This window comes from Helicoverpa zea, chromosome 4 (genome assembly GCF_022581195.2).
Source record: "Helicoverpa zea isolate HzStark_Cry1AcR chromosome 4, ilHelZeax1.1, whole genome shotgun sequence".
NCBI lineage: Eukaryota > Metazoa > Arthropoda > Insecta > Lepidoptera > Noctuidae > Helicoverpa > Helicoverpa zea.
Window position 1 is genome coordinate 4,192,858 of NC_061455.1, and position 51,046 is coordinate 4,243,903.

At 35.3% G+C, this 51,046-nt stretch overlaps 3 protein-coding genes across 3 annotated transcripts; 1 reads left to right on the forward strand and 2 right to left on the reverse strand.

Moving 5' to 3' along the window:
- Window positions 1-1,680: 1,680 nt before the first annotated feature.
- LOC124629976 (progestin and adipoQ receptor family member 3) lies at window positions 1,681-18,120 on the reverse strand. Its single transcript, XM_047163660.1, has 7 exons — window positions 17,808-18,120; window positions 16,111-16,331; window positions 12,618-12,774; window positions 8,672-8,824; window positions 4,703-4,891; window positions 4,261-4,329; window positions 1,681-2,998 (listed from the first exon to the last, which is right to left on the reverse strand). The coding sequence occupies exons 1-7, from the start codon at window positions 17,877-17,879 to the stop codon at window positions 2,834-2,836; spliced, it is 1,026 nt and encodes a 341-aa protein (XP_047019616.1). The 5' UTR covers window positions 17,880-18,120; the 3' UTR covers window positions 1,681-2,833.
- A 1,534-nt stretch (window positions 18,121-19,654) lies between these two features.
- On the forward strand, window positions 19,655-23,060 carry LOC124629492 (ubiquitin-conjugating enzyme E2-17 kDa). Its single transcript, XM_047162872.1, has 5 exons — window positions 19,655-19,979; window positions 20,506-20,569; window positions 21,361-21,392; window positions 21,484-21,667; window positions 21,777-23,060. Exons 1-5 carry the CDS (start codon window positions 19,956-19,958, stop codon window positions 21,914-21,916), a joined length of 444 nt encoding a protein of 147 aa, XP_047018828.1. The 5' UTR covers window positions 19,655-19,955; the 3' UTR covers window positions 21,917-23,060.
- Window positions 23,061-23,960: 900 nt separating this feature from the next.
- On the reverse strand, window positions 23,961-41,224 carry LOC124629651 (cadherin-23). The gene is made up of 27 exons (XM_047163152.1): window positions 41,035-41,224; window positions 39,308-39,459; window positions 38,461-38,679; window positions 37,937-38,228; window positions 37,090-37,262; window positions 36,551-36,748; window positions 36,101-36,294; window positions 35,632-35,832; window positions 35,068-35,345; window positions 34,679-34,836; window positions 34,181-34,336; window positions 33,518-33,697; window positions 32,983-33,117; window positions 32,308-32,492; window positions 31,776-32,035; window positions 31,269-31,432; window positions 30,476-30,643; window positions 29,894-30,051; window positions 29,283-29,464; window positions 28,760-28,989; window positions 28,239-28,427; window positions 27,010-27,290; window positions 26,480-26,720; window positions 25,985-26,170; window positions 25,043-25,378; window positions 24,602-24,800; window positions 23,961-24,508 (listed from the first exon to the last, which is right to left on the reverse strand). Exons 1-27 carry the CDS (start codon window positions 41,222-41,224, stop codon window positions 24,159-24,161), a joined length of 5,655 nt encoding a protein of 1,884 aa, XP_047019108.1. The 3' UTR covers window positions 23,961-24,158.
- Between the last annotated feature and the right edge of the window lie 9,822 nt (window positions 41,225-51,046).

Here is a 51,046-nt window from a genome sequence, read left to right on the forward strand (position 1 = left end):
CGGTGTGTGAACGCGAATATGTCCGCTGACAGTATTCATTTATGCAACAACTAAAAGGATACGTACTCGCTGATATGTGAAATCACTATTTTGTTTGAGTGAGTTGAGCTCTTCAATTTTATTTTTGAGTATTCAGCTATGATATTGGATTGTTTGTTTGTAGATGTTTGAAATGAGTTTTTGTTGTTATGCTGTTTGTTGGAAAATATTGGATAGGAATTTAATTATTTTGTGCATTGATTGGCTTGGAAACTATTACCTTTAAACTAACTATTTACCACAAAAAAACACCTGTTACTATTACTGTTAGTTCAGTAGTTGATAAGCGATCTAATTACTAACGAATCTCAAAAAGCATTCTGTGTACCTACCAATTTATAAAATAATAATTATCCTCCTGCTCCTGTCTTATTTATTTATTTAAAACACCTTAAACTATCATTACAAGGTATACCATAATGCGACAGCTAAGAACTTAAACTAATATCTACTATTAACAAACTACACGATATGACCATGACAAAAAAAAGTTTTAAAAAATGAGTCTAATTACTAATAAGTAAATGACTAGATTTCTGCCCGCGGCTTCGACCGCGCCGAGTTCGGTAATATCGCGTTTCCAAGAGGACTCTTCAAAAGTCCAGGATAAAAACTATCCTATTTTCTTTCTCAAGGTCAACTCCTCTACCTCTGTACCAAATTTTGTTAAAATCAGTTCAGTGGTTTAGACGTGAAAGCGTAACAGACAGAGCTACTTTCGCATTTATAATATCTATTAGTAGACAGGAATTTTACTTCTGACATAATATAAATAGTAGTACTATATGTTTTTCTCAATGCCAGCCTGGAGTATGTCTGTCTTGTTTAGTATGTAGATATAAGTGTTAAATAACTACTGAACTGCCCCATATAAACAATAGCATCAACATCACGCTGAAAAACATTCAGAGAAAGACCACAGATTCAGACGTAAATTATAATTTGTGATATTAAAAGTTATTCATTAATCACAAATTTTATATTATAGCATAGTATTTTTGTTGTATTTTTAATGAAACTAAAACTCTCAAATCTAAACATCGTCATTTTTCACCCGACTGCTAGAAGATTGTCACTTATTGAATAAAATTCTGGCTTCATTAAAACTTATTAAACAAAATTATTATTTTATATAATTTTCCAATGAACAAACAAGAAAACAAACTTTCAGCTTCCTTAAAAAATGATTTAAATAACGGATTTCCATCTGAAACTGATTTTTATACTGCTAGCGCCATCTATTGTGCAATAGCAAAACCTTACAAGACCTGGATGCAATCTAGTTTGCCCGTAGTATAGCTACTAACTACTAGATGGCGTTGTAAAGAAAATGTATTTGCTCACATTCAACATGTCGGTATTGTTACACGATTTTTACCCGGAAGAACATTAGTCTCAATAAATTTTGCCGCTTTCGCTTTACCCTCGTTAATAAGACTATACAAAGAATCTTTTCGTCAGAGTGCAAAATATTAACTTTAAACAAATAAATACATTTTGGATATACTAGTTTTCGCTTTTTATATTGGGTAGGGTAATAAAAGCTAAAGCAAAATACCTGCTTAAAAATGTTTTAAAGATTACCATAATGCATTCTTCAAGTAGACTGTAAATAAAAGATAGACCAGAAATAAAACACAATTTAATTTTAAATAATTTATATTTCATCATACAATACCCAACTACCAAACCATAGAAGATGATATTATAATCTAACAATAACAATTACTTAATTGAAATTTTATAAATAATAAGTAACATTACAATTATAAATGTAAACATTGTTTACTAACGAATCACAGATGTAAAGAAGTCTACGACAAATAACAATTTTCAAAACAATGATTTAACATTTAATTTGTAACATAAAAATACAATATATTGTTGGGCCTTTTAGGCCACTCATTTTTCTTCATAATTTTCACAATTTTTAAAAAACATTACATTATTACAGAAAGAACATTTATTATTACAGAAATATAATGAATAAACAAAATTAAATAAAATATCAGATCTATTACATGTCATGACACCGAGCATTATAAATTGTTTTGTATTAATACTATTTTGTATCATTTTAAAGGTAACTCAATAACTATTGAGAAATTAAGTTTTCTACGAATATAGGTAAGTATATAAAGTAACTGGACCCATCTCAGTCTTATTTTGTAAACAATGTGGAATGGTCACTTACATTGAAAGTTAATAACAGATTTTAAGTTAATAAAAGAAAGTTAAATAATTAAATCACGAAATAAAAATACATTACCTTTCATAATTATGATAGCACAACCGATTTAAAATTTTGCTAGGTATTTTTTCCTCTATCTAAGAGATTGTACATTGAGCAGTAGTCTATCACATTGTATTTTAAACATACCTCCTAAAGACAGACTCACGTAATTCAAGAGCCTTATGAGTATTTTTATTAATTTTAAAGTACACGTCAGAAACATTTTAGTTCTGATCTCCGCTCAAACTGGCAGATTAACGATAGCCTAATAATTAAAAACAATTTTTAATACAAGTATTTTTTTATAAGGCCTCAAGCACCTTTAGATTAAGGAATACTATAATGAGAGGATGGGGCATAACCCGCATCATTTAAATTCTTACGAGTCATCATTAGATGGGGAGATTTTTTCATGTGGATAGCGTGATTCCAAGATCCTCGTAGACACAGCTGTAGCTTATGCGGTAAACCAGCCATGTTGTACCATGAGGTTAATTAGTTTAACTGAATTCCGATCTGTCCTCATTGGTTGGGGTGATTTCCTCATAAGACTGAAGCTGTTTAGAAGATCCGCATAGTGTTAGCACAGCCATGATTCATGCGGTATTGCACGTACATCATGCCGGAGTTGTGCCAGTAGTACAAAGCTCCTAGCACTAGTACATGCCACCATTGGTGGGAGTGGCCTATGTAGTCTACCTTGCCTGGGAACCAGCGCTCTGGCACCTAGAATATAAAGATTCTATTTTAAAATATATGTTACATATACATAGAATAGGATAAATAATAGAAAAGTAATGTATAAACGCTTATCGTTTCATTGCTTGAAACATCGAAACAAACAGGCATGGCTTAAAATTATTTGCTATTCGTGAAAAATTATTTCAAAGGCCTTACAGTTTCAGATCATATTATGTGAAAGCAAAGGTTCAACGCTATGTGAATTAAATTATTTTGCAATTCAAAAACAATAATCGAGCCATATTTTTAATTGCAAATAAAATTTATATATTATTTGTTGGATTTTACAAAAAATAACAAAAGAAAATGAATATTCCAGAATTCCAATGCGTCCCAACATTCGTACAAGGTCGCCAGAATATCGCGTAAATTGGCGATTCATCAACATATTGCGTCAAAAGTTATTCCAAAGAATGTGAATTAATAAATAATTTTGTTTTGTACAAATATAGTTAAATAAAACAATCAAGCAATTACTGGTCGTTTAAGGTCACATGTCCTTAAGATTCAGTTCTAGAATATACGCTCGTGTACTTAATGTTTTAGTTTGATGTTGCTGGCATTTATTGCAAAAGTGCAGCATTAAAGACTGGACCTAATTTTAATCACGTTTAACCACGGGTAACTTGGCCTTCTCAAACTTTTAAATCGTATGAATTTCTCTAAAATACACTTTTCACTTTTCTTTGCTCAATGAAATTTATGTAATATCTATGTACCTAGTTGTAGTATGGTAGTTTCGAATTAAGAATAGAACTGTATGTCGCCACATGTCAATGATAAAAAAATATACACAAGAAAAAAGTATTTTTTTGTCAGCAATTAATTCTACTACTGTTAACTGTTTTAAATACAATTACTACAACATTGACCTTTTAACCGCTCCCACTACGAATTACTTATTTTTACACCTTTTGACCAAATTCTTAAGTCAAGAAACTTTCAAACGTTCTCAAACAGTAAAACAGAGGTGACATACATACAATTACATACATTTAAGGTACGGATGACCATTGCGGTCAATGAACACTGAGAAACCAGGGTTAGGTAGCAAAGCAAGTAGCTAGTACAAAAATACATTAAGAATTACTTTTCTCTGCGACGAAAGTGAACCATGTTACTCTGCTTTTAAAGTCGAAATTTAATTAACACTGCCTACCTATTTGAAACGCTTGGTTGCGCTTAGACAAGATATGATCCCTCTTTGTAATGTAAGAAGAATTTCATAAGAGTTATATTTAGCTTACCTTGAAGGCGTATATCACAAACGCTGTCCCACTTATGACGTACATCCCTATCACTCTAGGGAAGAACATCTGAAAAAAAAAGCAAAAAAAACTTAGTTACTTCTTCGCTTTACAAATGAAAATAAAATAAAACTAAGGACAGATAAATATTTAACTGAGATATTACGTAATTTAGAAATGAATGTTACTGCTCAAGGCAATACATAAACGATATATGTATAAACAAGCCTCTTTTCACACACGAGCAACTGAGTCCATGTTGAATTTGAAGCCAAAATCACTTCACAGGTCTTTTTTTTTTTTCAAAAAACACAGCTGTGTCTGGTACGGCAACCCGGGCTATTGCCTTACTAGAAATCCATGTCATCAGTTGAATTTGACGAGGCTTATTAAATCTCTAGAAAAGCCTAAACTAAAGAAAAATAGGCTAGCTCGTACTAACCTGAACCATAGGATTCTCAAAGCCCCCCATAGTATAAGTCCAGTGCAGCGTGGGCAGCACACCATACGCTGCCCAGCCGATGAACACGCACATCTTCACCGGGTATGGTACACCCAGGCGCGGCACTTGTAGCACCATCGCCACCACGAAGATCACCGTCACTGATGTCATGTAGAACTGCTTTAGCTCCTGGAATTTCAAGATGAAGGAGTTAGGAAGTCGTCGGTAACAACAGATAGGTTTTAAAGTAGGTCTTAAGGTATACTTTTGCAATTTTGTTTTGTTCCCAGTGCGGCGGAACATAAGCAGAATAGTTAAAATCTCCAAAAGCTGTCGTTTAATTGTTTAGAATTAAGTTGTTCAGAACAAAGAATTATAGTGGACAGGTGCAGATCATTATTTCGTTGTTCTCTCTAACAATTTGGTAAAATGCTCATCTGATTGCATTCAACGCACCCTTAATTAATATCACTAACACATTCATATAATTCAGTATATCAATAAAACAGTTTTCTGGTCGTTTAAAAGACTACATAGGTAACAAACATTTATTTTAAGAAAAACTCGTTTAATTAAATCCTGGGGAAATCTACATACGTTTGCAAGTAGGTATTTTTCCAGACTTGAGGTTAACTTTCGGTCACCTACATTTAACTTATACGGATTGGAGTATTACAAATATTTATTCAAATATAATGATAGTTCGTCCACCTTATAGATTTGGGTTCAAACAGAATTACACATAAACATATGAAAAGATTTTGATCTTGAATACGGATGGGATCGATCTACCAGAAGCAATTACATTAAAATAAATACAGATAAATCGATCTTACGATTCTAATCTTGTACACTTCCTATGGGTGGTCTTCTTAACATAACCTAACATAATTGAACTAACCGCGACAATATGTTAAACAACAATTTAAATTCGAGTAAACTACTCGGATGGTATGAGAAGGTCATTGGCGCTTTGTTTTGCAACACCGGTTACAACAGTGGGGACCCTATGTGCATACTTATAGGTCTCATTGAGTCGCATCGTGTGTGCCGGGACTACTGCTCTTGACCTTAAATTAGTTACGAAAGAAAGTCTACGAATTAATTAATATATGATTTATTTCAAGATTACTGTGACGGTTTACTTTATAGTTACCGCTATTAAAATCTCAGTTAAATTGAAATCAATAAATTTGCTCTCAGTTAAATTGAGTACCTAGGTAGGTCGCTATAAAACATCACCACTCTGAGGTAGAATGGTAGAAAACGCCTAACGTACAAAACGTGCATAAAGTATTTAATAAAAAAAGAACATAAATAGAATAATTCACTGATCAAAAATTCTAACCCCTTTTTTTTTTTAACGACGTCAAAAATCATCAAATGACCCCTCCCGCTGTGGGTTAGCAGCGGTGAGGGAGTGTCAGACTCTTACTGACTAAAAACCGTCGTGTTCCGTCATAGGCCTTTTGTGTACCAGGGCCGCGGTATCTCTTTCGAACAACCCGCAGCCCCGGCAGGCCTTGGCCCTGCTGGGCCCCGCTGGGGTTGCTGACATCTCTTTGAGGAGCGCGTGGAACAACGCGCGCCGTCGACACGGGTCTGTCGTCTAAGCAGACAGAGGGGCGATGAGCCACCCGAACTCACCGCCCACAGACCCACGCCTACGGTGGCCGGGAGTCATCTCGCGACACCCGGCGCCCATGGTGTCTACTTGGTCCAGCGCGGCGGCCGGGATGAGAGGTGCGAACTCTCTGGCGTTCCGCCTCCTCCTTCTCGAGCATGACCGCTTCGCAGAAGGAGGCGACGGCATCCCATTCCCTCTCGCCCCGGACCATGGCCTGAACCAGGGCCGGACGCGAGAGGTCGCCGCCGCCCAAAGCCTCGACGAGGACCCGGCGGTGCCCCTCCCATGCGGGGCACACCTGGACTGTGTGGTCCACCGTGTCCTCGGGGCTGTCCGCACAATGGTAACACCCGAAATTCTAACCCCTCAGACATTACTATAATGAAGCAGGATTATCTATGTGTAAAACCTCCTTCTGCAAAAAAAAACGCACTGTTTTGTTTTCTATGAAAGTGTGCGATTATAAAAGTTGCCAATGTGTAACATGATTCAGCATATTTCACAAACACTTGGACACGATGAAGGCGCTAGTTTAGAAATCATAATTCTACAGTAATTAAAAATGTAATTATATCAACGCTGCGGTGACCAGCTATCGCGTGATTGCCGTGTAATCTCATATTATTTTATATACCCAACTACTTATTAAATACTATTTTCATAAACACTTTCTCAAGTAATGGCTCTGTTGCATACCCATAGCGACAAAATTCATTCACACTTCGAAAACTCCGATAAATAACGGAGGATGAAATTCTTTTTAGAAGAAAAACAAATGAATTATATGGAGACTAAGGATTCCTTTTTCTAGGACATTCTTGGACTGACAGGATGAATTACAATACCTCCTTCTTATATCTGAACTAAGCTTGAGATCACAAGAATATGAATGTAAAGTCGTGAAGCTTAAGCTCATTAATAGATTATGTAAGAATCTGTGTTTCGCGTAATGTGACGTGTGTTAAGTGCTTTAAACTAGTAACTCACGTTTTCTTACAAACAAGAAAATTATCACAAGCCTGCTGGCAGTAAATTAATGTATGCCTTTTGTATTATTCTGAACAACCATTTGTGTTTGATCTTTAATTTTTGCGGGTTAGCTATCATTAGCGATTGCTGATTTGAGTCTTAGCAAAGACTATCAGACGTATTTATGAAGGCAGAAGGGCATAAGGCTGACATTTCCGAGATAACTCGAAGTAAATCGAATACAGCAGTTAAACTCCCAAATTACGGCAATTGAGACGTTGTCTCAGTGAAAGTATAAACCAAGTCCAAATACGCACAAGTTTGTGATATTTTCGGTATGAACCGCTCAAAACTGATACTTTCTCTTTTAAACTTGAATACGAGAACCATAGAGCAAGTATGCATCATAGATTAACGCCTATAGTCTGTTTTTTAATCTCGTAGACTAAATTGACACTTGCAAAATGTCAAACTTCCAAATAATTTTGCTAGCTCTGTGGTGCAGTGTTGTACTTACGATACCGGTACGTTGAATCGTAACTTTTTACAATAAGTCATCCTGAAATAATGGGCTTATCCTTGATGATTACGCATGGCTTTGCGTGGTCAGATATCCCTGGCAGTTTGTAGCACGTCGTACAGCCATGTGTACGTACGTGAATTTTAAATATAAAACTTTGAATGAATATTAAATTCGTCTATTATAGATAAAAAGTTACGATTCAACGAACCGGTATCGTAAGTATAACACTGCACCACAGAGCTAGCAAAATTATTAGAAAGTTTGACATTTTGCAAGTGTCAATTTAGTCTACGAGATTAAAAAACAGACTATAGATGTCTAGAACTCTAAACAAGCTCCTACGCTCACAATACGTAACATACATAGTCAGCGAACATATCGTGAGATAAAATAAAATGTTATTATCGAATAACTCGACAATAATCATCCGGAACAATACTGCGAATAGAATTCTAATCGATTCAGTTTTCGTCGTGTAGCAAATCGAATCGTGATGCATTACTCACTTTTTATGAACGATAACATAAATTTTATTTGTTCTGCGAGTTGTACACTTATTCAGCCTTTTTTTCAACCTTAATTTATTCATACGTAAGATTGTAAGAGCTGAGCAAGCACTTCAAACTCCTTAGCTACTTAGCCATTGCCAATCAATTTTAAAAAGTGGGACTGACAATCATAACTTGAAACCAAAACTTTCTCAAAATAAATCATCGAAATCTCGGATAGCCCACTTCCGATCCTACGCTTGAATATTTGACGCGAACACGCGACATAAACATTAACACAAAGCCACGTGGAATTCATAACAACTGCGTACAATGCGTGATAAAGGCGAGTCCACACTTACTGAATGACACCAAAACGCATAATAAACTCCGGATGTGTAGATGGCCAGTAAGGAGAGCGCGATACCAAAGAGGTCGTACATCAAGAATGTGTTGTAATCATGCTCTGAGCGGCAAGAGAATGTGTGGTACAGAGCTGATAGCGCCATGCAAACCTGGAAAAAGAAAAAAAAAGATTTTGAATAAAGAATTCAACTTCAACTAAATTGAGAGTCGACTCTCATTTTAGTTGAAGATCAGAGACTCGAGAGTTGCTTTAAGTTCCGAACTGGTGAAAAGGGTTTACATCTAAGTATTTTCCAAATGGTTGTTTACGCATAAGAAACAATCGACCGTGCATAATCAAATTGTTTGTTTTTGCACGGTAGCCAAATCAATTTACAGTCCAATGCTACTATTACAAGACGGAACCAAAGTCCATTTACAAAATGTATTTAATAATTTCACTTTATCCTAAACCGTTCAAATGTAGGTTTCAATACTCGTATTCATGGTCATTGAAAAATTTATTTACTAGACGTTAAACCGGAGTATTCCAAGAATTGCCAAACATGGCACTAAGCCAAGTATGGAATAACACCAATTGAAGATAACAACACATTACCAATAGTTATGGCAAACTGGTTATGACTATGTGCTGAAATATGGGGTTGTTAGTACCAAACTTTATCTATAAGTTGGCTTAACTTCATCTACTTATTTATGGAATTCAGTCGACGTAGCGTACGACGCCAGCATTACTTAAGGGAATTAAAAAGTTGAAACTGAATGTTCTGTTCTAAATAATCAGCAGATTTAAGTAAATGGTTGTCATGGGAACTATAATTTTGTAAGTCCCAAATAAATAATAAAATAGGCAACCCTAATTAAATAGGCAACTTTCGTAGTACTTAATTAATTCTCTGCAATAAAATTACCTATGCAAATTAAACTTATATCGGAAATTACCAAATTATCTATATTTTCAAATCTTACGTTTATCGTTATCCTAGTAATCATTTTACGTATAATTGCATTACTCCTCATCAGAACATTATTAATGAATATTAAGATAAATAATTATATTTAATCCTTAACCTACTTAACATCATTTCTTATTAAATCTTATGACCATTAATGTATAACCTTACTAGCTTCCGCCAGCGGCTTCGCCCGCGTGGTGTATTGATAAAAAGTAGCCTATGTGTTAATCCAGGGTATCACCTATCTACATACCAAATTTCAATCAAATCGGTCCAGCCGCTTTTGCGTGATTGAATAACAAACATACATCCATACATTCTCACAAACATTCACGTTTATAATATATGTAGGATGTAGGATGTAGGATGTAGGATGTAGGATGTAGGATGTAGGAATGTAGGAATATGTAGGATGTAGGATGTAGGATATGTAGGATGTAGGATGTAGGATATGTAGGATGTAGGATATGTAGGATGTAGGATGTAGGATGTGTGCCTTGAATTTTGCATCAACTTAAACAGTAGTTACCTAAGTACTAAACCAAGTGCTACGTGCATAATTATTTCTATAATATCAATAATAAAACTTTCAATAATTGGTATTTCATTATAACTACAATTAATGGATTATAAATCTTAATAAAAGCATTTATGCACATATAAAAAATATAATTCCCCCTTAGGTGCCTTTGTCCTCATTCGCGTATAATTATAAGGCGATAACCTTAATTTTATTTACTACTTATCAGATATGCATTAATCTGTAAATCCTTCCGATACGTATGGATACAAAACCTTAGATTTCATGTGGAAGCACAAAGTCTGTTTTGTTTTCCAACCTTGCAAAAATCATAAAGAATACAATAACACAGACCTACCTATTTGGTGATTTAAGTTATGTTCAGAAAACTAGTTGGGAGAAACCGCAAGTTACCTTCTCATAAAGATAATACCTAATTTAATGGCACAACAAAAGGTCGGAACCATAGATTTATAATTAAACTCTATGAATACTTGGAAAGAAAATCGATGAAGCAACGACAGGCTTCGCTCAGTGCCATTAAATATGCAGCTTTCTAAATGAAAATCAATGTGCTGTCATATTGCGCCTAAGGATTACCTAAGAAAGAAGTAATTTGCTGAGTCAGCTTTAAGAATCTGTGTAGAATTTCGAAATTACGTTTTCGGAAATAAAAAAAACAAACAGGCCTCTTTTTGCGAAAGACTCATTTGTCAGACATAACAATAATTGTAAAGCCTAACAAACAATTTTTTGTTTTAATACCAGCACGGAGATTGCGTCTTCGCCCCACTACAAACATCATGCCATGAACAGCCTCGTTCGTAACGTTACGACATCGGACCGACCACAGCTGTAGACAACATCTACACTTGGACACTCAACCATGAATGAATGTATAAAACTATAAAAAATTGTGGCCAGCATTCTCTTATTCATATTGCTATTGCTGTACCAACAATTTGTTCTTTTCTCAGTTAACTTTCCATCGGATTCCGACATTTATTTCTCGTATCCATACTTTCTTCGTTTCTTTGTGAAGTACTTGTTAATGATATGCAATAAAACCTTGGATATAACGCATGGTAAATAAATAGTGAAAGATGGTTCGTTCACACAATAATAACCTGTTTCTATGAATGACCTACTGCATCTGTTAAAGACTTTAAACGTCTGCTTTCTATGTCAAGTAGCATCACGTGTATGATGATTTCAAGCGTAATAAAATCTGCATAATTATTTATTTATGAATTATAAACATTCATATATTAATTTGCGACGTTTATTTTTATTAAAGGTGTTAAAGGAATACTAATTTAACTAAAGAGAGAACATCACGTAAATATTTTACCTGATAGATCTCAAGGGTAACTAAAAATAGTTTTTAATTGAAAGTCTGAGGTAAACTGTATCAATAACATGCAATTCACATTGTGAACATAGCATACCTATAGACAAGTGCTTATGTTATGAACGCTGTCAGTGAAAGTATTTCATAAGCAGACAGATAAGATAGAATCTTCATCATCACATGCAGCAGCCAACTTGGAAAGTTCTTTACAAAGTTTAATTGATATTATAGTTGGTATTTTTTTTTAGGAAGTTTATCTCAACGAGACATTTGCACACTCAGAAACTACATCCGAATAAAAAGTTTTATCATCAGTCTCCTACTTTTCTCTTCATTTCTGGCCATTTCAAAGACTGTGATAAACACTGAATATATTTCCTGACTGGCAGAGCATAAAAATATGAATTGCTTTTCTAATTCTATTATGCTGACAAATCCCTGACCTATCAGGAATTAATAATATGTTTTATGAAAATGAAAAATACTTTTATATATTTTAGCATGCAAATGCAGCACTATACTCTGAGCAACGCTGGTGCTTATTAACGCTCTTTTTTATAATTTTGTACTTTCACTAACGGGAGAAAAGCAGGTCGAACATCTCAGGCGCAAACTTTCAAGACGTCGACCAACGACCAATGGTGTACAGCTCATTTCGTAATGGCCACGTCATGAACAACATGGAAATAATATATTATGATACTCGCATGGCCGCTGTAAGTGCTAAAACTACACTGGACTGATGGAGGGGGCAACAAACCTTGTAAGTTAGAATAAACAAGACTTGTGCTCTTCAAGTGACGCACTATGCTCAAAAGAAAAATGATGTTTCATACATTATGCTTTTGTTGGAACAAGACATATTTCAATAGCGAATATGTTTCTAATAGAAACTTATGTAATGTGTTGGTTATAACATGTAATACACAGCTCAATGAAATAAGGTAGGTCAATGTAAGAGTCGATTTATGTAAGTGTAAAAAAGAATGTTAATCTTGGACTGTGGTTAGATAACGTTAAAGGCTAGTTCCGGCAACCACAGAAACTCATATCTTAATAGCTAAGATAATAAACAAGAGGAATAATGTGAAAAAAATGATGTTCTTATAACTTACCAGAAAGCATGAAAACAATAACCCGGCGACGATCTTATCCGTGACGGTCGCATGAATGTTTATGATGACCAGATCGTTGATGGTCAGGAACAATAGCAAGAAGAAGCCGAATATGTGCGTCCATATGTTCATGGTCTCATTCGTCCACCAGAATATGCTAAAACAAAATTAAAACTCGGTCATATTTGGAACGAGGAAACCTCAAATAGGATAATTTGCATTGCATAATAGCACATTTTTGGCAGTTAGGAGGTTAAACACTCATTATGTATGCGAGCAAATCATTGTTTATCGACTGTAAGTCAATATGCCAGTCTTCCTACGCATAATTTACTATTCCACTACATTCATACATAGGTCAAAAGGTAAGTATAGAGCAGTAGACTCTCATCACACGAAGAACTACATATTTGTATAATTTCTGACATGCAATAAGATAATCACCGGTAACCCATTCGACCTTAAATGAGACCGGTTAGTGATGCAGTGGTTCAAACGTAAAACCGGTAAGAAAATAACTTTGCTGGGCGTACTTCCACACTTTACGTAAGAGATATGTCAAGAACATGAGACGTTAACTTAAAACGCAAATCTTTCGATTCAGAAGGCAGAGGTCCGGTAATAGGTAGTAGCCCAGACTGGTAAAGGCCACAAGGTTATGTGACTATGAAGCCTACGCTAGTGGGCCATGGATTTATTCTGTGGATCTTCATATTTTGGCGACACATAGCAATATACATATTTCGAAGCGTTACGGATTTTCAAATAGAATTAGCGCACAAGCTAGGTTAATTTTGTTTCAATTAATGACACCATCATTAATTAATTTTACTACGTCAATAAATGGATAAGGTACTTTACATAACCAAGACAGTTCCTAGTTCTGTTTCCTCACCCTATACCTACCTTTATTACTGTTACTCAAGTGCAGCAAATAGGTAATAAAGTAACAATTACTTCCAACAATGTCTGCATTGCAGTGCAATACACGAAACTTCATTATACAGTTACACTCTGATTTCCACGAGTGAGTACTCAGATTATATCTACATAATTCCCTTGTTCCTACTGTAATGTATCTGTTTAGGCGGTTTACGGTGATTATGAAAAGAGAAAGTTTGCGAAAGATCATTGAATAGCTGAGGAAAATCTTTTTGTGCTCTTTTTTAGAGTCAGATTAAGTGACGTTCTGTGAACATTGCTGATAGAAGTTGAATGCATCAAGCTGGGAATAAGAAGAAATAGGACACAAGAATTTGATATACATACACAGGTATGTAATGGTGGACTTATTTAATTATACAAACTGTCTGATCGTTTGGGTATTTGGAAGAAAGGAATGAAAGAGCTTTGTACAGTCAGGCCTTCTTATTTGATTGAGATATCCATCAGATATCCTCTTAATTCTTCTTATTTTTGGTTAACAGAGATTTGAACTGATTTAAATAGTAAAACAGGATGTTTCTTCGACTTTTACCCTTGAAATAGAATCTGCCAAAAATAATACGGGTGACTTAGACCAAGCTGGCCTATAAGTAGGTAAGTAATTATACAAATCGAATTCATTGTATGTCATTTGTTTCCTCATAACACAAACTAGAGAGTTCAGGCATGTTCAGGTTAAGTTCAAACTAAACAATTTACTACAGGTCATATAATTTGAATGCAACAATAATTCAAATAGCTTGTGGTCCTTTGTAAATAATGAATTAGGTAGGTACAAACACTACGAATTGTTTGCTTGCCCAAACAAAACATTTACCTAATTAAAAAACTTCGGACTGGGGAGATCTTAGGCCATTAAGACGGCAAACAATACTAATCTTCTCACGAATGTGTTAACGAAAAAAACTTTTTTGTTCACAGAACAGTGTTGACGCGAATCAACGTCAGCGACCGTTTTCTAGTTCATTTCGACCTATACAAATTTTAATTTACCCGCAAGGCACGAGAACGACACGTGAAATGGTCCCGTTGTTCGCAGTTTGTTACCTGTATCAAAGTTCATATTATGATTGTATGAAAACCTGATGTATTTGTTACAGATATTAACGGGTGGGCATAATTGGATGGGAATTAGTACCTCCTTACTCATTGCCTTAACTGTCAAGACTTTGCGGTTTCCCTTCGCTGAGTTGGACCCCTTTATTTCCTTTCCCTTTTATTATTTTTAAATAAAGAACGTAGGTAGGAAGTAGATAAACCACTTCGAATGTAAATACTTCTTTTAGCGAACTACGCATGTTCAAATTCCACGGCTCAATGGATCAGTAATGAGGACATACAGTTATGAAAAATATATCGCACTATTTCTTAACAAGCTAGAATAGTTACTAAGCTCCTTTATAATGATGCAACAGTATATAACATGAAACTCTATATGTTGTACACAGTTTCAACTTTCGTTACGACTTCTCAGGTAATGATAATGACAGTGTGTTATAGAGAAACTTGTAATCATGGTGCATCATTAGAACATAATAATGTTCTGACAGATTGATGTTTGTGATGTAGGTGCTCTGGATTTAAATACATTGGGATTGAGAGGCATCAATGGTAGCACTAGATGAGGATCACAGATATAGAGGCAGGATAGTGATTATAAAGGGCTACAAAATATGAATCTGTGATTTCTCTATCTGGGAAAAGCAGAAGATTAACTAAAAAATGAATGCACATATATTGCTGCCATAATTATTTAACAAAAATTACAGATCATTTTTTTGGTAGCACTGTGTAGACAGTTCAAAAGTTCAACAAAAGTTAGGCTTCCAGATCAGCAAAAATAATTTTTAAGAGTTTTTTGAACTCAACAAATTGGTCAAATATTATAGTAATAATACGTGTCTTTATGATTATAAAGAAAAAAAAACCGGCCAAGTGCGAGTCGGACTCGTGCACGAAGGGTTCCGTAAATTACAGTTAAATCAACCTATCTCAAAAACTATAAGAGATACTTTGATCAAACCAAAAATCGTTGAAAGAGTTAATTAGCATGCATCACCTCTATTTTTTTTAGAATTTTTTACCCCGTAGTTATAAAAATAGAGGGGGGGGGACATACTTTTTACGACTTTGAGAGCTGATATCTCAAAAACCGTTCACTTTAAGAAAAATGTTTTTTAGAAAACTTTATATCATTTTAAAAGACCTTTCCATTGATACCCCACACGGGTATGTACATCGAAAAAAAAATTTCATCCCTCAGTTACATGTATGGGGGGCCCCACCCCCAATTCTTTTTTTTACTATTTAGTGTCATATTTTTGTAGCGGTTCATACAACACATATTCCCATCAAATTTCATCACTGTAGTACTTATAGTTTCCGAGTAAATCGGCTGTGACAGACGGACAGACGGACAGACGGACATGACGAAACTATAAGGGTTCCGTTTTTGCCATTTTGGCTACGGAACCCTAAAAACGCGTTGTGAACAGCTGCTTGAAAAAGTACTGAAAGACTTGGATAAAATAATTAGAAGTTCATTTACCTTTCCCAACATAGTTTAGTTGGTAATAGTTTTCTGTAACCATCTCTGATATACTGATTGTGTTTGATATATTCTGGTGCCTGCTCGTATTTGAGCAGTTGCCTATAGTTTATATACTCCTCTTCTTCTTTGGTTAAGTTATTATTGTCTTCCAGTTTCTTCCCTCTTCGCAGAAGGCCATTGCCTTGACAGAAGTTCTCTGTTCTGCATTCATCTTCAACCTATAAACAAATAAGAATAGAATAAGTAGACAAGAATATTAATTATTGTACACTGGAAAACAATATAGGATACACCATACACAATACAATACACCATCTCAACGTTAAAAAGCCGGAATGGCTTTTTAACGTTCCTGGCAATTCTTAGATAGAATAAAACTGTAAAATAATTTAATCAGAGTAGTTTATGGCTTGCATTGGCCTAAGTAAATTAAAGAAAATAAGGTCATTAAATAAGTTAAAAGGATTAATCATCTCTGTCTCAAAGGTCTCCAATGCCAATTGCCACTGCCAATTTGATTCCCGATATTGTAAAAATTTGTTTAATGAGCATGTATGTGTATTTATTAATATGTAAGTAAATGGGTAATGTAATTTATAAGTTGTCTTAGCACTCATTACACAAGCTAATCAATAGTTTATGTTGCAGCTTTGTGTACAAGGTGTCCCAGATTATTATTAATCGGAAAGAAATTTGTGTGAGGCTATTCTACATACTTTGGAACAATGACTAAGTTTGGAACTTGATCAATTTAATAGCTTTCTAGAGAAAAAAAAAGGAATTTGTCTACATATTAGCAGCCTTATAAACGTGAATTAAATAATAAGTAATACTTAATGGCTGTTTAAGAAAATTCTTACTTATAAATGTTGCTTAAGCATGTCTTAACGAACATTTAATCACTACTTAATAGTTAAAATGTTGCTTAGAAGGTCATCATCATCATCATCATCTCAGCCATAGGACGTCCACTGCTGAACATAGGCCTCCCCCTTAGATCTCCACAGACTGCTTAGAAGGTGATTAGAGATTTTTATAAGTAAGGCTGTAAATCTATACATATACCCATTTTTTATTAAAGCTTGTACTTTACTAGAGTTTTTAATGCAAGTGTTTGTTATTCATATCCAGAATGTAGTTTTAACTGAAAAGCACCACTTAAACTTGAGCTGAAGTACTCAATTATGTTACATTCAACAGAAAGAACATAAATATTATGATTTTATACATTTCTTCTTTTTTATAAATTTTATACATTTCTTTTATAATCTGATTTGGGTAAATTTTATACAAAATATTGTGAGTGGTAGTATTTATTTGATGGAAATCATGCGTTTATATAATTCCCAGGATAACATGTTATTTATCCAAATAATGCAGATTTTTTTTAATTAATAAGGCAAATATTTCAAGTATTTTTAGTACTTTATTTTTAATGCTTTATAGATTACTTCAAACTATTATGCACTATTTGATTTTATTTTCGATTACCTAAACCTTTCACCTACCTCCAATAAATTACAGAAATTGAAATTTTTGGTCAGTGGGTCGTCTTAGGGTTTTTATTGGTTCCATAGAACTTGGTCAGCTTTACGTACGTACAGAAAACTATTGATAAATTACCTATGTAATTCGTGAAGGTATGATTATAGTACTATAAACTGATATTAAGTTAATATTAATTCTTTACTTACTTTTTCTATTTGCATAAACTGAACTGTTTCTGCTTGGCATTCGCTAAGTTTCTTTGTCATAGTAAGAGTCATTTTAGAATGTTGTTTCGTAAAAACACTTTTAAAAAGCCTCAAAATACGATAACACCTGACAGCATTTTATAAATTGATAATATTACAATAAATTGGCATTACAAGCTGTATTGATTAAACAGTGTAAAGTTTTATTTAATAATCACAGCAAAATGAAAATACGTATAAACACACACACAAAAACTGAACAACACAGCCTCCGTCTCTTGCGAACCCAAATAAACTACTTTTTTTTTAAACCAGCAAACGTCAACGTCATGACATGGTCAGCTTATTGTATTGTCAGTGTCAAACCGTTCAATCCACAGATAATTAAGATTCGTTAGTTTAAACCACATAGCTGCAGAATGGCTGCACATTAAAACTGAACACAATATAATATATTGTACAAAAGAAGTGTACAAAGCTTTTTTTAGTATTGCCTTTTGTCTTGCCCTAAAGATAAAAGCCTTTTCAATAAATTTTGGTCCCAATTTCAGTATCTTGTTTCGTTTAATATTATAGAGATTCGAGTCAACTAAAACATTTACTGAATTCTAATGGCAGTTTACGAGTACAGTTTTCTGAGCCTCATGTTCCCCTTATACTTAAGGGGAATATCTGAAAGCCCATGACTAGACGTGGTGTCTTATAGTCGTATGGTGAGACTCTTAAGCAGAACGCCAACGGATGATGATGTGGTAGAGATCGCTCGAAGATCTAGTAGGTCACACCAATACTAGATGGAAGAATGTACTTGTGAAAGATATGAAGGAGTACCGGGGTCCAAAAGCAATGTCTTAGACTTATCACGTAGAAAAGAAAAAATAGAAAAGCTGACCCTACCACCATGTGGGATACATAGCAGGAAAGAAAGGGATGATGATGAGGTAAGCTACAATGGAATCCGCCTTTTGTATTTCAAGACTTCAAGAATAGAAATAAATAGTATAAATCCGATACTAGGTATACCAGGAAATAACTTGTAGCACTGGTTATATTAATTGCACTAATCATTTGTTCATCTTCCGAGCCGTTTTCCAACTATGTTGTGGGGTCAGCTTCCAGTCTCGGTCTAGTGGTCGCGACTGCTGTGCACGAGGTATCGGGTTCGAATCCCGGGTTTGGCAGAAATCGCTTTTTGGGTTTTAGAAACTTTAACAAAGTAACCCGGAGTCTGGAAATTGGATATTGATGCATTGAGTGCAGCTGGCTGATCTCCTTACATGAGAACAGCTCCTGCCCTAATCTCAATTTGAAATACTTTCCATATTATACAAAGGTACCTTTGACTTCTTACGACGAAACAAATAACAATTTGTAACCTACAAAAACTGTATGGATGGGACACGAAAGCCTCGCTAATTAAAAAAATAAATCTTATGTTACAGTAGGGCGAAAGAAAACAAACGCAATGTTTCATAGAAAGTTATGTAAAAATGTGCTTCAAAATAGCTGGCGTGCCTACTTCAGTAATGAATATCTACAAATAATCCAAAAATAGCGCCCCGGAGAATTCTTTACAGTCAATGACGTCACATCCTGTGAATATCAGTGTTACCATAAGAAATAAAAAAACGAAAAATCAATAATCATTATCATTCCAAAAAACAAAAACCTATAATTTATTTAATTATTTAAGTTAGGTAAATTATTAGTCAAAATATTCTTTTGACGTTGCTGATTGACTATGAAATATACAAAAGTCTAATATTACAAGCTTAAAATAACTAATTTAAAAAATCGTACAACCATAAACGGCACTTACACGTTAAAAACTATGCAATTCAGAACGGTCTTTGTAAATGGTCGATTTTCCTGTTTGCTGTTCTCCATTTGCTGAGAGTGTATAATTTTGTTACAATCCGTGCTCTGTTCTAGTTCTTATTTTTTCTTATTATAAGTTATTATTATTTTTTATTTAAGCGTTTAAAGTTTGATCCTCGGCGATAGAAATTCATTATTACTACATAAAACGACTTAGGTGGTACTTTTGCGTTTAGACGGGAGCCATCTTGCAATCTCTAATCAAAGGTCCTTGGCTCACAGTTTCGTTGTCTAGTTGAAAGTCAGTTTATTCCATCATAAAATAATCAAATGGCGTTAAAACGAATTAATAGGGTACGTATTGGTATTTTACTTACTTACTACTTATATTTTAATAATTTAATGCAGTATCAAATGAAGTGTTGTAAAAATGGTATCAGACTTCGTAGTGAATGTTTCGTCATTGTGAATACCTATTATCGAAATTTCTTCTGGATAATTCCGTGTGCGTGATGGATTTATTGAAATCATTAGGTGGATGATCTATTTTGTATAAAGTGTATATTCTACGAGATAACGGTGTTTTACTGGTATAAGTAGGTGACAATTTTGTGCACACGGCGTACATAAAATGTCGGAATTATGTGCCAATTTTGAGGTTTTCTTGTCATGAAACTCATCTGTGCCGTGGAAATGTGAAATATTTCGGTGAATAGCAATGATTAGTGAAAGAAACAGCATCGATCACCAATCGATGCAGCCGTTTTGTACAATATGTTCAGCCCCCATTTATTTTCCGACGTGATGATGTGACATGTTCTCGTCATGGTATTGTGTTTCCTATGTTGTTGTGTACACATGATATTGTTTTACTGTTCAGGAATTACAAGATCTGGGCAGAGATCCACCAGCACAATGTTCTGCAGGTCCACACGGTGAAGATCGTAAGTACCTATTGATCTACAGCCTACTTATTTTTTGTGACTCATTGTGTTGGATAATAATAATACTGTGGAAGTGTCATGGAAGCAGAACAATTCATTTCATTTTGGAGTATTGATTTTGTGTATGAATTTATTTCATTTAAAATGGATCTTAATCACAATGTTTTCATGATTAATTTAATAACTATTGCTCAGAATTATTTCACTGTTATTGCTATTTGATCACTTAAGTCATCATAATATAATAGTTTTATCTCTGTAAACATGCTAATCTTTCAAAACACCCACTGTGTTTTAATGATTGCAATGGGTCAGGAAGATTTTTACTAAGGCATGCCTGTAGCTGAGTATTCATATCGATGAGACGACTGGCACTGCATTCATATTTTAGTTTATAGTATAATGTTACTCTTCAATATTTCCTGACTCAGACATATTTTTATTCATTGTGGAATGACTCATATCCATGTAGACATTTTCTATGGTATGCTGCTACTATGCACAAAGGATAATGAACCCTTAGTTACTATGTTTTAAAGTAGCAACCTACTTTTTCCTCTCTTAAATGCATAGAGGATAAAAATAAAAAACAGGACAAATGATAGATAACAGCACAGTTTTTCTTTGTGTTGGACATAGATCTATAACTGACATTCATGTCAATGACCTTGTTTGGGCAGCAATGATCTTGCTTAATTTTATTTTAACCTTCTAATTTACTAGAAATTTTCTACAAACATGTTTTTATGATGATAACATTGTTCTAAAATCATTATTTTTTATGTTTTCAGTTTTCCATTGGCAAGCCACAATTATGGGTCCAGTAAGTACTATTTCTTGTTAAAAAATATGCATTTAGAAATGCTAATACTGATTCAGAACAATTATTAATTGTCTGACTTTTATCATTTCAGGTTGACAGTCCTTATCAAGGAGGAGTATTCTTTCTGACCATACATTTCCCAACAGACTACCCATTCAAACCACCAAAAGTTGCATTCACAACACGTATTTACCATCCCAACATAAACAGTAATGGTTCCATTTGTCTTGACATTCTGCGCTCACAGTGGTCTCCAGCACTCACCATATCCAAAGGTAATATTTTAAAAAATCCTCTCTTTTCTGATTCGTGTTCTCTAAAATATTTGTTGTTGGATAACTTTTTAGAAGATCTAAAATTGATAAATGATATTTTGACTTCCAGTGTTGCTTTCAATCTGCTCACTCCTATGCGATCCAAACCCAGATGACCCGTTGGTGCCAGAAATTGCTAGGATCTACAAAACGGACAGAGAAAAGTACAATGAACTAGCTCGTGAGTGGACGAGGAAATATGCCATGTGATGAGTCAATTGTGACGTCAGCAAAACATACACACACACATCGCCACAGCCCGGGCTCTAATCCCCTTCCCTATCCCTTGTCCCCGCTCCCCAATCCTCTGTTATCCCCATCAAAACTAAATTTACTGGAGATTGTAAAAATGTTCATGGTCATTCTAGGATCTGCCTAATTTCTGTCGTATCTGGTAATTTTAATGCGAATTTATTGCATCTAAGTAACACGGTTCCCCTGTGCAAATATAGTTTCTGTTTTTATCTAATAAGAAACATTTTCTATAAGAGCAAAATTATTTTTTGTTTTACATTGATGTGTCAGTAGATATCTTTACACTCCTTTAGTTGAAGTTTAAAGATTAGTTAAATTTACATCAATTGAATTTATGTAATTCCTAAACTATTTGTACTTTAACTAGATCTAAATTGCATTGTAAAACTGTACAATAGCCATATGTTAGGAAATGGAGCGTTCCTTGCTTACAACTTACTAATTGTCCGGTTCACTTAGGAATTTTGTCAATGAAATGTAAGTAAAGCTCATAAGTGTTAAGAACATTTTGGGTATTGTAAGTAAGTGGTATCACAAAATGAGCTCGTTGACGGAGTGAGTGTTAATTTTTTTTACTAGAAAAACAACTTTTTTTTTAAGTTAGTAAATGTAGCGTGCTACAGACCAGACTGACGTTGATTGAAGTGGTCAGTTTTCTTTCATCCACAATATTTTATGACAATGGAAAACGCTCCAATAGTTACAACATTCAGTATAAATTACAGTGTATCTCATAAGATGATAAGTTACGATTAATCTAGATTTTTTTCAATATGGCGATTTATATTATAATTTTATCTAATATATATTGTGGTTGTAAGGATACCTGCGTTGTGATTTCCACGAATATCCTTTCCATTGAACCATCCTTGTTTCCTCTGAGTAATTGAACTAAACATGTCGAAGTGAACAGCGTCACGGCACGAGTGGCTAGCATGGGTGTGTTAACGTTACAGCTGCAGGCAAGAGGAAGCTTTGTTCACTTGATCTATCACTGGGAGATTCAAATTTAAAGCTTTTCAAATTGTAATCAACCAACAACTTGTATTTTAGCTTCACTAAATTGTAAGAAACAATAAATTATTGTGTATGTAAATAACACCTTGAGCTTTATTTAGGCAACTTCCTGGTAAACGTAAGCAGCTGTAAATATTCATTTAGAGTTTAATTATCTGACATACTTAGTTGGTTACTGGGTCACTGACTGAGAATCTGCCAAATCCTCATAGGAAATGATAAAAATCTTGACTTCACACTAGAGTGCAATGACGTTTGCATAAATTCGCTTACAACATATTAATTCTTGGAAGGTGATTAACATATGTATAACCTCAATTATTATTGTAAGAAAATATAATTTAAATGTTCATTGTGTATGTACTTGAAATCAAATCATCGCACGGCATGGTGCTGACTAGCAATAACTACCTTAATAGTGGCAGAAACGTATACACTCACCCTAATTTCCAGTCACCTACATAACAGATTCCTCGTCTTTACCGTTACATATACAAATCATATTCACAAATACATAATATGTAATATAAATATGCACTCTTGCTATTTACTCAAGAGTGTATAATATACACTCTTGAGTAAATAATGTAATGACTTCTTTACTACTTATAGTCATCCGTCGTTTATAAGATATTAGTTGTTTCCTGCGGGATTCACCCGCGTTCCGGAGGAATTATTCCCGTATCCGGACAAAATAAAATTAAGCTTTCCAATAAATTAACTTTTTTCAAATCTTATCAGTACTTAGTTTCAGAATCATACAAACCAAAAAATGTTTCCTCTTTAGTAAAGATGTAGATTTATATAGTAAATTGGAAAGTTTTTCATTTTCTGAGTTGATTGGGATCTAAGTTTACTTTTTGAGCATGAATGTACTAAAGTATTTACTTCTTCCATAACTTTCATCTATATCGGTTCAGTGGTTTGACCGTGAAAGCGTAACAAACAAACGAATTTTACTTTCGCATTTAAGAGAATTGGCATTGCCATTGTTCTTATTCATCAAATCATCACAATCGGTACGTCATGCAAGTGAAGGGTAAAATAAAACTTCAAGCTTGTAGTAAAAGGTTTGTCCTTAGCTCATATAATTACAAAATTTATTCAGAAAATAATGGAGGTACATAATTTACAAAGGCACATAATTATCAAAACTTATAATTACACATAACACTAATGATTATAATTCAGTCGTTTCCATATTTTTAGCGTTTTTCATTTGTTCTAACTGTTGGTAAAAGTCGTATTTCGCTTGGTTAGTTTGGGGTTCGGTCTCGTTGGATTCTATGGACGGGAAAGCTCCAGTGGTTATGAAATACGGTTTTTCATTGGATAAATCTTGGTCCACGGCGTTTTCATCGAGCGAGTCTCGTTCTGACCGACTGAGTTGATCTTCTGACTTGTACCAGTCGTTTTCGTAAGCGTGGAGCCATATTGGGTTGGATCCCTTTGTACTGTGTTTGTTTGTGTTGGGTACGCGGCCGCCTGAGCTGCGGATGGTCATGTCCGATTCTCCTGGCGTCGGTGATGCTGTGAACATAAAGTATTATGTTAACAAAAAGATAGAATATTTTCTTTGTAGTAGGTGCTATTTAAATGCATATCACCCACACTACTACTTACAGTAAGCCGTGGCTGTAGCAGCCTTCAGCCTCCTCACATAATCAGCTCGCTGCGAGAGGCACATCATGATAGTGAGTACCAGTAGTACAGACAGGAATAATGTCGTCCAAACCAGCCAGAACACTGTCTGGTTGGACGAAAGCGTCTCCGCTGTTAGTGGCTGGTACTCCGCCGGCTGCGTGTCTAGCACGTTGAATTCCTACGAAATAAGTTGGTGTTATTTTGAGATACTAAAAATGTGGGTTGAAACATAAATCATAATGGAGGTAGAAGAAAAATGCAACGATTTTCCTTTTAGTATACATACTATGTTTCCCATTTATAATAATAATTGCGTCTCCAGACTTATTGGAGACGTAATTAGAATAAATTTTAAGTGAGCATTGTTTTATACTACATCCTTGAATCTATTGCCAGTTACTTATCCAAACAATGATATACCTTGAATAAATCATCCAACTGCTCAATATTCTTATCCACCAATTTAAGTACTTGTTCAACTTCGAGTACCGAATGATCTTGTCCATTCACAAGATGTAGGTACAAATCCGTCTTTGTATTGTCTACTGAGCCGTCTTTATTTTCGTGGACTCTCAAATCGTCAACATTTACGACGGAGTCCGTGACTTGCGCCAATCGTTCGCGGAATAAGTGTATCTTGTCACGTATTTCTGATGGGTGCGACCGAAGGACGAAACGAACACGTTGGTCTTCGCGAAGTAAATAGATGAATACGTGAGCTTCGTCTTGTAGCCCGCCGGTGTCATTTGCCAACACCTGGAACAATATTTATAGGTTTACGTCGGAAGCATGTCAATTCAACTTGATGCCAGAATATATTTTAGGGTTAAAGGCCAATGACCCTTCGTTATCATATTCAGATACATTCGTTTTCCAAGCTAGACTTCCGGTTCTGTATAAAAAGATTGTTCTAGAATAAAGTAAGTACTCCTGCTGTGTTATCATTTTCAAACACGTAAGTATGAAATTGAACTGATGAAGTACCAATAAGAATAGGTATTAGGTATTTTATTCAATGATAATAGCGCATGTTATCAAAGGTTCCAACGCGGATGACGTTGAGGAAGTCATTTTATCAATACGAAGGTAATCATAGCATCGATGTGGCAAGATAAAATAATAAGGAAAACTAAAACGGTTTATAATTGGTCCCCAGCATGTGAACATCGAGCTATTTATTATTCGACGTTATTGATTTGCAACTGCGCGGCGTAAAAGATTGTCACCAAAACGCATGCGCGCGGCCATTACGGGTAGCTGTTTTATTTTTGACAGGCGCTTACAACTTCACGCAAGGTTTGCAAAATAAGTATATGAACATTCAAATTGTCAATAATGGGTTTCTATATAATTTTACTATACCTTAAAATCGAAATATCCTTTCATTCCCTTCTGCGGGTCGAAGTTGAGAGAAACTGCACCGGTTTCAACGTTGACTAGAAACGGCGACACGGCCAAGTTCTCGAGGCCTTCCGTTAACGTTTCCTTTACGTCGCCAATCAGATAGTAACTTATCTTAGCGTTCTCGTCTTCATCTAGATCTATGGCCTAAAACAAAATCAAACCGTAAGATCGATGGAATTCTTTGTAATCAGATTTTTTAAGCATTTTGTAGGTTCGGGGTAATGAGATATTTGCTACGAATACACAAAGCTAAAACTTTTATTTGAGTAAGTATTGTAGAATTTGAAATGGCAGGCAAAAAAACGGTATTAAAATAAACGGTATCCTAATAAGCTTCTTTGATCTAATTCTATTCTTAGGTTGCTTAACATGCTGTTTCAAAGAAACAAACAATGAAAGATAAAAAAATCACGATAACAATAATCATTTATTCTAACAACAATAGGACAGTACCTTGACATGCATAAACTCAATTCCAAAATCGGCTTCAGTAGTGATTCCACCTGTGAATATCTTGTTGGTAAACATAGGAGCGTTATCATTCACATCGTTGACTATAACATGGACGGTCAGGGTACTGATGCGGTCTACTTCTTCGTCATACTTAGGTACAGTCAAACAGTCCTCTGTCGCTAGGATAGTGAGCGAATATTCTGCTTTCTCTTCGCGGTCTAACGGTTTTTGGGTTGAGAGTCTGAAAATGATGACTAGTTAGGTTTTGCATATAGCACCAAGGTGGGCAGGTACTTAATTTCCTTACTTAGGTGGGTACTTTATGTCCTCGTTAACTATGGCCTTTTGCAACAAATATTAGGCATAATAAATATTGTCTTGCCAACATAGTAAAAATTATAGTATAATCTTTTATAAAAATACTTTTACATAGGTCAGTTTAACAACATAGGATTTCCACAAAGGTCATCAAAAATAAATGACAAATCATTGCACCAATTAATTTAATAAAAAAAAATGCAAATGATTACCTATGCGTGCTCCTTTGCAGCTCAAAAACGGCACCGTCGTCGCCAGCAACAATATAATAACATACTGGCAACACCGGTTCATCTCCTCTGTCTATCTCATCCCTTTCTATAACGCTCGGCAAGTACAAACCGTTGTTTGGAGCGTTCTCCGTAAAGTTAATGTGAATATGTCTGTTGGGGAACCTAGGCCGGTAGTTGTCGACGTTTTGCACGTATATCGTAAGGTCTAGGTCCGAACTTAGAGGGGTCGGCAGACCGAGGTCGTAGGCTTCTATTCTCAGCTGTGGGAATAAGGGTTTATTTAAAAATAAACACAATTAACGGTGTGAGGCGAAATAAGTTTTGTTCTAAAGATAAAAGCTTTTTATTATTTTTAAAATCAAGGACCTGAAACCAGTAACTTTACATTCAACTTTCGAATATGCAATTTTAAATTACCTAATCGAATAAAAAACAAAGGGAACTGATTCTTTTGCATAATGACTTGTAAAAACAATGTAAAATTATAATTTTAGCTACTGCATAAATTCTTTTATTAGCAGAGTTCGAGTGTGTGCGTTATGTAAGTAAGAAACAAAGGAAATTAACTACTTTTACATAAATTAAAAGTATTGATCCGGAAAACAAGTGTAGCATCAGGTTATCGGTAGTAGATAGTATCGATTGACGTCACACGCTGACGTCATCAACTGCGATCAACGTTAATAAAATAAGACGTAAAACCAGAAATAAGTCAGTCAACCGTCGACCGCGTTTTGGCAGAAACAGTAGTAATGATGATTAATTATATTGTTTTCAAATTATTTATACATTTGGTGTTATTTTTGTACTACCTGGTAATGCCTGATAAATACACAATACTGTGTGTATAACATCAGTTATTTATTTTCGTTGAGTTGAGTCATGCAATCTAATATTAGGTTATTTTGTCTTTGATCGATAAAATACCGCGTTTGTTATCAATGGCCTTCAAAAATGTGCATCGGAACTCGGAACTCCTTCTGCTACAAAATCTATTCCTACTTTCTATCAGTTGTCAAGAGGTAGAATATCAGAAAGAACAAATCAAATTAAAAATTGAATCTTTTTATTACTTTTTATAAGGAAACTTGGGACTTTCTGACCTTGGTTTTTGTTTTTTTTTTTTTTTTAATAAATTTTTAAATGTCCCCCATATTTTTTTGCTTTTTCTTCAGAAAACTACACAGCAATGTCTGAATCTTACATACCTGATACGTAGTCTGCTTATCCCTATCCAAGGGCTGCGTGACTCTCAGGGCTCCGCTGGTGGCGTGAACAGCGAAGGTTCTCCAAGCAGCCGCCGCGTCCTGTCTCAGGCGGTACCGCACCGCGCCGTTAGGTCCGATATCTGCGTCTATAGCTCGGACCTCTACTACCACACTGCCTATTGTCGCGTTCTAGGGTAAATAAACAGATTTTGAAGATAAAACCTTAAATGGTGTGGGCGTAGGAAGGGATAGTATGTATAAAACTAAACTGTAAACTTCTTGAAGAACTTGATGGCGGTCTACAACTTAATTCCAAGTAAAAGTAGGAGCATGTGGGCCACTGCCCTCTTCCCGCATGTACGACAATAATTGCGTTAAAAAGTCAGGCTCAAACAATGGTGTTCAGCTACACCTGGCCAGACTGAAAGCCGACTAGCAAAACAGTTGCGAAACGGCGAGCCAGATAATTAACCGTACAGGGAAGAGGGAAAGCAGATTGAAACTATGTTCCACTATCTTACCTCAGGTACTTTAATGGTGACATTCTGAGGTGGATGCACAAACACTGGTGCATGATCGTTATAATCAGTCACACACAACTTCAGCTCTCCTCTCACAACATTGGGCGGGATGCCCAAGTCTCTCGCTTCGACAACCAGTGTGTAGTTACCGAAGCGATCTTTGAGCGATTGCCGAGCGAAAAGTCGCCCTGTGTTCGCGTCGCCTCCCACTTGCTCGAAGCGGAATAGATCTGTGGGAAAAAATGTATTTAGGAAAGAAATAGGTAAAGTCTAAAAGATACCTACAATTTGAACAATATCAGAGGCTATGCGGAATATCGACTAATAACGGGTTTTACAGTAGCGGATTTTATCGCGCGTATACCATTTAGTTTTGTTATGCGCGACGCATTCCGAGCAGCAAACACTCTGTGGCAAGAGTTCGGGCGTCGATTTTTAAGCCATGCGAGAGTTGTTAAGCGGAAAATCCGCTACCGTCAAAGAGCTATAAAAAATTATATGCATAAATGTAACTAATACATACCATGTCCTTTTCCTCCAACTAGATGGAACTGCACCCGTCCATTAGGGGCGGAGTTGTCATCCGCATCGGTCGCCGACACCGACACGATCGGCTCCCGATAATTGTGGAATTCCGTTATAGTCGTGCAGTCCGATGGCACGTGTAATATCGGAGGATTGTCGTTGACATCCTCTATATAGACGCTGAGGAATGTTATAGGGATTCAGTGGGGAATATTACAATACATAAACAAAAAGAAAATAAAAATTGATTTATTTAAACGTTTAATTAATTTCACCCAGTATTATCCTGATTGTAGAAAAATATTTAGCTGTTAAGAAGTCCAAAGCAGTTTCACATGCCAAACTTGTAACTTCTATTTTTGACGGTTGCACAAGAGAAACTATAATATGTAAAAGTTACTATAGTAGTCACAAAGCTCCCATAAATAGCCGGTTATTTTTCTCTCCGATCCTTATTGTGTAATAAGTTCCAAGAACATTTACTTCGCAACTTCTACACCGTAGTGTAGTGTTCAAAAATAAACTTCAGTTTTTCTGATTACAAAATTTATTAATTCGCCTACATGTATCACCCTTTACGTCAACTCCTTAAAATGATATTTAACTTACACAATTTGCTTGAAAGCATTCCTGCTCTCCCCGCTGAGGTATCCGAACTGGTAGTTATCCCAGGCTTCAATGACAAGGTTGTATGTCGGCTGTGTCTCTCTGTCCAGCCAGTCTGAGACAGTTAGCGCGCCTGTCTCTGCGTTTATTAGGAATTTTCCCTGTGGAGAGATATTTTGAGTTAAAGAATTTTTTAAATCCTTTGGTGTTAAATGCAAAATTAGGACGTAATTAAATCTTATATTTTAATATAAATGGGACAGTTAAAAAAAAAAAACTATAACTTGTGTTATTAATGCGTCTATAATTTGATGAAGAAATCGGTGAACATCAAAAGATGCATACCTGAGTATAAATGTATCCTACAATACTCTTTTCTGTATTCCCCAATGTCCTCTCTAATATTCTCGCTTATGTACTCCCCTTATATTCTTGCGTATGTAATTTCTTCCGCACTCCCTTGTTTTCACTTATATACTCTATTATCTATTCCCACTACGAACTCCCTCATGTGGAAGTGTCCACACCGCTCAACCTCTTTTTATATTAAAACTATAAACTAACAGTTTATAAACAGTTTGTTACCTGCGTAGACATGCGATCGAGCAAATACGTGATCTTCCCAAACTCTCCCGAGTCGGCGTCTCGTGCCAGTATATTTGCTATAGTAGTCCCCGGTTCTACATCCTCTTTTACTCGATACTCGAACGATGATGACTCGAATACGGGGTTGTTGTCATTCTCATCTAACACCTAAAATTATAAGCATGGTGAGCAAATGCGATTTTTGGATATAAAAATAAAAAAACATTAGACTATTTTTTTTTCCTTGTTATATTATCTCTGTTTAGGTATTGAGTTATATTATGTAATCAGTATATTCTGGTATAATGCAAACCATGTATTTCAAGTACACTATATCTACACCTATAGTCGTATTATATCTATAGCATTTATAGAACCTAAATGGAATGCACTTAATGTACTCAGTTAGGTGCACACATTTGTTATTTTCCTCATTTAGAGTTACATAATACACCCATAATATAAACGTGACAACAATTACCTACATGATTCATGAGCAGCTATTTCAATGTTACATTAAGTAAGTTTACTTATAAAACTTAATACCTACTAGGTTTTTAAAGTTAGATTTTTTTGTTTCGCGTCCTGAGGGAATTCGTACATGCTGTACCAGGATAAAAAGTAGCTCAGATGCTATAACAGTTTAAGAGTTCAATCTACACGCCTACTTGCCCAATAAGTTTCATATAAATCGGTGACAATTACATGTACCTAATAATTATATTTTTTCATTTATTTATTTTTAAACATATAAGTTACATTTTAATAATATTTTTTTATATCATAAAATTACCTGAATAAATAAATCCACAACGGAATACCGTGGCGGCACCCCGCTGTCCACAGCTTTGACCGTGAGATTGATCCACGGATACACCTCATGGTCTATCTTACTCGCCACTACCACTTCACCCGTCTTGCTGTCCATGTGAACTAGGCTTAATAGCTCTTCGCGACCTGTAGGTTGAAAGAATACAACATGTCGTGGCAAAGGTTTTAAAATTTTACCTCATGAACTTAAGTCACAGTGAACACGATTTTCAGTCATTTTTATTTTTAAATAAGGTGATTTCAAAGCTATCTGGTTTTCTGCGGTTTTCCATAGAAATAATAAAATATGTCTTACGAAGTTATAAGTCTTAAAATCATTAAATAGATTCTTAAAACCACTAGCAGTTAATGTTAGTCAGCTTATTTTATTTTTTTATATTTCCGGTGCAAAAAAGGAAATCTAGGGCATAGGTTCAGCGTAGAATCTTAAATATCATTAATATCACAGGTTATGCTTACAAAAACTCACCTTCAATAAAATAGCTCATACTCTTATTCTTATCGGCATCATCAGCTATAACTGTAGCAATATTGACTCCATTCTTCGAGTTTTCAGTAATAGAGGTTTTATACAAGGGTTTTCTAAACACGGGGTTGTTATCATTCTCATCGTCTATGATAATCGTGAGAGTAGCTGAGGCAGTTTGTTTTGGACCCCCGTCTATGGCTGCCATGTCTTCTACTGTTAATACTAGTTTTACAATCTCGAGCTTTTCGCGGTCTAAAAGCCTGGTTGGAAAGAAATTAATGTTATAGTCTGCGCGATATTGACCGACAAATCAAAGCATTCTGCTATATCAATCTTGCTGGAACTGACAGCAATTTGTATTTATTAGGAGATACGTCGCTTCTAAAGTGAGATATAGGGGCTTCACATTTGTTTGTATTAAAAGTACATACAGTCACGACTTACTTAAGAACAAATAAATAGCTCAAGCTTTTAATAGCTGATATGTGCTAAAATTTATAAATCTTGAAAAACAAACAACATATCTATTTACCTCACCACCTTCAAAGTTCCATCCACGGCATTCAAGTCCCATAGAGAAAGGTAATCATACTCCGTCAATGCTAGGGGTATGCCGTCCTCGTTCCTGGCAACACTGGTGGCTTTGTCTATGGCGTAGCGTAGCACTGGCTGCTCATCCGGGTCGTGGGCTGCCGCTTGGTAGATTTGTGTTCCTACCTAAAGTGGGAGAATTAGATTATGGAATACTTTGCCGAAATTGGTGACATATTTTAATGTTTGGAAAGATATTAAGTGTTAATTCTAAGTATCTTTTCCAATGTTTCATTGATAGAGAATTAGTTAAAATATATTATGAATACTGTAAGTTTTTTAAACATAAATACTTTAATTAAATATCCGGATTATCATGGAATAGTTTTTTATTTTTTCAAATTCAATTATTATTATTTAATAATGACACATGAAAAGTCAATATATTACTTTTTTTAATACTTAAAAAAAGAATATATTGACTTTTCCAATTATGTGGGCATCGGATCCTAGTCTAATCAGATTAAAAATTGAAAAATTGAGGTAGGTTAGATCCAGCAGACAAACATAGAATATTTTTATCTAGATCTGGATACTTGTAGTATGTAAATCTCTCGGGACGCGAGTGAAACCATGGGTGAAAGCTACTATTTTACAACAATGAACGTTTAATCACCTGAGTATTCTCCCTAACAGTGATAGTGCCAGGTTCGACGAGCATGGGCGGCTTGTTATTCACGTCTACTATGGTGATGTTCACTAACACTGCCGCGCTCAGTTGCTGATCGCCTATACCGCCATCTATTGCCACCTAGAGGAATAAAATAACAGTGTTACCACAGTTTTTTTTTTCTATAATTAATAATTAGGTCTTTGGGACCTTGTGAGGAATATGTATAAAGATAGGTACAGGTCAACTATGAAATATAGACATCGGGTCATATTATTTCTATGGGGTTAACCGGCTAATATCAAAATCAACAGATTGATTGATAGAATATTGGGAAGGACCGTCAATCTATCCGATTTTAGAAAACTTGTGTGAAATTTGTATTTTTGTGAGATTAAAATCTAAACCGATCTAGTCTGCCGTGAGTCAGAGAGATATATCACGCATAGACCATCACGACCCTTTTCCGTCGGTCCAGTTTTGTCAGCATATACCTATTTTTAGTCACTCATTGAAATCAATACATTTTTTGTGCACGTACCACAGTAAGAGTATATCTATGATTCTTGGGCGTGGTCCTGTCGGGGTCTAGCGTGGAGCCGTTGGCGACGGACACGAGGCCGGAGCGGGAGTCGATGACGAACTTGTCGCTGGCGCCGCGCTGTATGCGGTACACCACGCGGTTGTTCGGCGACGACCCGTCCGCGTCGCGGGCTTTCACCTGAAAAGTGACAAAAATAGTAGTAAATACTAGCTGCTTTTTATCCATACAAAATACCCTTTAACAATAAGTATTATTTTTTTTTATGTTATTTCCATAGGAAGCTACTTTTGTCTACTTATCTATCATTCATTCAAAGTGCTGGTAAAGGGTTACGAAACGATTTGACTTTGACGTCTATAAATATAATCAAAATACATCAAAAAATTGCTGCACTGCACTTGTTGCAAAGTTCATAATAAAAGCCAAAGTACTTGTTTCCAGCAACATTTTTGTTGCTCATCTCATCTTCAATGTTAAATGTAATATAACTGTTGTTTACCTTGTATACGGTTCTTAAACGATAAAATAGGCTTCTTTTCAGCCAAAACACAAAACAATTTGAAAAACGGGGCTTTTTGGGGTGCTTTTGCATTTTTGACAGGGCAAAGTAATTAATTAATTAGCCTAGTTTCAACAAATGATTTTCGAGTACGCATGTACCTCCAGCACACTGGTCCCGCCAGGCATGTCTTCGGGAATGGATCTCTTGTACATCATCTGTTGGAAGAGCGGCGCGTGATCGTTCACGTCTTGTATATAGATTGTCACTGGAACTGTCGATGACAGGGACGGCTCGCCGAAGTCACGGGCGCGGACCTGATATATGGAGGAAATTATATAAGTTAAGGCGAGTAGAGATGTAGGTAGGTATTTAAATTGTTATAACGAAAAAAAAAATCCCGTTTGAGAACCTTTTTAGGTGTCGGTTAAAAAGGGCTGGAAAAGGGACTATTCAATATTTTATAATTTTTGCATCAATTGTCAAACCAATGCTATGCTATTTCTAGCAAAAATAACACAACTCATGCCTTTTTTTAGTACACAGTAAATTATTTTCAGTAATACCTAAGTAATTTTTTCAAATATCCTAATACCACATGACGAAGTATAAACCACTTTATTATTTTGGCTGGCTGACTACTAATAGGTAGTACTCACCGTAAGATGTATGGGTCTTAGATTACTGTTATCCCCTGGTATCTGTTCAAAGTCCAATCCTCCGACTGGCGTGATGATGCCCAAGTTCGGATCTATTGTAAAGTTGTTCTTATAATCTCCACTGACTATAGAGTATTCTATATGGCTGTTTTTTGTACCTGGAAATAGCAAAAGATGGCGTGAGAAAAGGTCTTGATGTTGCAGTTTAAAAATAAATTTAGTTAATTTTCCCCATTTATAAATAACTTGTAGTTTTGTAACGGTAGACAAAATAATAGTTAATATTCTTGACTATCATTAGAAAGTCACTTATTTTTCTTGCACCTGATAATTTTAAATTGAAAGATGTTTCAATTTAAAATAATAAAAATCACCAATATAAAACATACCATTCAAATCCAAATCCCTAGCTTCAAGCACGAGTGGGTTCTCAAACTGCTTTTCATTTTCAAGCAGCCTAGCTTCATACTTATTGGCCAGAAACATCGGAGCGTTATCGTTAACATCCTCTATGTTAATGATGAGCTGGGCTGTATTCCTGTTGCCTTTGCCTAAATCGTCGCGAGCCTCAACTGTCAGATAATGGCGGGAAATTAGCTCGCGGTCAAAACTGTCACCGCCAGCTTGCTTCACTGTTATTACTCCTGATATTGGGTTTAAGTTTAGCCTGAAAATTAATGAGTAATATTTGCATATAGATGAAATATGATTATGATATGGTCTTGACAGATGTTTAAAATATCATAATAATGGCGTTCAAAGCCAATTTTGGTCACGGCGGCTGTTCTCATGGAAGGATATCAGGCAGCTGCACAGTACATATTATAGCGCTCAAGCATTAGCACAGATACAGGTGCAATCTCTATTCCCTCATTATCAAAAAAGGGGTAATAACCAAACAATACCAAAGACTGACCAATTGGTTATTATCCAGCAATATTAATAATACTTACAAATTAGCAATACTCCCACCAAGGCTGGTATATCTAATCCCCCTCGTGCCATAATTATCCGAGTCCTGGTCAAGTGCCTGCACCCAGGCGACCGTCGTGCCAACACCACAGTTCTCAGGTATTGACACTGTGTATAGAGACTCTGTGAACTCCGGGAAGTTGTCGTTCTCATCCTTTATGTGGACTACTATTGGCACTATGCTGGAATTTGAGAGAATACAAAAAATACAGTACAAGTACTTCCTAAATATTTGATCTAATTGTGGCGTATAAGAATTCTAGGAGAATAATGGGGCATCGCAACATTTCAGGCATTGTTTTATTAAAATAAAATAAATAACAATAGTACATAATATATTTTTTAAAATAAATGGTAGTGTAGTGTCTTAGTGTTTATTGCATACTACCTGCATAATAATTGGTGTCACAAGATAAATTAATTTAGCAGATATTCTGTTTTTCTTCTTACCTCATTTTAGGATCTTTGGTAACAATTTCTTTGGCGACTAGACTGAAATTCATGACAGTGACCTTCTCGTAATCCAAGAAGGATGCATCATTGACTCTGATGAGGAAGGAAGCCTCATTGATGCCTTTGAACGGCGTCACGTCGAACACGCCGTGATCTCCACTCAGGTATAGCTCGAATGTACCGTTTTTACCCTGGAAATAAAGATTTAGGTAATTTAACATATAAATATTGAAGGAATTAAGATTAAATCTCATGCACAGACAACATAAATACCGAAAAATCTCGACCAAAATTGTAGATAACGAAGATTATCAATTAACCTATGTTATTAAACATGTAAAAAAATTCGATTAATGTCAGCATTTTCTAGAATGCAGACAGTATTACCAGAATAACTTTTGGCATACTATCCCATGTAGCTAAAAAAATTTACAATGAGACAATTACCTGATCATAATCAAAGACCTCAGGGATGGCATCTTGCAGGAACGTGATGGGTGTATTCTGCTGTGCGTTCTCCAGCACTTCACCAACATATCTGTCATTCCTGAATCGAGGAGTTTCATCGTTTACATCCGTTACTATTACTGTCACCTCGGTGGTGGCACTGGGCATTGGAGATATGGCACGGGATTCTTCAGTAGCCTGTGTAAATAATATGTATTTTCTTAATATGATAAAATTATAAATAATGATTGTGTTGAAAAGTTTTGCTGTTCCTTTGGAGAACATTTCAACAATAAGCAAGAGGTCTTTATTTATACTTCAAAGTGTCAGCTGTGAAACTGTGGAGGAATCATAAAAGTTCACTAAATACCATCAATTTCTAGACATGAAAAAGGTTTACTATTCATTACAAATATGTAATGTACTTAATATTTAGCCTTTGAACTACTATGATAAATCCGTCTTATTTCTGATGTAACTCTGTAATCATTACTAAGACCATAGAAGTTTGTTACAAAAATATGTAAAAGAAAATTTACCAATATTTCCAATATGTAAGCTCCATTGCTGTTGTTAGGGTCTTCTCTATCAAGCTGGTTAACAGTGTACACAACTCCGGAACTGCTGTCAATGTCAAAGTGCTCCTCTCCACCGGCTATGATGCTATATGATATGCGATTGTTGATGCCTCTGTCACCATCAATTGCTCGCACTGGAAGTAGAGAGAAGATTATTTGTTTTAATGTAATATATTGCATTCATTGTAAAGTTGGAAAGAGTTTGTTAGAAGCTATAACTTTAGTTATTCTGTCTAAGTTACTATAGTTCGGCCATTCAGAGAATGCGTTCCTGACACGTCGCGATTGAACTGACGACGTAATAACATTCATTGATTATTGATATAATAATGTTGTTTTAATGCTCCTCAATTGTTAAAACGGTAAACAACCAGCAAAAATATTTTTATCGTAACTGCAACGCCATTGCAAAGTTACGTCGTCAGTTCAATCGCGACGTGTCAGGAACGCATTCTCTGAATGGCCGAACTATAACGGCCAGTTTCTTCATCAAAAGTTAAAGTTAAAGTAATGTCTAAAGTAAAAGTAATGGTCAAATTCGTTTTTTCAAGGCTAAAGTGACAGCAAAACTAATAGAAAAATTGAATTTGACCATTACTTTTACTTTAGACATTACTTTGACTTTTACTTTGGCTTTAACTTTTGATGAAGAAACTGGCTGTTAGATCATTGTTTTTTTTGCTGTAGCAACCTGTAGCTAGTTTGAATGAGGACAGTTAATACTAGAACTGAGAATTCTGGTGAGTTGTTACAAGTTTATTAATGATTAGCTAGGTACCTAAATGTTCATCTGAACCACAAATCATACCTTGCAAAACAGAGGTCCCAATCGGTGCATCTTCACTTATCCTGGTCACAGGACTGGCGACAACAAACTCAGGAGGTTGGTCTTCCACATCCTGGACCTTCACAAGTATCGCAGCTGTCCCAGTATTAACCCTGCCCTGATTCGCACGGTCCACAGCCAGCACCCGAAGTTGATACAAAGACTTCCTTTCATAATCCAATCGGTTGGTTAAACGGATCACTCCCTTCCCATTCACGGTTTGCACAGCGAAGTTTTGTACGTCTCCGTCTAGTTCTTGTAAGTGGTATAGCACCTAAAATAATAGTTATTCTTTCGAGATTATAATACATTTTTATCAAATCAAAGTATTATGGTTTCAAAATTCGTATCTTTTTCACGTCACATTGACACTTGACAGTGACAATGCAAACAAATGACAGTTGATGCATTTACGAAGGTTGCATTATCATTATTTGTTCATTAGTGTTTTTTTAAGCTTTTTATGAGGTTTCATGCATAAATGTAAAAATAAAAACAATCCATACCTGTCCGTAAGCTCCCTCGTCAAGATCAGTTGCTTCGACAGTTGTTAAAATTCCAGGAGAAGCATCCTCCTTTACTGTGATAGCAGATGGATACGGTTTGAAAATTGGTTCGTTGTCGTTCACATCTTCGACTAACAACAAGAAGCTTTGTGTTATAAAATTCCCATCGCCTAAATGTCCATCAGTCAGCGTTAACACAAAAGTATATTCATCGCGGACCTAAAAGAGGAAAGAAAAATATGCAAATATAATTATTTCATAGTTTTATCACCTTTATTAAACAGACTCCTTGATTGTGCATACGTGCTACTGGCTACTTTTATCAAAAAAAATACAGGAAAGCCATTTGTCCACCAAAAAAATAAAAAAAAGTTTATTTTTAAAGATGCTAAATGGCGGGTAAACATTTTTTTAAGCATAATGTGCCAGTACCTGTATATTAAAATTAAATAATTGTTCAGTCTTTTAACTAAGTACAAAAAACAGCAAATAATATTTTGTTATTCTCAGAGATTTTATTTACCGAATAGTAAATTATTTTTTTATCTAAATACATAAAATATTTATTTAAAAAGACATTGACCCATTATAATTCTGGTCTATGGATGGTTCATTGTTACAGATGATTTAATTTTATTTCCTTTTGGTGGAAACTGGAAATTAGTAATAGGTATTGTGAAAATTATTATATTTATGTGGTTTGTTTGACGATTTAGTTATCTATAAAGAGAATCAATACATTGTTCGATTTTGGTAACAGTTAATCCACGGACAGAAGGTAAGTCGTTATTTTTCCCCTAGTTGTAAACTATTTCTTATTGTTTTTATAAATAGGTTTCGCACTCACCTCTCTATCTAATTCCTTAACTAAATAAATATTAGCTTCGTTGGATGAAATGGCTTCTAATCTTAAAATATCACTACCAAGTTGGTCTCTAATGCCAAATTGTAACGAATCTCCGTCGGGGTCAACGCCCCTCAGCCGGTATATTAGACTACCTGAAATTAAAATAACGGTTAACTTTTAATTAAACATACACATGTCATGATCACTCTATTTACGCCGTTTACCGTTCTTGTTTGAAGAGTAGTTAAGAAAATAAAAGTACTTAAATATCTATCTAACACATTCTAAGTACCTACTTATAGCGCTCGCTGTGTTAGCTATTTCAAAGCGTTAGCTTTCTTAGAATTTCTTTTATTTTGCCGCTTAAATTAAACTAAATACGTCAAAGTGTATTTCTGCCTCAAATAGAAAAACTAAATCTAGAGTTATTGCAACTACCTATAAATCAAAAAATACTTTTCGCGCCTACAGACATTGTTCGCACAAATTGGGCAATTCCTATTGATGTGACTCATCGAGCATGGTCATTCAGCAATTACTCTGTTCAGCCATTTTATCATTGTAATATCAAAACGTTGAAATTGGAACCCCATCTGATATTAACGGCTTTCACGCTTTGTTACATTTCAGTTGACTAATCGTTACGTAATCCAACGATTAGGTGGGCCCTAAGTGCGGAGTGAACAGGGGATCTTTCAAAAGTGGTAGGGCTTCCCCATGTTTGCACCAGTTGTCGTGGTAACCCCACTCTACCTGTTCCCCTATTGTGAATAATTTCCGGTTGTCAGAGTCTCACCGTAAACGCCATGCAATGTACAACTTTGAATGAGCTTTCGGGAGGTGGTATTAGGTGTTTGGTATTCGATTACATTAATACATCGGTGTTATTAATCGGTATCAGAATATTTATTTATTTATTTAAACTTTATGCAACAAAAATATTACATAGGCGGACTTAATGCCATAGGCATTCTTTCCAGTCAACCTTAGGGTGATGCAGAGAAAAACATGGTAGGTGCATTAGAAAATAAAACACTAAATACTAATTAAATACAACAATATTAATACAAATAACAATAAATACATACATACATACATATATACATATAATATACCAATAAATTATTGTGATGATGATTCTGCCAACGATTTCTTAAGCAAGTACTTCCGCACAGCACTCTTGAAAGATTGTTTGCTGAGTGACTTCCTGGTTTCTAAGGGCAGCGCATTCCACAGAAGAATAGCTTGAATGTGAAAAGAAGAGTGGATAGTGTCAGAGGTATGAGAAGGACAGTGAAGAAGAAGATTGTGAGAAGAGCGAAGATTTTTGGAATGACCGGAGCAACGGTATTGAAAATGAGGAATTAGATACGAGGGGGGAGTAGGAGAGTTAAGTAAAGAGTAAAGGGTCGTCAAGGCACGCATCGATCTTCTCTGACGACTGGACATCCATTTCAATTGCGTCCTATACTCAGAAACATGATCGTACTTCCGCAGGTTGAAGACGAATCTTATGCAGTTGTTGATGAGCCGATCAAGTTTGTTGAGCAAGTCCGCATTGAGGTCGAAGTAACACACGTCACGTCAATATGGTTTCGTTAATTGATACTTTTGAGAAGTTTCAAATGTCGACACTTCAATGTAGGTTACCTAATCCATACATACCTACCTCAATACACCTACTAGGTATTAATGAGTCACACTACAGAAAATTGCTTTGCACTTACCGATTGGTGTATCAGGTCCTTCTTTCAACCTGACAACAATTTCTGACTGCCCATCTATGAGAAACCTGGGCGGTCTGTTGGCGACCACCACTTCTAGAATGTTCAGGAGCAACCAGAACCCTATGATGCATTTGTACTGAACTGGTTTTAACCGGACTCGCGTCGGGTGAGATGTAACCCTCGCATGCATTGTACTCAGTCATCTGACACATCTGGCTTTGTTGCTGGTTGGTGGTGAGACCATTTTCTCACTTCGCACGGTTTCACCGTGGGAAGACACGTGCTCTATCGGAGAAAGTGTCACCTCGCTGACAGATTTGAACCCTCGACGTGACTTCACGGACACCTGGAAAATGGACAGGTGTTAGTTTGATCAGTAAATGTTATATTTAAAAGTCGAAAGGTGATATAATTTTCACTTTTGCGGACAATGTGTGAAGTAAAATCTAGTCTTTGAATAGATATCAAAGTAAACTTTTGAAGCAGCTGCGAAAGTTAAAAACTAATGAGTGTGTAATAAAATAAGAAAAGGTTTTCGAAGAACGACGATAATCACTGTTACTAACGGAAAATGATGAAAAGTACGAAGTGTTTTTATAGCAGGCTTTTAATAGTTAATGCAAGTTTTACCATAAGCAGGTAAACTTTAATGTTTTACCTAAAGAAACATGAATGCCAGCTCCATTAAAACCAAAAGACATCACAAGATGGAAAGCCATCAACAGTTCTAAAGTCCTCAGTCATTAAACATCGATATAATACACGCAATGACAAGAAAACTTTTTCTTTCACACAAATGCCGTGAAGTCCGTGGTGTCAGTGGGTTATCACCACTTAGTATCTTAGTAAGGGAACTAGCGCGTGGAGACGAAGTTAACGCTGAGCATTTGCTAACTGCTCGTATCTCATTGTCTTGTTCTGCCTAAGTATTGCCTCCGTTGGCACATAATCTTGCCTAACTCAGATATGTAGATATGTCTTCGAAGTAACAAATTGCTCTTATTTTTAGATTTTGATGATAGATTTCAAAGAAACAGTAGATAATGGACTTTTGATTAACTCCTTGAGCAACGCGAGGAAAACCGGTAGGCAGGTAATGAAACAACTAGTTTTTACATGGGAAAAGTGTATAATTTTACTTTAGCAACTTAATACGATGGGGTGCTTGACATCGGCACTTTCGTTTGACAAGCACTAATTATGTAACATTCAAATGTAAAAGTATAACGACAAGGTTATGTTTTTCTCATTGTAATGTAACATCTATTGTTTAAACGAGTTAATAGCCACCAAATAATGTGTGATTAACGCTGAAGATGTTACGACAGGCCGCATTATTAAATGAATGGGTTCATACACATGGGCTATTCACACGTATCGTGTTTGCGAAACAATTATGTAAAAACAATTAAAATGTGACCTCGCGACCCATGCCGGATGGTAACGTATGAATTCTGGTGTCGTTGACGTATTTTGGCGGCAAAACCAGCGTCCCGTCAGGCTCGCGGGCGCTGAAACAAAAGGGGCAGCCAGCGAGACGGGTGCGAAGGCCATGATGACTATTGTACGTAGCGATGGTACACTAATATCGGCGACTGACCTTTGTAGATAAACCATCACGATTGATGAACTTTTAGTGCAGTTTTGGACCACAGTTGAAATACGACTGGATGTGGCAAAGATGAAAATAAATTATGTGAATCTTATTTTACGTACTACCTATTGAATGCAACGAGATTCAAAAGGGAGCCTTTGAATACCAATTAATGTCTCTTGCAGAAACTAACCCAGCTCGTAAATTATTTAAGCAGACCTTTCAGAAGCAAATTAAGCTAAGACTTTCTTTGAGTGGACAATAAATATTCATAGTGACTAAGAAAGTCGGTTGTACAAATCGGCGTGGATTCAATTTGTTCATTCATGATTCCTGTACTTGGAGCGTGACGGAGTTTAAGTAAGTATGGCCGAAAGGAGTGCATGACCGACGAACGAGAGAAAGCCTCCATACTCCGTTACACATGTGGTTGTTATAAAAATTAACGCGATTGCCATGGAAAGTGTTTTATTTTTTATCGAGTATTGGTATTATTTGTGCCTTTCTGTAATAGTATTGCGTAACTATGACAGGTGGATGGATCGCCGGAAACCATTATTTTATTAAACTGGTTTCATTAATACACTTTTCCTTCCGAGCTCTCCTTGTGTAGGCAATGCTTGATTACTATATTGCATTATAATTAAATTGTTGATGTTTACTTTGATCTTAATACACAATACCTAGATATGTATGCATTGTAGGTATTTGAAGTCTGAAATTATAATATTTGTTTACGCTAAATGACGATCTCGAAATCGAAAACCAAGTATCCATAAATTAAATCCATTAAATTGCAATTTAATATCGCGCGGAAACAACAAATTAGAGCAATAATGGGTTTAAAACCCTTTTAAGTATCGGAGAAGGAATGACAAAGTTGCTAATCGTGTATGATCTTCAATAACGTTTTATGGCAACGTCGAGGCCGAAGACATAATATATTATGCCCTAAAAGACCTATTAATAAAAAACTGGGTGTTCTTTATTTAGTGCACAAACTGCACTAGATGTGGTTCCTGCGGCTTTAGTTGACGATCTCATTACTGACTATGTATAACTTTATATTACAAGTATTAATTACCACGATATGTACCTGTTCATCAGTAAGAATATTTGTTCTTACGGTTGTCATGATACACGAGAGCTTTGAGCGTGGGAATAATCTTAAACCTTTTTACTTTGACAGTATCATCATAAAAGCTAAAGGCTGAAGGGCAGACTATGGGTTTTAATACAGTAAATGCTATGAACGAATTAGAAGTACTTAAGTTTATGATAAAAAAGTCTTTAGTCCGTGACTTCTTAGCAGCAAAGGCAGTCAGATCATTAGAGTTGACAAGTTATCACCGCGTCTTACAAAACGTTTTCGTCACAAAGGTTGAGCATCTTAAATGACCTGTTTTGAAGGGCTCTGACTTTGTTGTTGAAGAGATCATTCAGAACTGAATGTAGGCGTAACTAGACCTATTGTTTGTCTTATTATGTGAACTTTAACGTACATAAGCGAGTTTAAGGCTTATAGCTGGAATTGAAAACTTAACGTCCTTTTTATGTCACCTTTCTCATGCATTTAACTTTTTTATTTATAAGCTTACGATGTTTCAAAACTGTAAAAAAGCGTTAGAAATGTGGCTTAAAAGAAAGATTTAAGAAAACATTTAAAGGATTTACAAGTTTTCGAATTGTCGATCTGAATATAATTTACATATTATATACAGGTACAGTTTATTTTTTTAAACTTTATTAGAAAATGCTTAGTAACTTATACCTATTTCACCTGCCACCTACCGATCTCCTGGGTTCCTATCTTGTGGTACTTACACCTCTTATGTTGTTTAGTAAATCATCATCAGGGATCACCCATACATTAATTGTCTCAACAGTGTTTAGGATCTGTTATTATAAAACACAAGAGTGTTTTGAATGTTAGACGTTTGTAGATATTATGTTGTATGAGAACGCGACTAAATCAGATACATAAATTATTTTATTATTATATTCTGGCCATTCAGAAAGTAGAAAGGGATATTTCTCACAATAAAAGTAGTTCCCTTGTGCCAGTGCGTTTTAGTTATAGCCTGTTATTAAGTAGGTTTGTGACTTTGTAAAGTATATCTTGTCTTGACCTATTTGCTTATAGCATGTTATTGAGCTTCAACGACATTTTATTTACTCTCTATTGGATTACACAGATAATCCCCTTACTAGTGTTCTGTAACTAGGACACTTTGTCAACATAAAACTGTTTTGTAAACTGTACGACTTCTAATCAACGGTTTTGTAGTAGCATTAAGTAATATGAGCTTTTTTTTAAGCTGCGCTTAATACTTGAGTTTAGTGGAATGTTTTATTGCCAACATAGAAATAAAAAAAAATTACGCAAATGTTGCATTTTTTAGTTTATTATTTACATTTATGCTATTGTCTTGTCCAACAATGCGTGAATTACCTTATCACTATCTAAACCTGTTTCGGAAACACTGAATATATTTCAATTAAAATAAATTGTTACTGCAATCGGGTTGTTACGGACTTATAATTTCAGCTATCAAGATATTCCTTAATTCTCACGCTTGCACAAACAGATTGTTTAGACTTAAGAAATAACGCCGACATGGCTAGTAAGCCCATCAAGACGATTCACATATTTGGTTAAAAGTGCCAATCATGGCTGTTATTGCCAATAAAAATTCAAATAAAATTGTCTATGGCCTTTGTTGAATTGTAAGAATTATTTTCAGCTATAAAGTTTTTGTAATGTTGCCATCAACAATTAGAGCCATTCTCCTAACTTTAAATGTTTCCTTCGACATTTGGTAGTGGATAGCGGTGAAAATGGTTGAAAAGATTGAGCAATGTTTTGTATCGCGAAGATGAAATGTGAGCGGCATTTTATAAAAAGAAAACGTACCTTATATTTATTGGTGAGACAGGAATGACTCTTCAGAGTTCCAAGGACAGGGATTATAGGCACCTCTGTATTCTATTCTATCATAATTTTGATGTACCGATAGGTACTGATAAATTGATACACCTATCGTTAAGTGTTGCTAATTCAGTTACAGATATTTATAATAAGTATGTGTATCTTTGACAGTCGTTATGGGCAGTCAGAAGCCAGAAAATCTGTAACAAGTATCACTGGGTAGAATGGAAGCTGACCCCAATATAGTAGGGAAAAGGCAAGGCAGATGATGATGACGAAATTAAGTTGGAGGCGTAATTGTTCGTAATCGCATAATAAACAGTTGCGCATTAATTCAGTCGCATGCTCGCTATTGCCCATTCCGTGTTTAAGTGCGATTACGAATGTTACACTTATTACATACATGACTAGCCGTCATCAACGCAATTTATTCTTCATTTGTTACATTAGAAAACTTTTGGTGCGTGTCCATATTCTTTGGTTGAACATCAGTCAATGCAAGTAGATGTATTGTGAAATAGTTTTGACAAAAATAAAGTGGTATGTAGTATTTTTTTATAGGTATGTAGTGATTCGTATAGGTACCTATTTCCTTAATTTGGTAATTTCTATTTTTGTTAGTTCAGATCGAGCAAGAGTTATATTTTTATAATTTACTACTGTTTGATTAGAATCATTTGTAGTAAGCTATTTCAAATTGCGGTGAAGAGAAAATCTTGAAAGGTTAAGTTGATGATCGAATCGTAACAAATTGACAATGGAAACAGTAAACAGAAGATCCGCTGTACTTAGATAAAAGCAGGTGAGCCGCTTTTTCTTTGATACGAAAGTATGTGGTCCGACGCCGGTCGTTAATTATAGGGCAACTCCTTCCTTATTCAGATTGCGAACACTTACGAAGGTTTTTTTGCTCTAACGTATCAGTAAAATATAATGTAAATTGTCAGTGAATGACTAGTTAGAGCTGTCAGTCATGCAAACACTTTTTTGTGATTATGAAAGAAGAGGTTTGGAATCAAAAAACTATTTGCATGATAAATTATACTGAATTACAAAGAGAAATTCTTGAAACGGTTTTTGTGATATTAAAATAAGAAGACGACTAGTTATTCTAAGAGAGCGTTAAGTTTAGACCTTTTGATGTAGACATTTTAAATGTTGCAAAAGATTACTAGTAAGTAAAATCTGCTAAGGGGATGAATCATAGAACAATATTTACACATGCAATTGTTGTTAATGTGTGAAATCATTGGGCAAACAATAGACAATATTATTAAGGCTATTGCATAAAATAATGAACATCGGCTTTGATGTGACATAACCGTTACAGAGTCGCGTGAAGCGACTCTTATTACTGCCTGAAAACACCTAGGTAGTGTGGTTTCACTTCAAAATAAATCATTTTTGAAAGCTATGCGTAAACTTATGTGAAACATTTCGTGGGTATCATAAAGGGACCTATTGCACTTTGTACCTACTGCAATTTCACGGTATGACTGTAAGATCTAACGTACCGTGAAGACAGACTTTTTGAAGAAATGCGTTATTTTCTCTGTCTTAGTTTACCAAATATTTACTATGGTATGACTCATCACACTAAGTGTTGTTTCTACAAAATCCTATTAATTCCTGTATTTACTGGGTGGGTGGTGCAGGTGAGCGGCGCGGACGCATGAAGCGTGTCGGCGCGTCCGAGCGTGCCTCCCCGGGAACCGAACCCGTCGCACCACCGCATCCGGTGTAGCCTGTTAGTCACTGATAGTTTTTGCGATGAACAAAATTAAAACATTAAAATTTATTTTAATTGGACAGTGACATCAAACTACAAGTCGAATTGCTCAATGTAACTCTAGTCTAAATCCACACGAAAATCCCTTGACTAATTTAACAAACACTTTGAAGAATAAATGGTTGTATTTACTTGCAGAACTAATTTTGTTAAATATCGTATAGGCTTTGAAATGTGTTCGCCTAATTAATTTGTTAGCACTTAATTTATGTGCGTCCAAAATTGATTCCAAATATTAACCCTCTAACCGCTCACGTATCAATAAAATTTCGATACGGCTATCGTTTAGTCGTTAACAATATAACAACTAAAAGTATTGCTTGTTCAGGGCAAATAAAATACTTCACCGGAGAGGTTAATCGCCAGAGATTATTCCGATTTCATGTCTATGTCGTTATTTTTGTCTAAATCCCATACTTTCGATTTCGTCATTATGCAATACAAAAACGTTCAACTGTAATTCCAAGTTCTGTCCTCTTTTTATTTGGAGTTAATGTCGTTTTTCATCAATGCGGTCATTGCTCGACGTAGTTTTTGTATTTATTTCGTATTTTCCACTCTGTTTGATATTTTTAATATTGTATCAATTTTAAGCTTGACAATGATGTCACGCAGGTTGGTAACAATATCTTAATTTATATTAAGAAAATGTGAAAGTTGTACCTGACTGAATATTTAATTTCAAAGTTTGTTATTCAGGAGGTAAACTATTAAAGGATTGACATCAAATTATGGATAACCGATTGCAGAAACCATCATCGCAGCTATGGAAATTATATCGATTTCTTATTTATGAGCGACGCGGAAGGCTAGCTGCAAGCTCCACAGCTTCCAAGCTAGGAAGACATTGTAAATGCACATAATCTATGCAAATATTACTATCAATATGCCATTTATCATGTACATGTCTGTCATGAAGCGATTGGAGAGGTATTATTAAAGTAAAGAGAGTGACAAGTCTTAAGGGTGCTATTAGCTTTCAAACATCATAATTGCACTTCTAAGCAACTGTAAAATTGATAAGTTTTCCATTTCAGCGTACATACGTATTACGTTTAATGATAGGTGTGACAGAAATTGTTACCGCTGTTAGTATCGAGTAATCTTGTTAGTTTTCTCCGTTTAAACGATAGGAATCGATTGTCAGTTCCTGCCTTTCTATAAATTTGTGGGATATCTAATAGATAATGATGGGCTCGTGTATTGTGTAGCAATAATAACATAATTTCTAGTGCGATACTGATCGACTCATCTCATACGACGTCATTGTTTACATGTGTCGTGATTTCCCACGATTTCGAACTGAGCAAGAACTGAACTTGACAATGCTCTCGATTTTCCAACAATCACAGGAACCCATTAAGTTTTTAGTTGCGCCCGCGCCGGTGAAATTCTTAAACGGTTCTAGTCGCTACTGATGACGAGTACTTGTAGAGAATTAAATTAAGATGATATAGATAAGGTCATTTTTGTGTAACCAGATATGAATGATGGGAACTACGGCAGACAACAATTGTTGCGTGGTACGTGGTCGACCAATAAATTTGTTTGCATAATTAATTCACAAAAATGAAAGTGTTTATTGTGGTAGTGAGTTGCTGCACTTATTTTCATATTAGAGCCATTTTGTATAAGACTACAATGATATGAATGTTTTCATTTATCTTTGTACACAGAGGTACAACTTCCTGATAACACTTCCTAAGAGCGTGTGAATTTGTATAATGTTTAAAAATATAATGATTGTTTTCATCTTTATCATATCATAATAATTTCAGTGGGAAACTGATTCCTGAATATTCGACAATTCTTTGTTGATTGAGATAATAGTCTCCCACAAGTTCCCATTTCCATTGTCTGTAGCTTCCTCTATTTATATTTATTTATATATATTTTACCGGTACACTTGTTCACCACATCTCATTTTACACAATCTTTTCATGGGTTTCTTTTAAAGAACTACACATTCATAACCCTAAACCATTCATAGAAAATGAGATTAAGCGACATTAGCGTCCCTATAGTTACGTATGTCAATTTGTATGGCCTTACTTTCTTGTCCGAGCCATAGTTTGAATGGAAAAGACAATATTAGTTGACCCATAAATCGCGATTGGATCTGTCACGATCTACTTAACGGCATAATTTGTTTATGCGGGTCTGGCGTACAAACAGAAAATGTTTTACGCTACGAGTGACAAGTAGCGTGAATTTTACTTACAAATTCATCTCGGCCCTTTACTTAATTAAAGATCAACTTTTACTTAAACTAAGTAAATTGGTTTTGTTTAAAGTTGTACTGTTTATAATTTTACGGACTTTACGACCCAAGGAAAGTTTTAGTACTTTTTGGTTCTGATTAATTATTTTTATAATGAAGCCTCGATTTAAGCCTCATTTTATAATTCAAGTCAGTACCTGCCTAGGCCTAGTTACGCCGGACTAATGACCTGTCACATTGATGTCGTTTGCAACATATAAACCCGATACATCCGCATTATTTCTACGGTAAGCCCTAGCGGCATTAACACAGTTTTCATCTCGCTACCAGGGAGATTATAATCGAATTATATATGATTTACCTATTTACCTACAATTTTTATTTCGAACAATTTTCTTTCACATTTTCTTTTTATCTCATGACTCCAAAAAAAACATAAACCGTCTTACCACAAAAACTTTTTAACGTCAGTTTAAGACTTGTCTAAAAAAATGTCAAATTATGACGTTGACATATGGTTCATTTTGGAGCCACATTTTTTTTAGACAAGTGTAAAACAGTGGTTAAAGTTTTTGTAGTAAGGCCAAAACAGTTTAACCACATAAAAACATTGTTTTCATTAGCGAAATCTTAACTTAAAACAAGTAATTTCCGCTAAAATAAACATTAAGAAATACATATACTTACTCACAGATAAAAAAGTCCTTGGCTCTCACTGAGCATTAAAAAAAGGTGTTCGCTTTCAGATTTTGAATGGCGAATGTTAACAGTTGTTTTGTCCGGTAATTCACTGCACTTCCTGTGGCGCGCGCGCACTGCTATCGACAGGTGATTCAGACCGCGGGCCGTTCGCGACTGATGCTCGAACCAACCGCCGACGCTTTTCCACATCCCCCTGTGTTTGTAGTAACTTCGATAGGCTTTGGAGGGTTAAAGTTACAGGGTGAAAAATTCAAAGGATTACTCATACTTACCTGCCTACATCGGGATTTAAACAATTTAGATAATTCATGTTTCATCGATTGTTACCCTGCTGTTATATGAGGAAGATGGGAGAGTTTAAGCATTTGCTTACACTTATGATGATTATGTCTTTTTGAAAAAGTGTACCTATTTATAGTTTTGGTTTAGAATTAGTTGACAAAGATGGTAACATGCAGTAAATTTATAAAAAAAATAACGTCTGATATGTGAATTAAAAAAAATATATATTTCTACAACCTGGTGAGAAGAAAGGTGTAGAACTGTAAAAAGTAATGGGCGTATTGTTTATTTAGATCTTCTTATGGATTTTCAATAGTATTGCATAGTTGGTATAATGTAATCATATTTCACTGTTCACAACTTGATACATTTTCTTCATGGTTCAGATAGACTTCTGTTTTTCTAGCCAAGTTTCAACCAGATACATTTTAAACTACGATGCGGTCGCAGACCCGTTATAGTTTTATTTCGTGAGTAAGGTACACTTTCTTTGTT

Excerpts from the sequence above, each read along its gene's own strand:
- LOC124629976 (XM_047163660.1), bottom strand. The coding sequence starts at position 17,879 with ATGACTCTTACTATGACAAAGAAACTTAGCGAATGCCAAGCAGAAACA. Across the intron at positions 12,775-16,110 it reads ACTAAACTATGTTGGGAAAG|CATATTCTGGTGGACGAATG; the intron begins GTAAATGAACTT and ends ATTTTGTTTTAG. Across the intron at positions 4,892-8,671 it reads ATGCGTTTTGGTGTCATTCA|GAGCTAAAGCAGTTCTACAT; the intron begins GTAAGTGTGGAC and ends TTGAAATTCCAG.
- LOC124629492 (XM_047162872.1), top strand. The coding sequence starts at position 19,956 with ATGGCGTTAAAACGAATTAATAGG. Across the intron at positions 20,570-21,360 it reads AGGTCCACACGGTGAAGATC|TTTTCCATTGGCAAGCCACA; the intron begins GTAAGTACCTAT and ends TTATGTTTTCAG. Across the intron at positions 21,668-21,776 it reads AGCACTCACCATATCCAAAG|TGTTGCTTTCAATCTGCTCA; the intron begins GTAATATTTTAA and ends TTTGACTTCCAG.
- LOC124629651 (XM_047163152.1), bottom strand. The coding sequence starts at position 41,224 with ATGCATGCGAGGGTTACATCTCACCCGACGCGAGTCCGGTTAAAACCA. Across the intron at positions 29,465-29,893 it reads AATGCTTTCAAGCAAATTGT|CGTCTATATAGAGGATGTCA; the intron begins GTAAGTTAAATA and ends AACATTCCTCAG. Across the intron at positions 26,171-26,479 it reads TTGAGTTTATGCATGTCAAG|GCCATAGATCTAGATGAAGA; the intron begins GTACTGTCCTAT and ends ATTTTGTTTTAG.